At 40.4% G+C, this 72,089-nt stretch overlaps 2 protein-coding genes across 2 annotated transcripts; one reads left to right on the top strand and one right to left on the bottom strand.

Annotated features, from left to right (window-relative positions):
* Positions 1-34,988: 34,988 nt before the first annotated feature.
* tmem144b (transmembrane protein 144b) lies at positions 34,989-43,736 on the bottom strand. The gene is given in 11 exon segments (XM_078289244.1): positions 34,989-35,105; positions 36,229-36,282; positions 37,323-37,420; positions 39,683-39,802; positions 40,379-40,497; positions 41,247-41,326; positions 41,599-41,677; positions 41,808-41,888; positions 42,137-42,236; positions 43,106-43,228; positions 43,526-43,736. Coding segments are annotated over 11 exon segments (1,149 nt in total). The 3' UTR covers positions 34,989-35,021.
* A 1,971-nt stretch (positions 43,737-45,707) lies between these two features.
* On the top strand, positions 45,708-51,557 carry gask1b (golgi associated kinase 1B). Its single transcript, XM_071914890.2, has 4 exons — positions 45,708-46,715; positions 48,506-48,723; positions 49,815-50,041; positions 50,885-51,557. Exons 1-4 carry the CDS (start codon positions 45,857-45,859, stop codon positions 51,090-51,092), a joined length of 1,512 nt encoding a protein of 503 aa, XP_071770991.2. The 5' UTR covers positions 45,708-45,856; the 3' UTR covers positions 51,093-51,557.
* Positions 51,558-72,089: the final 20,532 nt, after the last annotated feature.

The raw sequence follows: 72,089 nt of genomic DNA, 5'->3' as shown, positions 1-72,089 counted from the left end.
TTGTAATTATCTTACTCATTTATGTTCACCCCACAATGGGATTTTCTTTTGTTGAATTCAAACAAAACGTCAACTAATGAAACCTACCTACAGCTGCTTTAAGCCAGTAACCCTTTCCTGATTGACTGAGAGTTTCCTGTTGATTGGTGATGCCACTGAAGCAACAACCCCGTTCATGATTGTCTGTTTTATGATCATTTATATTTATCACAAAGCACTGACATCAGTGATGGCTTGTCGGACTCAGGATGTTAGGGGTGTGTTCAAGGAGAGCCAGGACCCAGATGCAGAATCGAACAAAAACAGTTTATTTTCAAAAGTTAACAGAAAATCACCTTGCGGGACAAAACTAAGGCAGAGTACAAAAACCAAAATCCCGAGGTAACAAAGTAACAAACAGAAAATCGCCTTGACGGGAAAAACGAGACCATGAACAGGCAAAATAACTATAAGTGTCCAGGAGGGAAAAACTCACTAGAAAACTGGGACTAGAGTATCTACAAGAGATACGCTGAGGAAACACAACGACAGGAGATCTTCACGAGAGCGAGGAGGCATGAGACACGAGCATGTGCGGGAATCATCTGGCACTGGGGAGAATTTGGAGCAGGCTTAAGAAGCCGGGCTGATTGCGGGATGAGAGACAGGTGTGCCTTGTGAGCCTCACTCCCGTGGAGATCGGCCCCACCCCTCTGCATGTACCTGCTGAGGGAGAGGGAGAAAGGAAAAGGATTAGGTGGGCGGGCAAAACACAAAGAGCCAGATCATGACACAGGAGAGAGTTTCCTATTGATTGGTGATGTCATTAATGACCCTCCCACTGTCCTTGTTGGCTGTTTTTCATTGTTTATATCTATTGATCCCAAAGTTGCATTAATGATAACTATGATGAACCCAGTATGCAGGACTTCACTGATAAATGTATCATCATGCTGTATAGAAAAAGAATTAGGAGCTAACAATTATGTGTTAGGAGCAGGATGCATTGTTTTAACTTGGCTGATAAATCTATCAGTCAATCAGTATTACATGAAAGGGGCTCATGTCCACGAACAGATTTCTACCTATCAAGTTTTATTCTATTTTACAGCACTTTTTAACCTTGTTATAGAAGCATTACAGTAGTAGGCTAATAGTAGTAGTGGTACTATACATCTGATTGCATGACTGGCTCAATAGCCCCGGGCAGGAACTAAGTGAATGTCAATACTTCATCAGGATTTACTATCTTTTGTCGAGATCGTAGAATGAAGGAACACTTTGTACTGTCAGAGCAACACCCCCCAGGATTATTTTCCTCTCTCCCTCCACAGCTTCAATTTCCAGGCTTACCTCAAATTTAAAGGAAATTCAATAGATTTCATCACAAATGCTGACCTTCATGACAACAAAAAGAAAAAACATTGTAATGGTCAAAGCGCCAGAACTTGATTGAGTGTGCCCCAACAGTAGTGACACATCTGTCAGTTACATTGAGGAGAAAATTGCCTAAACTGGCTCTAGTAATGAAGCACGAGTCCGCTGGTAGTCACCACTATGTCAAAATGAAGGGCTGTAACAGTACAATAATGTGTAAAGATGGACAGGAGCAGTATAGTTGTCAATTAGATGTCAGAAAACTACCCACAGAGGCTAACGTACACACAGTCAACAAGGAAGCTAGCAAAACATGTCTGACAAAGGTTAATAAAAAAAAAGTAATTCATAAAAAAAATCATAAACAAAGATACAAGTCAAGTCAAATTTAAAGTGCCTTCAATAAACAGGTTCCTCAGAAAGTGCCTTACAGAGATTAAAGGACACAAATACAGATAAAACATTAGCTAAAAACAAGAAAGAACAAGCACATTACAGATTCATGCCTATTGGTCTCCATTTCATTTATAATACTAAATCTTAGAATAAAAAGCAAAAAAAGAAGAAACTTACTCAAACTTCCTCCAGCGGCACAAGCAAAACCCAATGGAATATTGACCATGTAAATAGTCATACACTGGAAATTTCCATTAGTGAGGCAACTTATAAAATATTACATGGACTTGCACCATCCTACTTATCACCTCTAGTCACTCCTCATATACCTGTTAGGGCTCTACGATCACAAAATGAAGGTCTCCTGACTATTCCAAAAATAAATAAAACATCAGTAGGTGGCAGGGCTTTCTCTTACCAAGCCCCTCTTCTCTGGAATCGCTTTCCTATCCAAATTCGAGAGGCTAGCTCGGTTGACTCGTTCAAAAGTAAACTCAAAACACATCTATTCGCATTAGCCTTCAACCTCATTTAGTCTGCCCTAAATACTAAACTACGGTTATCCAGCTTATATTCAGTTTTATGTGCGCATGGTTACGTATATGTACTGTATGTTACACATTTTTGTGTTTTCATCTGTATCCAGGTATGAATGTACAGGAGTTTTATGTGCATATTGTGTATTGTTGTATTTTACCTAACTTTTTATATTTTTAAATATTTCAAATATTTTGTTTATAATGTTTTTTATGTACACTGTAAAGAATTTCACTGTAAAATAACAGTAAAATACTGGCAGCAGAGTACTGTAATTTATTTTAACAGTATATTACCGTATATTGGATTACAGTATATGACAGTAAGATAACTGTGGGTTTTACGGTAATTTTACAGTATATGCCAGCATGTTACTGTTTATTTACAAAGGGTAATAAAATCTGCTACTTTTGCATTTAATTCCTATAAATCCCCACAAATTAAAAAAAAAGTAGAAAACACAAGAGAATACACATTCAATAAAATATTGCTGTAGTTTATTACAAGTCCTCAATCATTTGTACAGCTGACTTTGTAAGACTAATAACATTTGGAACATTTGTATTACAAAACTGACAAGGTACTGCATTACCATATTTGGAAGAAACTGTCTCCAATAAAATCCTTAATGACAGGCTTTACTGAACTCATGAGCATAACCTCAGATGCTGAATTAAAACAGCATCAAGAACAGTGTAACAGAACTGCATCACAGTCTAGCTTGGAAACAGGTCTTTTGCACATGTAAATGTGAACTGCATAACAGTGAAAGTGAAAGGGAGAAAGAGAAGAGAGGGAGAAAGAGAGAGCGAACAGTGAGAGAGGACTTGACTGCAGCGTTTGGCTGGTATCCTCAATCACCGTTAACGAGTGCTTGTAAAACAAACAAACAAACAAACAACAAAAAAATTGAGCAACACAATGTCACTGGTAAAATATAAAAATATGAAACAGACTAATGGAGGGAGAGAAAGGTAAACATAAGTATGAGGGGAGAGAAAGGGGCCAGAGCAATAAACTGTGTTCAGGGGAGAGACAGAAAATGGTTACAGACAGGACAAAAAGTACAAAGAAGAGAGAACAGTAAGAGACAGAAAGGAGAGAGGGTGGTTAGTTGGCTGTTACAGTTTAGGGAGGGAGGTTACCTCATAAGTGGGCTAAGTCAGCAGGTCGGTAGCACGAGGGGTGTGCCTGATAGGCATTCTTGATGGTGGGCAGGGTGAGGTAGGACAAGGGCTCCTGGGCAAAGTAGGGCATCACTCTCTCTGAACAAACACAGAATTTCAAAGTTAGTCAACAGACACGTATGTAAGTTTCATTTCTTTCATTTCATTTGCTCAGATCCCTTCCCACTCTCTATTTTAGGTAGTCAGATGTGACCGCACCAGATCTCCAGCATCAGGATACGCTGCCTCCGTTACTGAAAAGATGCCCATTAAGTGACGTCACGTCCGTAGAGGAGTCTTGACAGGCTGGCTGCGCTTGGTTGTGAAGAGCAGCTGATCCCGTCAAGATCTCGGGAACGGGTGCAGATAATTTCATCCGGTTCTCAACATTGATCAGAGGAACGGTCTGATTTCACCATAATTAATGAGAGCATCATTATATCATATCATATAATATCATACAGTTTAAATGAACAGACTTGCCTATGTGATGAACTGATTAAGTGAAGTTAAGGAAGCTGAATTTTTTTCCGTTTCTAAATAACTACATGAGAAAGACAGACATTACTACAATGGAGTACACAATAAAATGTGTTTGATCTGGTTGTAATGTTGCTCCTGGGAATAACACACTGACACACCTCACTTCTCCATCTGCTGAGAGACACTTTGGCGATTCCAGGTCCCCACTCCCTTTTGAAAATCTTCCCGTTCCTTCCCGTTTGCGGTTGTACAGTCGGCTCTATAATAGCACAAGTAAACACAAGTTAGCTACATCTTCACACTGTAATTGGCGAGTAACTTTAATAACGTTAACTTTACTGGCTATTTTTGCTGGCTTCAATTGAGTCTAAGGATACCGTGCCTTATTTACAGAACTGTTTAATAAAAAGGCTGGAAAACTGGTGTGCTGTTAATAGGCTAGCCTATATTTGTAAGAAGTTTTTAAACTAAGTTAAATAAATAAATGATAAGATGACCTCAAACAAACTTTAACGTTACAAAGGTCCAAAACAACACCTTAACTTTGCTGTTAGCTAGCTAACGTTGCTCGAGCTACAGAGCTTGCTTCGCCAATTTTAGCAACCTGACCTAATGAAACAGACCTAATGAAACATTATCTGAAATGTCAACAGTTCAATAATCATGCAGACAAAACAATACTGGACACTGCCAATTTCGGGAGATAAGCGTAACGTTACCTCCTCGGTTGAACTCCGCGTGAACCGCTCTCGTACCGAAACCGTGCTGTCCAAAGTCAAGCTCAGGAATAGCCAGTCACGTCTTGTCACTCAAAAATGAGTAGTATGAGCAGTTTGATTAATAAAAAAAGTGTTATCATCAAAACAGAAACATTAGCTTACAATCATCAGTACGATGTTGACGGATAGTGACCGGACTTGTAAAGGGATGATAGCGCGTATTTCCACAGTTTGACAGAAAATACTGTTATATGCTGATAAATTACAGTTATATACTGTTATTGGTTAACCGACCGCATTAACTGTTAATTTACATGCGAGGGATGAATATTTAACAGTATTTTACAATTATTATGAAATACAGTTAGATACTGTTGTAAATCCACAGTAAATTTACAGCAATTCATTAGTTTATCTCACTTTTTACATTTTTATATATTTTGCTAATGTTGCTCATTATTGTTTTATTTTATGTACAGCCCTTTGAGACATATTTTGTGATATCGGGCTATAATAAACTTTGACTTGACTTGACTTGTTCTACTGGTTAATATGCTCCTAAGCACAGGAATTGTGAGTTTGAGACTACATTGCCAGCATGACTGACACGCTTTACATAATAAACAAATTGCATTGAACTTGTTGATTAAGTTCTCTGGGTCTGTAAAGAGTAAAGAGGGGCTGTTTTGCAGGAGAGGATTAGAGGAGCTCTCAGCATGCTCTAATTGGATTCCCACAGAAAACAAAAACGCTGTTTTTTTTATAGTGTGACAGTTCCACTGTCTAGTACAGGATCTGTACTTATTTAATCTAACCGCTATGTTTTATGTAAGCATTGTGGTCATTAGCAAACTACAAACCAATCACAACCTGGTACAAAGACACTGGTCTGAAATTCATGTGAATAAGACTCATCCAAACTATTGCAGGTTTGCAGAAGTTGCTCAACAGTTATTAGCGAAACTTTATGATGTTGATTAAAAAAAAAATCAACATCATAACATCATTTGCAGCTAGTTGTAGCCCACAGAAAACTTTTGCAATGCGATTTTAAAATCTGAAATCAGACTGTGGGACAGTTTCCAGCCTTAAAGGGAAACTTCGGTATTTTTCAATCTGGACCCTATTTTCCCATCTTTTTGTGTCTAAGTGACTAAAGGGGACAACAATTTTTGAAATTGGTCCAGTATTGAGCAAGATCGCTTCAGCCTGCAGCCGCGAAACGAGTTGCAATGTAATCCGACGGGGCAAATCGCACCGTCAATGTACGTCCACTAAAAGTGCTTGTTTTTGCCACTGACAGGCTCAGATTGTTATTGTGTCTGACAACATTATGGGAAGGACCCTACAGAGAAATTAAACGTTTTTCTTTACTTTTCGCTTGATCCGGTCCGTGTGTAACCAAGTCTCGTGAGAGTTGAGTTGTTGCAGGACGTTACACACAGACTGGATCAAGCGAAAGGTAAAGAAAAACGTTTCATTTCTCTGTAGGGTCCTTTCCATAATGTTGTCAGACACTTATAATAACAATCTGAGCCTGTCAGTGGCAAAAACAAGAACTTTTAGTGGACGTACACTGACGGTGAGATTTGCCCCGTCGGATTACATTGCAGCTCGTTTTGCGGCTGCCGGCTGAAGCGATCTTGCTCAATACTGGACCAATTTCAAAAATTGTTGTCCCCTTTAGTCACTTAGACACAAAAAGATGGGAAAATAGGGTCCAGGATGAAAAATACCTAAGTTACCCTTTAACTGTACTTTAGAAAAGTGTTGTTTTTTCATATTACCAATGAGATGATGATTTAATCAAAGCTGAGTTTTACTGAGGTCTGAACACATTTAGGGCGTGCAGAGTAATGTAGTTATACAACATCAGTGACTATGGAGAGAGAGAGAAACAGAGTGAGAAGCAGGACACAGGCAGACAGAAAGAAAGGTATAGTGGGAGAATACATCACAATACAAAGAAAACTAGAGCTGCAACGATTATTCGATTAGTTGTCAACTATTAAATTAATCGCCAACTATTTTGATAATCGATTAATTGGTTTGAGTAATTTTTTAAGAAAAATAAGTCAAAATTCTTTGATTCCAGCTTCTTAAATGTGAATATTTTCTGGTTTCTTTACTCCTCTATGACAGTAAACTGAATATCTTTGGGTTGTGGACAAAACAAGACATTTGAGGACGTCATCTTGGGCTTTGGGAAACACTGATCGACATTTTTCACCATTTTCTGACATTTTATAGACCAAACAACTAATCGATTAATCGAGAAAATAATCGACAGATTAATCGACAATGAAAATAATCGTTAGTTGCAGCCCTAAAGAACACATACAGTAGAGGTGGCAACCGATGTAAAAGATCCAGTCTAGGCTCCATTCAGGCATAAAAAACTCATTGTCCTATACAATGTTCTGCAAGATAAAAATGGTAATTCCAAACCTAGCCTTTGTTCAACTATCTGTTTTGCAATTCTAATATCCCTAAATAATGTTTCAGAGGTCGCCCATTCTATTAGGCCACTGTCAAAAAGACATGTGTCTCATCAGAAAAGCCACACAGTATGCAGATAGTGAGCCGGTATTGACACGCAGGGCCAACCATCATTGCAAGTAAGCTGATATCAAGAACGCTACTATCAGTTGCGACTAGCTTCCCGCAGGCAGGGTGATTGAGGCCATTAAATCAACGTGTATTCTGCTGGTAGCTGAGAAGCTCCTCAGATGTGGAATCAGAGAGAGGGAGAACCATAAGAGAGAGAAAAATAGACGATGATCAGAGCAGAGTTCTGTACATTTGGGCAAAGGTGTCTGCTTTGCCTTTGATGTTACGGCATGGCAACATTACTGCTTTAATGAGACAGTACGGAAGCAGGGAGATATTACAGTATGCTAGGGCTGAAAGATATTGACAAAAAATCGAATAGAGTATATCCCTCTAGAGTATTCCAAACTGCTATTCATAGTATTCCCATGTCGTCACATGCATTTCCTACCAATATGGTACCTTACAATATAGACAGTTCACTGGCTGTGGCTGTCGTTTGAATATAATCATCTGTTATTTTCCTACCAAGATGGCCGTGTGATGATGTAACAGAATACTATGGAATAGGCTACACTTCAATGTTCTTGGTACCCACTCTAAAAACAACGTGTGGCACCATTCTGCCATTCTGCATCAGCAGTCAGAACGGTGCAATGAGTTGCAAAACAGACATTTATTTTTCAAAAATAAAAGATTTTTTGCTTAGTGTACTACTACTATTATTAAATACTATTATTAAATACTATTATTAGTAGTATTATTAGTATATTATATACTATACCTGAGGAGTTATGTGGAATGTAAATGAACACAGTATGGTAAAGCTCAATAGGGATGAAGTCAAAATGAATAGATAAGCTCTGAATGATAGCAGGAAATTAGATGGAGCTTAACTTTTCCATTCAATTATGCTGCAAGTCTTCCATAAGGTTGGATATGTATATAATAGAGGAATCATTGGGACAAGTTCAATTTATTTTTGGGTTTTTTTTGGAAAGCAATCTCTTTGAGAGATTGGTGTCCACGAAGCCTCATATGTATTCAATTATTGTACGGCTGCCCACATATCAATTTTGATTGTTCTATGAAAAAATAATCAACGAAAAGAGAAAGAATGAATTATTTATTTGTAAGTCTGGAAAATGTAACGTCTTCAAACAAGTTAGTCCTAGGGCAGCTGACATTAACGTTATACGGCATCTTATCCACACCTACTCGATGTCAAAATGTTTGCTGGGCACCCATTTCTCGCTCTTTCTCCTTTCTCTCTAATAATCTCTTTTCCTATGGGAACGACCATGGTCTGATGGAGCTGATATACCTGAGGCTATGAAACACAGCTTACCAATGTAGCGCTGGAATCAAATCTCACTATTTTCTCTTTTCAGGGTGACCTGGCAGTTAGACAGATATGCTGACAGACCATGGAAATCTGCTGTTTGTTCACTGCAACAACCATTGTGTCTCGAACCCCTATGTGTTGCAGGGTGGTGCTCCTGGCTGCCCCGTCTGTCCCCTCTGGTGAAATGTGTACATGTACGCGTGTCTGTGGTGGCAAAATCGCAAACAAATGAACAAAATATAACACAAAACGATGTCATGTCCGACAATGACAAGTGAAGAGGTAGGTAGCAAGTTTACTAGTTGAAAACGTTTACTCGCTCGCTTCATCGATTCGCCATTACTCGGGCCGAATGTGACAACAACAGCTTTAGAAAAGAGGTGAAAACAACAACACAGCTGGTCCGCGTGTGTGGCTATTTGTTTATATCATTACGTCTCACGGAAATATCCATGTAGCACACGTTAGTTTCAGGATTGGTTACAGGGTCTGAAATCGCTTATTGCAGGTTTAACTAAAAATTTAAATGAAATTGTTTTACTTGCTTAAACTTAACTATTAGCTAACCTTTTCATATGACGAACACATGAAAATGGCGTGTCCAATTTGCGGTTTTGTCACATATTTTGTGGTGGAGGAACGCAATGTTCACAAAATTCGCGTTCGCAACACGCAGTCCGCGTTTCAGAGTTCATGCTCATTTCACAAGATTTTATGAGTGTGTTGCAAGAACCTATGATCTTTGTTCATTGTTGTGCTATGTCTCTGCCAATTTGAAGCAATTCTCCCCGCTATATATCTCTACAGTCCAATGTATATAGTTTGTCACTCCTGAAGTCAGAGGCATTTCTCTGGAAACAGAGATCAGATTAGGTCCAGTCTCACCTGAAAATCCCACGACATTTTACAACTTGTTGCGTGATGCACTTTTGAAAGGACTGCTCATTTCTGTCCAATTACTGTAGCATTGAGTGCTACCAAATCCCCCCTATTTGCAGGCTCACCATCCTTGCTGCTTTTCTCAGACAAGCTAAGTGGTTCTGTCAAAATGTGTGAAGGTTGACCCCTTTTCCTCTTTTGCACTGCTGGTCTCTGAGGCTTGCACAAGGACACTAAGGATGCATCTCTCAGCTAGCTTGACGTGTGATGAAAGATGAGTATATTTCCACACACTACCAGCAACTCTTTTTTTAAATTGTGCATTCTGAAATTGTTTTTCAATAGTGAAAAACTTTGTGATTTCTTACACTCTCCAGAATAACAACACAATGGACCCGGAATGCAAGGTATATCACCAAAAGCTGTTTTTTTTTTAAGCCTTAAAGTGTTTTGGGGTAAATTTTTTTCTTTAAAGAACCTTTGTTGCTGACTTTAAAGCTACATTAAGCGATTTTCCCTGACCACTAGAGGGTGACAGCAACCGCAACACATTTTGTAAACAGACAGCAAAACTACTGGGCGACGGTAGCTCTTAAGCACAAACCGTGCATAAAGGCTAATGGCTAAAATAAACGTACCTACGGAAAAATGTCGCCGGAACGTCATCTCGCTTTGCCAGATTTTTCTCCCGCTGAAGGATACATGTCCCACAGTGACAAGTGAAGAGGTAGGTAGCAACTTTACTACTTGAACACGTTTACTCGCTCGTTTCATGAATTCCGCCATTATGAGAATTTCAGGGAGGGGACGGGGGAGAGCTCCACTTTCAAACAGCGAGTAAGGAGACGAGCTAGTTTTAAAAAAAAAGGAAAAGCTACAACTCGGGCCGAATTTGACAACAAGCTTTAGAAAGGTTAAAACACAACACAGCTGGCCCGCGTGTGTGGCTATTTGTTTATATCATTATGTCTCACGGAAATCTCCACGTAGCACGTTAGTTTCAGGATTGGTTACAGGGTCCGAAATCGCTTATCGCAGGTTTAAATTCAGTTTATACGGTTGGCAAATCAGCTTAAAACATTTTCACAACAAAATACCGTTTTCATGCAACCACATATTTACTACAACTGACACCTGTCTTGAGAACCGTGGGTACAAATTTGATTGACAAGACGGCCAATTACACACTGGTTGATGTGTTTTATTAATTATAAACGGATGGATGGCAGCATATCAGTATGACAGTTAAAATTACCCATGGATAGAAGCGGTGGCTTCTTGCAGAATTGAGTTGATTGAAGGAATGGCATCATGTGTCCACCTAGCAAACAACAATTTTCAGCCCAAATGCCTCCTAATCAACAGAAAGCCAGAACATTTGATTTTTTTCAATGGAATGGGTCTTTTAAAAAGACCTCTTTTGTATTTCATACTATAAACGTCACTAATACAGAACCAGCAGAACCCCATGACTTTGGTGGGAACAAAGTTAATATTGGGGTTTCTTTTATGTTTTATACTTTTTGTTTATCCAGGAGGTTTACAGTGCAACACCCTATTACACACTCATACAGTTACACACATAAACACTTGGGAGCTGCCAACAACCACAGTTTTCTACTGTTCTGTGCGTGGCTCAAGTGGAGCTGGAGGGCACATCAGGTAGTTGGTGAGGGAGAGGAGCTTTACTCTCTCACTTTACTCGCTTTCCCCACTGTAAAACCTATCCATCTTAAGTTATTTAAGTCTAGTATTGAGTCTTAAAATCTTGTTTTTCTTAAAACAAGTGAAAAAATCTGCCAATGGCGTAAGAAAATGTCTGAATCAAGTGACCTTTAAATAAGGCAGATCACTCCACTAGCATCAGGATAATGGCACTTGATAAGTTGATTTGCATTGGAAACAAGTGGAATTATCTCACCCCATGTGCATTTTTTTGTTGATTTGTTTTAAGAAAAATACGATTTTAAGTTATTTTAACTCAGTACTAAATGACTAAATGACCTGAAATTGATCTGAAATGAAAATGGAAATTTTGCGGTGTCTACCCAGATTTTCTCAGATGGACCAGGGATTCAGACCGGCAACCTTCTAGTTACAAGTCTAATTCTCAGGCTATACCACCCCCACTTTGACCATAACCTGTGGATCTGGGACAATAAGGGTGTTGTGTGTGTATACTGCACTTGTGGAACTCTTTCTCACCTCGCCAAGCCATGGAGCTTACCATCGCCACCTTTTGAAAAGAGACTTTGAGTGTTACACCTCAAACCAGTTCTCTGTTGAGATTCTTTTGAAGCAGATGAAGGGAAAGGGCTTTGTTGTGATAATTTGTGATAATCTATTGATCCCTGCAGGGAATTTCTCTTTTTGTTTTGCCCCCTTCATAGGGAGGACATAGTGCAGGGTCAGTTACAGAGCAGCACCCGTAGAACTTGTAGGAATTTTAGTGTCTTGCTCATGTTTGCTGGCACAGGGGCTTGAACCTTGGGCATCCAGTTAATGTCTCCCTACTCACTACACAGCCCTGCTGCCTTAGTGAAAGGACATTTCATTTACTCTACGTTTCAAATATAAGATATTTCCATTGCTTGGTGGATCTTCGAGTATGACACTGACAGTGCCATGGTGTCTGATTCAAAGAACAAGAGTCCACACTGTAATATGCTCCATGGTATGAAAATTAGTAGTAATAGTAATACGATGGTGATGATTATGATGATGATGACACTTGATTGATTTATTGATTAAATTAGGTCATTGCAGCAATGGTAATAGAAGTCAATAGAGAAAAAGACACGTATGTGTGATTGGAGTGAGTGGTATGCAGATCATGCATACATTTTGTCCAGATGGCACTTATGTGTGTCCATGACTTGTGTTTCTGCCTTATGAATGGCCAATTTCAAATACTTGGAAACTATATATCATAACTATGTAAGCTTTCAAGAAATGACCTAGTTCTGGCAGGACACTCTAAGTCATGCTATGCTGTGTCAGCTGACCGCTGCCAGAGACGAGATGGCGCAACTGCGAGTCATTTCCTGTATCTGTGTCACGTGGGTTTCGCCACTGCCCCGCCCCTTTAGGAGACTAGCGGCAGGTCCTGAGTCTATTCACTCCAATGGGAGAAGTGAACATGAGCACAGATTATGACCGATTCTTTCGCCCCATAGTCACCGAAGTAAATATTGGACCCATTTTTCACAAGCCACATATCTTCCGAACATTCTGACACTAAAATGGCATTTTTCAGACAGACAAATCAGGAGAAAATTAACTTTGTTCGAGACCTGTCTCTGTCTTAGCAACACACTCTCACGAGATCTGGCAACATCATCATATATCCCGTTGGTCTGGTTTCACTGCAGTGCTGCCGACGTCGCTTTCCAACTGGATAAACAGAAATTTAAAGGGACTTATACGTGAAACCATGAATTAAAAGTTAAAACTACCGATAACATCATACGACGCACAACCCAATCTGCTTTCATCCATCCACACGACGTTCACAACATTTCCAAACGAGGTGGGGGGATGGGGGGGGGGAGAGGCGACCACGCCCACTTAGGAGACAGGAAGTGTATACCATTTCATACCGTTGGCGCAGCTTGTAATGCATCATATTGTGTGTATAGAGCATCTTTGCCACTGCCACACCTACCACATCTCACTGCACTGATTTGGCGGTCTATTTAAAGGCCACTTACAGACACTTACATTCACTCTGTGTGCTTGCTGCTGCGTGCTTTTCTGCTGTTATTTGCAATAGCTTCCTCCGCCCCAGCCTCCACCTGCTTTGGTTCTGCTCTGTTTGCCCCCTGGAGGGTCTTTTCTAAGTTAATCTTCACTGGGGGATTATTGTAATGCTCCCTAGATCTTATTTATCATGTGCTATGTATTCTATGCATTTAGCTGTAGCAGGGAGCATCCCTAAGAATAGAACCATACTGCCAAGTCAAACTGTATCGCCATTTGCATAAATGGTTAAGCTTTGATGTGAGTGATTCCTGACAGAACTGTTATTTTGTATTGTAATGTTTTGTGGTGTCTTATAGTCCCTTAAGGGATGGATCATTCAGGAGAAGACACAAAAATAAAATTTATTCATTCATCCATTCAGTAGAGTACAAGCAGTATATCAAAAAAGCAATAATGTGCAAATGTGCATTGAACTTTCATTAACAGTCTGCAGAGGGCCACATATATGTACATAAATTGTCTGCACTGCGCTTGCAGAGTAGGGCAGTGAAGAAACTATGCTCTCATCAAATACAGAATGTGCCTTCCGGATATGCGCATTACCAGCTGCCCTATATGTAACAAAGCTCCAGGATGGAGCTTCCGCCATAAGAGTGTGTGCAGAATGCATGTGCATTATTATCTGTTCACAGTATCACTATTATTGGAACACCTCCTCACCCTGGATGATGACCGGTGTCGGTGCCTTTCTGCTCCGGTGGAAATCCACTACCAGCTCCTTTGTCTTGTTGACGTTGAGCTGCAGATGGTTCTCTTTGCAACACCCTACGAAGCTCTCCACTAAACTCCTGTACTCCTCTTCCTCCTTGCCCTCACATCTATCCCACAGACCCGCAAACGTAACAACATCCCACAAACGTAATAAACCACAAACGTAATACAAATCTGCAGCTTTTAATGTAATAATCCCACTAACGTAATAAGTTTCCCACAAACGTAATGGCAGTTGCCTACCACAAACGTAATACGTCATTTCCCGGGATTTGTTATGTTTGCGGGAAGGTGAAAATCTTCAGCTTTCAAAATTGACTTCCCACAAATGTAATAAATCACTAATATAATCAAAATCTGCAGCTTGTACAAGTTGCTAACTCTAAATGTCTTCAACAGCCAATGACATTTTCTTCCCACATATTCTTGTCCTTTAGATTCTTGCCTGTTTAGACTGATCAAGTGTTGTGTATACAAATGAGCAATAAATCCCAATCATATTTATTCCAGCTTTCTTCAAGGTTTTACTACAAAGACAAGTGCAAAAAAACACAGGATGGGCAAAAACATTGTAAAGGTTTATAACCAATCATAGTAACCCTATACAAAAGCTTCAGTATGAATTTGCTCAACAATTAAAATATTTACAAGTAAACAACGCAAAGTATTAGTAACTAGTAAGTTTTAGTAACAAGAGGTCAGTAACAACTGGATATTATTTATCCTCACTAAACACAATAGTAGCCTTTGTTTGAACCATGTAAATAAAAGATGTCTGCATATCGTAAGCCAACATATGTATTTTGAACATACATCCATACGTCTTTCAATCTTTGAAATAACGAAAACAAAACATTTCTCAAAACTTCTGAAAATGAAAGGCTTGCAAACGATTAATGACTAAATGAATCGGAATTCCCCCGTACCTAACAGAAAATTTCCAAGATAAAATAAAAGGATAAATAACATGTTACATTTACTTCCAAAAAAAGTGTGTCAGAGTCATCTAAGCTCTCATCCACTTATTGTTTGAGAAAAGTTCTTTGATACGTTGCACTAAACCGCTGTTCCAACCTGCTGCTTTGTACAGTTTCAGAACACTGATATCTGTGTCATGATTTTTGTCTATATCAAGATGTTCAGACAACGGATGTCTGATATAGATCCTGGGAAGGTGTCTTCCAGTTAATTCTCTGAACAGTGGAGACACTCTATTGAATGTGCCAATCATGGACATGTCCAAATCCAGGGTGTGTCTAATAATCATGAACGTAATTTCTTCTGGAAGTGTCAGGGTAGCTTCTTCAGAAATGCCAAAAGCATGATCAGAAAGGCCTGCATCCGCTTCATCACTGCGGTCTTCATTGCCTTGATTAGAAAGTTCAGCCTCTGTGGTATCAGACCTTTCAGCCTCACTAGGTTTGGAGAGTTCAGCCTCACTGGGATTGGAGAGTTTGGCCTCATCAGCATTGGAGAGTTTGACCTCATCAGGATCGGAGAGTTCGGCCTCATGGGGATCGAAGACTTCGGCATCACTGGGATCAGCAGGGTTGGAAAGGTCTTTTTGAGTAATTTCTTCTCCCTATCTTAGTCTACCACATGGAGCGCTACTGTGACAGGGCAATCTTTCTCTTTCTGCCTGCTGAATTGAGTCAATGTACTGGCTAACTGGTCCACTTAGACTAAAGGGCAGTTTATAGTACAACGATTTATGATCGCCCGATGGACATCGCTACAAAGTCACCAACATTCCATCATCGCTCAACTTTGATTTTGGACGCTGTTGCTCATAAAAAGTATAAACACTAGAGCGATTATAGAACGCATCGCAGAAGTTCAGTCATTTGCTCTCATCTAGTTACTTTGTTACTATAGTTCTAAATAGCAAGTACTTGTAGCACTTTACTAAGTTAGTCTTTATTAAAAGTAACCCAGTTGAGTGCTTTCAAGTTACCCGCTTAAAAACTTTATGTCTTCTGGTGATGTTCTCACTAGTAGGCTATAGAAATCATCACCGAGTACACTGCTGTTATCTACTTATCTGTTAACAAGCAGCTTTCATTTATTCGGGGTCTGATCGTCTTTATGGTAAACTAGTATGATCACAGAGGCAGCCTTGATTAATCATGTCTGGTCTAAAAAATAAACAGCGGATAGCGCTCACAACACATTGGCAAGTGCTTTCAGTTCTCAGATGTACAGGTAACAATAATGTTCTTACCCTTTTCTTCCATCAGTTCAAAGTAATGCAAATATTCCCAGGTTGTGAAGTTTATTGTTGTGTCCGTTCTGAAAGCGAGTCGGAGCCTACAGACGCCGCTGCGCGTCAACCAGCTGCTGCAGTCTGCTTTTAATAACGCCATGTAACGAAATATATTTTCTTAATTGCACTAATTGAAAATTTAACCATTTGAAAGGAAAATAATAATAATGATGCAGTTTGTAAACCAGTCTGCAGAATAGCCTAATGTACCTACATGTTATGTAACTGCTTTTGCAATGTTATTTTTCACTCTTTCTTTTTAAATAAGAAGTTTCATTTCATTCCTTTATCCAGGTCTAGATAAATAGCATAAATTGTCTCCTCAGTGTACGTTTTATTCTACAGTCTATTACAAAAGTACGGTCTTCCAGAGCTGTTGATTACGTTTAATTTGAGCTCAGAGAATTAATCGACGTTAGGATAAGAGAGTTCCATAATGTTGTCATGACAACTGAGCCAGCGATGGGGTCAAAGTTCAATCCAATTTAAGTCTCAGCGATGGGCGCAACGACCATCGCAACGATGACAGATCGCCTGTCGCTGGAAGTATAAACAACATGTCATTGCGACCGACGATAGAATATGATCATCGCCGGTGGTGACGATCATAAATCGCTGTACTATAAACTGCCCTTAACATAATGCTCTCCATGTCCTTCAGCAATATGGCCTAGAATTAAAAGGGGCAGATTCTCATCATAAATGTTTGAAGCTGCTATGAGAGATGTTGCATCTGGACCAAGAGTTGAAATTATTAGCACCTGAACATTGAACAGTTCAGAGGCTCTTTGCAGTGTGATATGGTCTCCATATGTACCTTGCTGACCCATGCTATGTAGGTAAGCATCCCAGTTACCCTCCACGTAATTAGCAAGTAGGGTTCCATGTGTTGTTTGTGGATTTGACCGCAAATCCATGACAATTTCTTGCCTAAGGGATGTAGCTGACCGAAATATCCCAATGTTCATCAACTGGTCAGCCAATGCTGCAAACTGGCAATCACCATTGGGCTGTGGATCCAGTTGTATGCAGAAATCGGATGAGTTAAATGACTCTAACTGGTCCTCACGTGTATAAGGGATCCAGAAGTTTCTTTGGTTTGACTTCTGTCGCCTGCGTTCTTCATCTCTGGTGACACTGCTGATGTCTTTGACTGAAAACCACTTTAGCCTAAAATCTGTTTTCCCAAGAGGTGTAAACTTAACCTTGTACTTTGACAGTCTCAGATTCCTCTTTACAATGACTCCATTCTTTGTCAGTCTGTGGGTCTTGCACCTAATTCTTACCAAAACCGCATCATTGACATTATAGATGGATAGAGGATTTGCAGTACACGCTTGGCGAACCATTTGTTCATTACAATGCTCAGTTGCATTTTTTGCTCTTCTTCTCACTCTGTTTCTCTTTTTTTCAAATGAATCCCTTTGTTTTCTTGAAGGAAAAAGTGTGTCTGCATTATTCATATAGTCCTCTATGAAGTTGGGTGCTTTGAGCCAGCATGTATGTTGTTGTTTTTACTGCCATAATATACATGGAATGGTGTCATCCAACCCAACTGTTTTTTGGGATCTTCATTAAGGACTTGAGCATATTTGGGTAAATGACTGACCCAGTTCACCACTCCTCTCTCTACGATTATAAGATCATACAGTATCTTTTTTCTTAATGACCTGTGCATTCTCTCAATTTTTCCCTGGCTTTGAGGGTGATATGGTGAGCTTTGGATGACTTTTACCTTCATGCTTTCCATAAGCCTTTTCACAGCACCTTTGAACTCACATTCCTGGTCATGCTGTAAAACTTTAGGTGGTCCATGTTCCATGTAAATATCTGCCAAATGCTGAGCTATTTCGTGACTGCTTTTCCCCTTTAATGCCTTCAGCCACACATATCTACTGAACACATCCTATACAGTGAGGACATATTTGTAGATCGCTCTCCCATGTGTAACTTTCCATTCTGTCATGTCAAGTAGGTCTATTTGGTGTCTTTCCTGAACCTGTTTAGCTCTAATTGGCTTCAAAGGTGGCTTGTTTGGAAATTTTGCTCTCAGCAACTGGCACTGTCTGGATAAATCCAATGCTTGTTGAACAGCTTTCTCACTCATCCCAGAGTACTTCTCTCTCAGTCTGATGTTTACTTTTCATGCATTAGAACCTTTAGTGGCATCAAATCCTAATGCAAAGTTCCGGGATAGCAGACTTCTTTACCACAAATTTCCCGTTACACAAAATGGACTCTCTGTCGTCACTTAAGGAATACTGGTGCCTATTTCTCCATACTCTGACCAGAGCTGACCGTTGATTTTTCGTCCTGTCTGCAACAGGGACATCAAATTCCCCCTTGAGTACCTTCAGTATAACACTATAGGTCTCATCATCCATTGGCCGTAGTGTGGACAGTAGAAGTATTTGCAGAATCATCTTCAATCTGTGAGACACACCAATATGATATGGTATAAATATCTAACCGCACTGAACGTGTACAATCATTTTAAGTCTGATTCTAATTGGTCAATCAAGTCAACGGTCTTTTATTTCTCAATTATGACCGCTGAGTTTAGGCTATAAACTACTTGCTACTACTACTACTACTACTACTAGTACCACTATTACTAGCTACTACTACTATTAGCTATAAACTAACTAGCTACTGTTAGCATTCACTGTTTGCCTGTCAGGTTTGCTAATTGGTCATATTGCTAATAAAATAATTTTCAATTCACTATCAATATTTCATCTGAATGTATTAATTTTGTAAGAAGTGTAACTTACTCTGCTTCTCGTCAGGGTCCTAATCACCCTATCTGGGTTTTTTTTTTTTTTTCAAACTAACTAATTTTTGGCCACACACCTGTCTGAGTTGCGTGCGCTGCAGTAACTGAGGGTGGACTAGAGGCTTCTCTGTGCGCAGCTGCCTAGCTAGTGTCTACCGATAGCCTGCATGTGAGGCGTTTAGGGGACATCTGTAAATTGTAGCTACAGAAAATAACCTGGGTTACACTCTCCCCCTCTAAACTGCATGAGTCTCTGCATGCACATCGGTCACACGCCGCGCCACCCACCACCACAAGTAAATTCTCAACCTGTGGGAAACACTGAACTGCGAACTGTATGTAATCCCTTGCTTAATTGATGTTCTCCATTTAGCAGAGGTAGGGGACTCGGGTCACATGATTTGACTCGAGTGAAACTCAGTCTCAAATTTGATGACTTGCGTGACCATAAATAACAGAAGACTCATTCATTGACTAGACTAAGACTTCAGACCGATGACCTGATAGGAATTGAATTTTTTTTATTTCTTTTTTTTGGGATTGATAGCTATAAAATGATGAGCTATCGTCACTTCGCTCATCACTACAAGTGCTACTAAAACAGCTACAATCACTAACACCGTGTCCTAACGACAACGAGAATTACCTAAAAGACACCTTCCCTGGACCTATGTCAGATATCCATTGCCTGAACATATCGATATAGACAAAAATCACGAGTTATCAGTGTTATGAAACTGTACAAGCTGGTCAGAACTGTGGTTTTACGCAACTATCAAATAATTCTTTCAAACAATTATAGGTGGATGAGAGCTTGGATGACACTTAACTTAAAGACTTTTATTTAAAGTAAATGTAACATATAATTTATCCTTTTCTTTAGTCTGGGAAATTTTCAGTTAGGTACAGGGGAATTCAGATTCTTTCCTGCATTCACTGACATTAATTTAAGCTCACCTGATGTCAGTCATTAATGGTTTGCAAGCCTTTAATTTTCAGTCTTAAGACTGTCTTAAAACTTGAGAAATGTTTCCTTCTCGTTATTTCAAAGAATGAAAGACTGTTCAAAATACATATTCAAGTTTTTGGCTTTTGATATGCAGACATATTTTATTTAAATGGTTCAAACATAGGCTACTATTGTGTTTAAAGGGATACTCCACCCAAAACATGATTCTACCTCATTTTCACTCTCTTTTGGACCCAATAAACTCATCCAGACAGTTTTTAGGATCGTTAATTCTTTCTAAAGATTGAAGATTAAAGATTCTATTCATTGTTAGCAAAAAGTTAGCATGTAGAAGTTAAACATATCTTTATAAAGAAAAAACGATTCTAAAAAATGAGTTTACTGGCTCCAAACAGGAATGAAAATGAGGTAGAATCATGTTCTGGGTGGAGTATCCCTTTAATGAGGATAAATAATATCCAGCTGTTACTGACAATCAATACTTTACATTCTTTACTTGTGCATAGTTTAATTGTATAGCAGGTGAGTTTGTACTGAAACTTTTGTATAGGGTTAAGTATGATTGGTTGTAAATCTTTCATTGCTCGAGTGACATGATACTGTTTTTGCCTCTCCTGAGATTTTTTACACTTGGCTTTGTAATAAAACCTGGAATAAATCTGGAATTAATATGATGGGGTTTAATTGCAACAACACTTGATCAGTCAAACAGGCAAGAACCTAAAGGACAAGAATGTGTGGGAAGAAAATGCCATTGGCTGTTGAAGACATTTAGAGTTAGCAACTTGTATAAGCTGCAGATTTTGATTATATTAGTGATTTATTACATTTGTGGGAAGTTATTACAATTTTGAAAGCTGAAGATTTTCACCTTCCCGCAAACGTAACAAATCCCTGACGTATTACGTCAGGGATACCACAAACGTATTACGTTTGTGGTAGGCAACTGCTATTACGTTTGTGGGAAACTTATTACGTTAGTGGGATTATTACATTAAAAGCTGCAGATTTGTATTACGTTTGTGGTTTATTACGTTTGTGGGATGTTGTTACGTTTGCGGGTCTAACAGACCCATTAGGCTGGTCTACAGAGCCAGGGGCTGGGGGCTGGGGTGGGGGGTAGCTGTCCTGAGGACCCCTTGTCAAACCTGTTTTTTTCAACAGGTGCTGCCTTTGCTCCCCTCCACTGAATAGCCTGGCTGCTTCCCCAACCCACTCTATGCCTCCTTCACACTTACTTCTCACCTGTGCAGAATCACCTGCTGCTCCCTCCTCTTTCTATTGACAGTACAAAAAAAAGTGAAAAGCAATGGTGAAATTTAAAGACATTGAGAAGAGCATCCTTAAAATTGTAATATGAAAATGCCATGAAAGTACGCAAAGCAATGGTTAAATTTTGAGAAACTGATAAAAGTATCCCTAAAATATACCATGATGAAGCCAAGCTAACTGTAGCAAGCAACAGTGGATTACAGTTAGTAACATTATAGTCTATGACTATAATGGCTGTGATAATAGTTAATATCAGGCAGATTTTTGTGTCCTGCTGCCTCCTGCTCCGCTTCCTGCTCTTTCTATTGGCGGTAGGCCAACAGAAAAAATAAACGCCAAACAATGTTGGAATTTGGACTAACATTTGAAAAGACTGAATCTTCTACATACATACTTTCACCTCTTGGAGAGCTGGTATGTTGAGGCTGGTATGTAACTAGCTAGGTGACTGTGGACAGGGCTAATCAATTTTAAAATGTGACTTAGCTATCAAACCAAATGCAGTATAAGGCTGCGTTCACACAGCGTTTTTTTTGTGTGGAAAAAGCGCTGCCTGGAGTGCTTTTTGTGAGGAGAAATAAAGCAGCGCTTTTTGGGAGCGTCCCTCCTTTTGTGCGCCTTGCGGCCGCTTCCCATTGCTTTTAATGAGAAAAGGGCGCTGGCAGTTGGGCAAAAAATGCTATGTGTGAACGCAGCTTAAGTCAATTTACATTTTGCTTCTATCTTGATTTGAGGTAATAATTAATTGTCCGCTCTTTGTGCTGCTGAACATTTTAACTACCTGGTGTGTGAGAGACTGTGCAGCCAGGACTTGCTTATTGCCTCTAGAGGAAATTATGAATGGGGCTTGCATTAGAAAAAAGTGCGGGGGACCGATTTGCATTTTGCCGAAGGTGCCGGGGATCCCCTGTGTCGGCATGGGCTATCACTTCACTCTAATATTTAGATTCTGATTACAAAATGTGACCACTGATGATCTCTGGCCTCAAAAATACTAGTCTAGATAGATGCACACGCAACTCCAATTTCAGACAAAATGTCCTCTCCACATCGAGGCCTAATTTGAAGTGTGTCCCCAGTTGAGATTCTCTGCAGGAGCCCAGCTGGGGACTGGAGTCTCGTCTTATCTGAGATAGTTAGGAAGAGAGCATGAGATGTAGGGAGAGAAAAAAAAGCTGTATACATTTTAATGAAACCCAGGGTACAGTAGCTCTTACCATTGAGACACTCTCAGTGGCAGATTTAGCAACAGCTTGAAGTCCTGCGGTGAGTCATAAAACGAATGGCTATGGTTTCTCACAAAATAAATGAACAAGAACACTGTATTGCCTTCTCTGCGGGTAAAATTAAATGGCAAGTATTAGTATATTAAACATTTCTGACTGCTGTATGATTACAGAACTCATAACATACAAGCTTGAAAGCTATATTCAGACCTGAAAATTGATCTTTTATAGTAACACTGTGTAGTTTGTTGCAGGTCTATTTTGAAAACGTCAAATGAACAATTACAGAATTGCTCCTATAACTCTGCCTTACTTAAAGATTGCCCACAGGTGACCTTAAAGTCCAAAGACAGGCTTGCTGAGCGATGTTATCGACACAATCCAGAAGAGAACCAGAATGACACACTGTCATTTCCCTGAAAACTGAAATCCTCTGCACTTCACGTCATTTCCCTGAAAACTGAAATCCTCTGCACTTCACGTCATTTCCCTGAAAACTGAAATCCTCTGCACTTCACGTCATTTCCCTGAAAAATGAAACCCTCTGTCACATTTCCCAAAGTGAGGAAGACGCTATCCTTGTGACACCCCAGGAAGTTTAAAATAGCTGGCCACTGACGGGCAAGAGATAACACTTTTGGTTTTCAAGCCAATTAGTTTTTTTCTCGTTACAGATCAAGTTTTATTGAGCCTGGTGTTCAGCATGTTCAATATGGGTCACTGTGGAACAGGTTTGATGATGATTCAACAAATTAATATGGATGTTTTTATCACAAAATACTGTCAGGCTGCGGCAGTCATAGTAGAATGTAATCAGGGAAAGTCTGCCGTGATAGGCAGCTCTGCAGCTGGAGCAGGATGGTTGTGTCTGGTTTGATCATCCCCTATTTATCCAACAATGTGCCGCAGGTGGCAACACAACAATGTGGAACAAAGTGCAGCCCACATAGCTGAGTTCTCACAAATGTACTGGAGACTGTAGAGGAAAGAGTAGCATAAAGCTACAGTATGCAACATTTCACCTTGAGGCAGGAAGTGCATTGTTAGTCCCGCCCTCCTCCCCCTCAGTTGGTCAAGTTTCCACTCCAGTACGTCAGTCATCTTGATGAGCTGTCTGCCTCCACAGGCGCTGAAGAAGCAGACGGCGAACACTGCGATTAAAAAAAAGCTGAAAAATGATGTTCATTGTGTTTTTGAACAGGTCAACATCACTTAAGCCAAATTCAGGCAAAAAAGGGGAATTAGGCATGTACACACATAGTGGCAGACAGACACAGGCTGATAAAGTATTATATTTTAATGTCAAAAAGTTGCATATTACAGCTTTAAATCGGCTTGGAAGAGTCCCTGAAAATAACACGTCCAGATTCTGGAGAGTCCTGCAGAGCACTGACTGTGAAATACTGAAAACAACTGTTTTGTTCAATATAATTGTATCCTTCCCAATTACTTCTGGCACCCTGATGATGCCTCAAGTACTAAAAAGTAGCCTTTTCACATCAAATCTCAGCAAGACCCTAACAACCTCATCTTGATTCTAAACACACCCACTCTTGATAGAGAGGGTCCTGCTGGCTCATGGCCTGTGGCCTCATTCAAATGATAAAACTTCTAATGATAACTGCCAAGTCCCAGAAAATCCCCACAGTACTGATAACCATTTACTCCACAACTATAGTCATATCCCTGTGACCTGTCATAATCAGTGATAACCGGGATGTTAAATATAAGAGCTACAACTTTCGAAATCAGAATAACACCATCCACATTAAGCCCTCCCTTTTTTCTCTTTAGTTCTTTAGTATAGTGGAGGACCTGGTTGACTAATATAATGTGAAAGTAATGGGGCTCTGAGAGAGAAAAATACACACAAGCTATACCCCCATCCACTGTGCATAAAGGTATAAATAGGGACTGTACACTGAGTTTCTCGCTTGTATTTTTACTCAAGGGGTCAACAGGAAAATAGCTGTTAATCATCTCGATGCCGGTGATGCACTGTACAGTTAAGGTTTTGTTAAGTTACTGTTCCCCCTCTATGTTTCAATATGTTGACATTTAGTCAAGTATGTTGTCCAGCAGAGTGGCTAATAGCCAAACCTAGCCAATACCTAGAAACACTCATGGATCATATAATACCTTATTTGTAGAGTTGTTCCGATACCGATACCAGTATCGGAAATGCCTCCGATACAGCCTGAAATGCTGGATCGGGTATCGCTGAGTACGCGAGTCTATGCACCGATCCGATATCACATAATTTATTAGCCCCGAAAAAAATCTACTTTAAAGTAGTTTCACCCGGATAAAACGGCCGTTTTCCCGGAAATCAATTCTTCTTCACCGCTCTAAAACAGTAGCCTACACAGCAAGTTGCGCTGTGCTGCCACTGGCAACTAACGTTACTGTTTTAGAGCGGTAATTATGTCACGGCAAACACAACCCTGGGAACATACTGTTACTGTTCAGGATTTTAACACTCCTGTCTGGGGCTTCCGGGGCTCGGTCGCCCGTGCATGTGATTCCCGGAGATGAGCGTTCGGCTGCCAGGCTAAAGGTAAGGTATGTGGGCTTACCTGTTGCCTCGCAGCCCCGGCACTGATCCGGTGCTCGTCACTCGCCAGCTCGCTCTCCGTGGTTCAACGCCGTTTGGCTTCAGTGCTCACTTGACAGTTCATTTATAGACATGTAACACGCGGACAATACTTGAAAACAAAACTCCGTTAGGAGAGGGGAAAACTTAACGGACCCTCCGTCTCCGTCACGACACTCAAAATTGCCTTTCGAAAAACCCGAAACCCACACCTGTTCGGAGTCTCCCCCTTTCAAACTTCCACCGGCTCCGTGATTAGATAAGCCCCACCCCTTAGCCTGACAGCCATGCAGGACAGCCAATAGGGAGATGGTGTGCCGTGAAATTTCCTCCCCCCATAAACAAAAAACAAACAAACTTGACACTAGACTAACATTTAATGATCCTTATTTACAAGTTTTTTTTTCTTTCTCGTTTTCAAAAAACTTTATCACTTTTCCTATTTTCCATGTAAAATACTTACTAAGCCCACTCAAAGCTAAGGGAGAAAATTCCTCACAAGGGTCTACGATCCATCATGTAGGCTAACCCTAAAATTCTCTTCCTAATTAGAACAGGATTACACAACTTCATCCACCATTTCTAAGCAACTCTCTTCAACCTCTTGACAAGGAATCGGCTACACTATTGTTCTTGCCTGCAATGTGCTTGACCTCAAGGTTATAACTCACAGGTATCGGATCGGTACTCGGTATCGGCCGATACGCAAGTTCAGGTATTGGAATCGGTATCAGGAAGGAAAAAATGGTGTCAGAACATCTCTACTTATTTGTAAATCTCAGTGGAACAATAAGCATTGCACAAAAGCGTTCCAATAATTGTAAATCTCATTATACATCATGTGTAGGCAGGCCTAGACATGTCTTCTAGTATCGTTTCTTAATTTGTAATAGTACCAGAACTGTTGATTTTGCAACTCTCAAGGCACTTATGGTGTTGTGCCTGAATCATTACAGGTCTCTACTGTACAGTGCCTCATTTAAAACACTTCACTTGATCCTAATTGCATCATGTGCATAAAGGTGCTTTAACAAACTAAAAAAGCACTTCTCTGGAAAACACTGTCATTGTGTGTCAAACATTTAAATCACTTTGGGTGATAATCCTGTTTAAGAGCATAACACCATTTTGACATTTCTTTTTTTCAACCAGAAACTCTTAGCTACGATGTGGGGAAGCATAGCGAACACTGCTCTAGTTTAAGTGCAGTCTGTTTCAATTTCATGCCTCACTCTCCATGGGAGGAGTTCAATTTGGCTTTAAAGACCCCATGAAACAGCATCTTTACTTCCTTTATTTGATGCATTTCCTGTTGAAACAGGATATTGGATAATGCAGTGAGGGATCATGCAAAAGTGTAAACCAATTGAATATCAGTCAGGGAGGGATAGGCAGTTTTATTTGATTTGTTCAAAAATCTGACTGTTCAAAAATCTGTGATGGCTTTATTGGTTGGAATTTTTATTTACACTTACTGGTGCAGCATCACTATTAAAGATACACTTTTCGTTTCTAGGCAGTAAAAGTAATGGGATTCATTTCATGGAGACGTTAAGGACATTTCAGGTGATTTGTGTATTGTGATGGATGAACTGCCACACATAATGACCATATTTTGAATTTCTTATCTCGATTTTGTCACTTAACATTAAAAGTGAATGATGTAGAGACGTTTAAGCAATCCATTGACTGTCTATTTTAAGCAACACTTATTTCCATCACTCCCCCGCCAATTCAAAGAGTCCATTCAAAGTGACAATCAGTACAACTCCTACTGCAGCTTCAAACTGCTTTGACTTGATGGGTACATTATCTATTAGCAGACAATATTTACATGCAGAGAACAGCTGTATGTCTGCTGTATATAGCTGTATATGATTATCTGGTATGCAGTTATTAATTATGTTTGTCTCACCCCCTCATCTTACAGTGATGTCAACCATTCCCCTCCTCACAAACCATCCAATGATTTTTTTAAATTATTATTATTTAACCTTTATTTAACCAGGCATGTCAGTTAAGAAAAAAATCATATTCAAAATTACAGCCTGGTAAGAGGCAAAATGCCTCAGTGGGAGATTGGGGGAAGGGAAGACATAAAAAAAAGTAATAATAGAAGAAATGGAAATACTAATACTAAGATAAGGCAGCTACAAGTTCGCAGAAAGCACTCAACATGGCCCTCTCAATGGGTCTCATTGATGAAACTTGAGCAGAACGAATTTGTGCATAAAATATTAGAGAGAAATTCACGTACGTTTGGGTATTCAAACTTTTAGTAGCTCCGATTTGTTCCGTAGGTCTGAACGGAATTTGCACCTGCTCAAGACTCAGCGTACAGCATGCATAAAGAAAAGAAGCAAACAATGTTTAGCACAACTATTGTAGCCTTGGCCCTATGTTGCCAGCTGGAACACCCAGGTGTTTTTAACTCACACAAATTCAACATCACAATAGCTAATCTTGCACTTTTACATGATGTGGCGCAGGATGCTCCCCGGCAAGAATGCATCTTGAGAGATTGCGTGGATTTGTGGGCTGAGAATGATGAATGGTTAATAGGTCGGTTTACACTTCCTAGGCCAATTCTATTGCATTCCTGCAACATTTTGGAGGTTATTTTGAGAAGGCCAACAAACAGATTTGACCCCCATTCTAGTGCACATGCAGGTACTGTCTGTTCTTGGTTTCATGGCCATGGGAACATTTCAATGGGAGATTTCGGGTTGGGTTTATCACAGCTGTCCCTGAGCCGTGTACCACGCACTCTAAATGCTATTAGCTAACTAATGCCAGAATACATCAGGTTGTCCTATGATCAGCAGCACTGGCTGGAGGTAAAGAGAAGGCCAACCAGCATAATGTGATTGGTGCCATAGATTGTACTCATGTGCATCAAGGCACCATCAAATGATGCAATTACCTGCATCAACAGAAATAACTATCATTCTGTCAGTGTCCAACTAGTATCTGATGCAAGCTGCGTGTTCCTCAACGCAGCTCAACTTGGCCCGGTGGGACCCACGACAGATTTATTCTGCAAAGCAGTTCCACTGGCACCTGTCTTGAAAATGGAGCTGTGACAGATGGCTGGCTCTTTGGTAGGAATGGCTTACAAGTATTTGCATTAACATGAGTGCATAGGTTTAATTATCTCTTGCACATCTGTAAGGGACCAAGGTTATCCCCTTAAGCGGTGCCTTGATACCTCTGGCCAACCCAAGGACACTGCAGAAGCTGGCCTATAATGATGCACATATGGCAACTTGATCTATAATGCAGCGCACTAACGGTGTGCTGAGAGCATGATGGTTATGCATTTACACAAGAGATGGCACCCTTCTACCTTCTAACCCTAACCCTCCCGAAAAGGGGTGCAAAATAATCTTGGCCTGCTGTATCCGGCACAACATCGCCCTTAAAGACGGCGTTCCTCTGCAAGAGGTCCCTGAGGCTCTAGATCCAGGTCTGTTGCCACAGAGATCACCCACCTCTCCTACCTGATGGGCCTAACATATCAAGGAAAATGTTTATATCAAGGAAAATGTTAGTAGCCAGTATAGTCTTAGGTCCCATGACTTTTTTCTTTTGACTGTACCTAAAATCAGGACTGAGATGGGCAAAAAAGCCTTTATGGTCTCTGCCCCCACTGCATGGAAACGTTTACAGAAAGACTTGAGACTTAAGGAACTGATTACACTCTCTGAGTTCAAAACTGTAGTATAGTGTATGGAAGGTGATTTTATTGGAAATTGTAAGTGTTTTTTTAACATTGTGTGACCCCTGGATTCACTGTGCCCTCTCTCTTTCTTTCTCTCCCTCTTTCTTACGCTTGTGCCTGTTCCCTCTCAAATTACTATGCCCCTATAGGTTTATTTTCTATTGTTTGTTGTGTTCTTTTAAGTTGTGTTATTTATGTACACTCTTTTAGTCTGTCTTGTGTGAGACTTAAGTGTGACGTGTTGCTGCTGCCTTCTTGGCCAGGTCACCCTTGAAAAAGAGATAGTTGATCTCAATGTTTTTTTTTTACCTGGTCAAATAAAGGTTAAATTAAAAAAATAAATAAGCATAATGTAGCTGCAATAATGGCGTGCCAACAGTTAATAGACTGTTAATAGAAGGTATGCTTGTGATAAAATCATATTTTCTATAGCCCGTGCCCATCACCCCACATAACGAAAATGGCTGAATTACAAAATGCAAGCAATTTATTTTTTATTTATTTTTTAACAGCATCAGTGAGGACAGGGATCGGCCTCCACGCAGCTCTGGTTTGCGGATCGCTTGGGACTGGAGCCCTGATGTGGGAGGAAGACCGATTAGTGCTGACTTGGGAGGAGGGAACAGCAGCAGACGGGAATCGTCCATCTGAAATGCATGAAATAAAATAAAATATAACTTGTCCTCAATGGCTACTTAATCATTAATGTGAAGATGACAGAACAAAATTAGACCTACTCTACAAAAGTATCCACATCAATGCAGAAAAACTAAAGTCTAGCTTAGTTTTGGATGTTGCAAACTTACCATCTGAGTTTACAGGCGACTGCTGACCTGATGGAGGCATATCACTATGTTCGGCTTCTGTAGGAATTATGCCTGACATAGATGCCTCGCCAATTATTAATTCGATGCGTTCATCAGATGCAGACAGGCTGGAAGAGCTTTGTCTTGCTCCTGTGGCTGCAATATTTCTTTTGTATGTGGTAATATATCCATTTTCGCATCCATTTTCAAGTCAAACCATTTCCATTTAACTTCTGGAGTTGTTTGACAAACTGATGTGACTTGATAAATGAGTCAAAAATGTGTGATCCATCAAAACCAAAACAAAACAAGGACAAGGCATATAGACTATATATACCACTATGTAGAATATGTATTGTTACCACCTATTGAATGTCCTGCATTCACCTCTTGGTACTGTATGTGAGGTCCTGTTATCCCTGTGCATGTCTTTTTGCACAATGTTACTTTATAAGATGTCGATATGCCTCTGCACCAATGTTGCCAAGACACAATCTTGCACTTGAAATAATGATTTTGATTTAAAGAGCAATTAATGGTTCCATGTAGCACTTCATGGTCCCCATAGAGACAGGTGTTCCTGTAGCACATGTGGTTCTTTATAGAAATACAAATTGACATTGCACGCATTTAGCTGATGTTCTTATTCCGAGGAACCTAAAAGCAGACAGGGGTTCGGCGTTTTGCTCAAGGATGCTTTGGCAGTGCAAATAGGTTGTTATGGGGATGATTCTCCATGGTACCCCCTCGCTATTTCTGACATGGCTCCATGTAACGCCATTATCATCTGTAAATGGATATTTAGGCTACTGTATGTCCCTTGCATACTTCTTTAACCCCAACAGACCCAAAGAAACTAAAGACAAAAATCAAGAAACATGAAAACAAAAGTGCAAAAACAGCACAAGTCCTTAATTTCTTTCAGATGCAAAAGAGTGTAGAGTGTGCAAGTGCAGGGCTTGAGGGGCGTCTGTGGTACTTAGTCCTAAAGCTGTTAGGATCAAAGAACTCTTAAAATGCTTTGTGCATAGTATAGTAGGCATGTGCTCTCACTCCTAATATACCTACAAAGGCAGCCATGCAGAGACTGATTGTGATGCTAATCTGTTTAGTGTGTTCTCTATAGACCGTTGGCTGGCACCTGTTATAAAAATACACAAGGTATCTACTCTGGAATTGCTGTGCAACTGTTTCGGCAAAACATCTGTGACGGAGATGCCCTCTTAAAATCCTCCCATGACATACTCACTGCCCTTTCCTCCAACACTTGAGGAAGCCAGTGTCCTGTTCCTCGTTTAATTAATCCAGGCTAATATGATGTTAGCCAGTTCAAATTAACTTGCAAATCCTCATCCAGTTAACTTGGTTCCTCCAATGCAGGTGGTGGATTGACTTGTGAAAGGGATGAAAGGGAACATGAATAGAGAGTCAAAACCATGATCAGCAATCATATGATGGCTGTCACAGCACCACGGCTAAGGAGTGAACACCTTTTACTACTGCTGAGCAAAAGTTAATAACTGAAGGCTATGAGGAACAAAAACATATCCCAACTATGAAATGCAACATTGCCAAAGCATCTAAAATCAGACTGCAATCGTGGCAGAAAATTTCAAATTAAATGTGGCCTAAAAATACCCCATTCACAATTGCATCTATAGCTCATATAACTCAAAATATTTTGGTCTGTTTACAAGGTTTACGCATTTCAACTGTATGACAAATTTCCACTAGCTTGGATTAAAGCTACCAGTTGAATTTGAAACTTGATGACTTTGGCGACCTCTTGAGTCCCTTAGTGGTCGCGATTTACATTACTGTCACAAAGACGACTCACCACTAGTGCTGGGCAGTTTTTTATTCATTTATTTATTTTAAGAATATTTTTGGGGCATTTTGCCTTTATTGGATAGCTCAAGTAGAAAGAGACAGGAAAGACTGGGACAGAGAGGGGGATGACATGCGACAAAGGTCCCGGGCCGGACTCAAATCCAGGACGCCGCGGCCACATGGCACACGCCCCAGACCACTGAGCCCCCAGGACGCCCGTGCTGGGCAGTTTTCTACCAAGTACCTCTAAATTAACTGAACTTTGCGTTTTTTAGGGTTCGAGTTTTTGCTTAGATTGAGCTATCTGGTCTTCTTAACTTCCAAGCAATGTCTAGTGTGCCTTAAGTATTAACTGTTAAGTGCTGTACACCTTTTAGGCCAGTAGTGAACTGTGGATGTGTAAACTGGCCAGTGGATTCGCTTTAAGACCTGGGATTAAGCAGTTCCACAAATCCAACTTCTAACATAATCAGGCTCATTCAAGCCTGGTTTGAACAATCAAGATATGCGCATTCATGACTTTAAAAGCTGCAGTGTTCATCACTGTGGAGCAGCAGATGCTCATCAAATTATGGGGAGAGAAAGTTTGTGCACACCACAGATCAGTCGTGTGCACAGACAGGATCAGAGGCAAAGACTTCTCAAAGGGAAATGTCCTGTTGGCTCAGCTGACTAAAGTGCCAGCCTTGTGACATCCTGGGTTCAAATCCAGCCTGGAAACCGTGTCATCTCTCATTCCTATCACATCTGTGTCTCTTCACTGGGACCTGTCTAATGAAGCATAAATGCCCTAAAAATAGGCTTTAAAAGGGCACTCCCTGAGAAATGCTAGGGAGATCCGGGGGCATGATGGCGCCCTGAAGAAATTTTTGACAATCTTTTAAAACCCCATTTCTGGTGAGTTCTGTGCAGTGGCATGTACACACCCTTTTAAGGGAGGACATAATCATAAACAAAATAATTGCATTTCCAACCTCTCTCTGAGCTTAATATGTAATCCAATTTAATAAAATTACCTGGTATAAAATGATAAATATGAAATCAACAACTTTGACACATCAAATAGGACACTAGCAAAGTAGTTTTTTGTTTGGAGAGTTTCCATTTTCCTTTTCCAGAAACTAAGAAAAAAAAAAGGTTTCCAATCAGTATTCATATTTCTGCATTATGGCACAGGGTTTATACAAAATAGCTAACGTTGGTATGCAGTAATTGAAATTTCCACTTTTATCCACAAGTTGCACAAGTCTATCAATATGAGTCAATGCACGACTCTTTCTGCCCTTAAAAATTACAGGTGAAACTGCACTAGGCTGCTGAAAGTGAAGAGGCATTTTGAAATTCACATTGATTGATGCCATTTTAAAAATATGGCCAACATTCAGGCCAAAAGAAACAAAGTTAATGGCGTGCAAATTAGACAAGTAAAGTTGTGTTTCCAGGCCAACGCTAATTGGATTTTAATACAGTCGTCTCTCACAAGTTTGGCAGTTTTTCCATCTGAAGAAGCTCAACATTTTATTTGCACACTTTAGATAAGGAGGTTTGATTTGGTTGGAGGCAAGTGTCTTATGATTTTATTCATGATGGGCAACCATGGTAGGCAGAGAATAAATATGTTTGCGTCCAGTTCATGTAATTTCAGTTTGGAGCTTAACTAGGACATGTTATATAAGGTGATCAGAAGGAGGATAAGTACATATAAGATATGCTATCTGCTACAATGTACAAATGCGGTCGGTTTTTAGCAATCTTTATTTCTTTTCACCTCTACTCCATCTCTGTAATTCAATACTGTTGGCCTACTAATTTCTACTTTGAAAGACCTTTCTTTTGCCTGAAACAGAGCTGTCAGACCTTTGTTTTGCTTTAACTGGAACAACAAATTAATAAAGACTGGGTGTATACAACATCACTGCAGCTAATGAAACATATTACATTATTCACCCATATTCTCCCATGTGGCAAGCTTGTAGCTAGTTTTCACTCATTAATTTGAGTGTCTTGTTGGCTTTCATTGTTTTGTCTGTCGAGCACAAACTCTGGTTTGCAAAGTGCTATACAAATGAACAGTTCAACCTTTTGAATGACTAAAAACATGACAGACATACTCATGTCACAAATTTCCATCCAGACCAAATATACTGCAATGTGAGCAAGAACATCATGCCCCCTCAAATATTTGACATCAAACATCTTGCATTGAGAAAAAATGGATTTCCTTGTTGCTTTTCATTTGTAATATTTAGTCATACTGTTGATTGATTCCAATTGTGTAATAGATCAGATTTTAGTAACCCGCCCTACTCCCCCTCCCCCATGTTTTTAAGTTTGTTTCACAAATAAATTGGCACCACTGGAGATTTGGAAATGCTGCTCTTGCCAAGTTGGTGATTTTACCATCTATGCTTCCTCCTGGTTACCTCCGCCAAGGAGGTTATGTTTTCAGTGCTGTTTGTTTGTTTGTTTGTCTGTTAGCAGGATTATGGAAAAACTACTGGCCCGATTTTCATGACACTTCTTAGAAGGGTGTAGCATGGGCCAAGGAAGAACCCATTACATTTTGGAGCGGATCCGGATCCGACTCACGAACAAACAATAATAGCACGAAACTTGGCGGAGGTCTGAGCTCTCCGAGTGCCCTTCTAGTTCACATTGTGGACATAGGCTATATATGAATTTGAACAATCCACAAAAATTCAGGGCGCTATATCCCTGGGTGTTGGAATCTAAACAAGCTGAGCTTCACAGGGAACAGTCACATGTACATGTGGCTGTGAATTGAGAAATAGCAGTAGGCCTACTGCCCTCCAGCAAGGGAATACTGAAATTTGCTCTGTCTATGCAAAGTCCCTATTCAAACTGCATTGCATGGGAGTGGAAGTAAACCGCTGTCTGCCAGACCCTGGGTGTTTGCCTGATAGGAGGATAAACCAAGGACAATGCGAAACATGGCAGTCCAAAGTCACTGGATCCTGTTATACAGATGGAAAATGCCAATGACATTCATCCTTTTCTCATCCTGCACAAAAAGTAAAAAAACAGTGACAACTCTGTGGACTATCTTCTCAAACATTCATTTTAATAGCTCCATTTTTTTAAGAATACAAAGCAGCTTCTGAGACATAAATATAAATGTGCAGTATCTTAGTATGGTACAGTCCATCTAAAACAAGTGTCAAGTGCCCCATAGCTTGCAAAGGAACAGTATTGTCACAGTATTATTTAACATGCAGGATGAGCAGGCTATAAGCAACAACTAAAGCCACAGAACAAAGGTGACAAAACATGATTTTCTACCAACAAATACATGGACTAACAGCAAACCTCTTTCTCTTATCTCTTGCCAACTAGAGAGCACCATGAGGGGCGTTCCTGTGCAACACTGCCACCTAATGGTAGCTCAGCATATTGCTACTGTCGCATGAAAACCTTGTATCTCCAAAATATCAACTGTTCAGGAGCTAACAAAAGCAGCCAGGTTTATAGCTTCTGCCCCATGCATTTGAGTTTATTCAATGGGGTTTGAAAGGGTTTTATAAACCCAAGGATGGTAGAATTTTCTCAATCCACAGAAGGCCATGTAATCCTTCAATTGAAGTGAACATGAAAAATCACCAAATTTGGAGTTACAAGGTTTTCACATAATGGCAATTACCATTAGAACTTTGAGAAGGCAGTCAGCATGGAGCCGGTCAGCACAACACAGGAGGCCACGATGAAGATGAAGCAGTTGGTCAAACCCTGAGGGAAAGACAAGCATTCACCATCAGCTACTGAAGGGTTCCATTAGTGTTTTAGACTCAAGTATCAAGATACATGTGTCTCTCAAGGAGTTATTATAATTTGGGATTTCCCATTAGTTTTAATTGTTTCAGTTTAAAAAAAAAAAACAAGGATAGTTCAGGAAAAGGTATTTTGTATATGCTTAACAGGTATGGTGTAATAAACAATATATTGAATTATTTTTGATATTGTAAACGTCGTCCCTTCAGCCAATCAGTAAGATGCATCACCTCTCCAAGTTTCATCAAAAATGAACCCCTGATATTTTTATACTCAAGACTTAGAATGAAGTCGCCGATAGCCAACATTTTGTTCCAATATTCAATATCTTTGATATTTGATCATTTTCATGCCAAAAAAATGCAAGTACTCAGTGTTTCCGACTTGTATTCTTTTTCAGAGTGGAAAAGCCTCTGAAACAGCATTTAGACCATCATGAGACACTAAAACTCTCCACTGAAACCCAGACTGATGGAATTCTTTTAGTGTTTTAGTGGAGTTCTTTTAGTGTTAGTGTCAGTTCCTTAAGACAGAGTGACCCACCACATCTATTCAATGGTATGGAAACATTAGACCTTTAAAATGAATTCACAAGAAACATTATTGAACAATTAAATCAAACAATGAAATCAATCTTAATTTAAAATGTGGCAAGAGAATAAAAAAAAATCTTTGCATGTTTTACAGAATATTTTTATGTAGCTGTGGTCAGCGAGGATCCTCTATCACATCGGGGGTGAATGACAATGACTACTGTAGGTGATATTCAGTCTTTAATAATAGGCCAATGTCGGCCCAATATACACTTCTAACCAGATACCTGCCATTTTGTTCTTGAAAGGGAGAGATTTTAAAAAGTTCACAATTTGAGCTAAATGCCGTTTGGTGGAACTCAGTTAACCAGTGAACTATCAATTTGGAAAAGGTCTGAAGTCATGTTCTCTCTGGTATGCATGTTTGCCAGACAGTCTACTTTCAAAGTGATGTTCTCTCTCATACAGAGAGAGCAGCATGTACTGTGGCTACCGTACATCCAAATGAATGAGAAGATGTGGCTTATGATCGGAGTTGTGGTCCTTACCTTAATCTCCTTGAAAACCAAGGATCCCCAGAGAGCTGCAACCAGACCGTATCCCTAGACAAGAAGCAGCAAAACCAGCGAGCTGTGTTTATTGATGAGCAAAGCACAGATTCATTTATTTTTAATGAATACTTCAAATTTATGGTGCTTTGAAAGTCTTGCAAAGTTAAGATTTTTAAATTTACAACACAATCACAAATTACTTTATAGTGATAACAGCCAAGACCTTATTCTACCTTTCCGCACTGATTCAAAGAGCCAAACATGAATCAATGTGTGATTGAATGTCATCTAGTAGCAGGGCTGGATGGTTAGTTGTGACTAGAAAATACCGGTGTCAATCCCATTTCCCAATGTCTACTGTCCAATCATTTTGCATTGCATGCTGTATGTAATTACATATTTTTTAACAGCATTTTTTTGTTGTTTTTACAGTGCAAACTACACGGTGTCAAAGCGAGCTTGAAACTAACTGCTGTCCCATGCAGTGAACAAAGACGCCCCGAATACAAAGACATGGTTGTGACTATAAAGTTTTTGAAGGATTATTTTCTGACACATTTCTTCCTGTGGGTGTCAGGTGATTGACAGAAAGCAGAGCGTAACGTAATACGGCACAACAATAAACTGAGAAAACCAAATTAAGGCTCCATGTTTACTGTGATGGATTATCTCGCTCTGTGGAAGTCGTTTTTCATACTGTACAAGAGTGAAGGCAGCAAAAGGCTTCTTCTAAAGGGAGGAAATGAGCCCTGATATCTCCACCACCAAGAATAATGGAAAGGAGAGGGACAAACTATATTGGCACAAGCTTAAAAAACACCGGTATAATCCTTTTAACAGAACTAATATCTTTGCTAAATGAAAGTTCAGTTCACTATGTGAAAGGAAATTATTTTGCGCAACAGTTGTACATGCCTTCTGATTTACTTAAAATCAGACCACACTCTTAATTTTTTCAGCCTCAGTTCCCACAAACAAAACTTGAGCTCTGTGGGAATCCAACATTTTGAAGCTTTCGGTCTAGTGCCCATTACATATTTCCAACACCCAGCCCTGTTCAACAGTCTGTCGGGACAAAACGGCGTACTCACTGCAGTGAGGATAGGAAAGGTAACGACAGCACTCAGGTAGTTATTGGCCAGGAACCAGCAGTATGTGGCTATTGTCCACATCAGGCCGGACAAGAGGCCTGAAGAGAAGAGCGATGTGTTGAAGAGACAAGACAAGAGTGTAGAAGAACTTCAATTAAAAAGTAAATAATGCACAGCAGGCAAGCAAGTAGATTTGCATTTCAGAATTCAAACATATATTCAGTAGGAGAAAAAAAAAAATGAAGGTGAGCATAAGGGTTAAGATAAATTTGTCAACGTCAATTTTGGCTACAGTTCTTCACTTATCAATGGTCTTTCTAGTAGTTACATCTTTTGCGCTTCTTAATATCAGTTGCTTCTAAATTAATGAAGGAATTAATAGTTAAGTAATTTCAGCTTTTTCATATCGTCACTCTCATTATTTTACTTCAGGTGACATTCTCAGCTACATGTGTTAAATGTAAAATTTAACATACTGCTCAAACACTGAAAAGTTTGACCACAAAAATCACTTTGGACATCTGTCTTGGAGACAACTCTGCCAAGACCAAAACGCCTCTAGCATCTCAATGGGATTTTAGCTGTGGGATGGAACATATGGCCCAAAAGTAGGCAGACATTTTTATATACATTATTAATACTTACTATATTATTAAATATTTTTCCTGTTTCCAGGTACACTCATCAATTGAATGTTTATTTTGTTAAAGTGACTAAATGAGTAAAAAATGACAAATTATACACCTTTATTCTTCATTATTTTTAAGCCTCCTTTTGAATCGCAGTAATGTCCACCTGTCCACCAAATCTATGACAAATCTAGCTTTTTTAAATGTGTTTTTAACTGCCCATCTGACGATGTTCTGTCAATTGTCAACACTTCATTGCAAACTGATATTTTTCCTGGTTCTCACTGCTATAATCAAACCACGGCTTAAGAGCATTCTAGATCACAAATTTAGTAATTACAGGCCAATGTCCAATCTTCCTCTGCTCAGTAAAATAATTGAAATGGTTGTCTATAAACAATTACATGACTATTAACTTAAAATAATCACCATGACATATTCCAGTCCGGTTTCTGTGCTAACCACAGTACTGAAACCGCGTTTCTAAAGGTGGTTAATGACCTTAGAGTCAATGCAGACGCTAACAGGCTCTCAGTTTTAGTGCTGTTGGACCTGAGTGCAGCTTTTGATACGGTGGATCACAATATATTAATCCACAGACTGGAAAGCTGGGTCGGCCTATCTAGCCCAGTTCTAAATTGGTTTGCCTCTTATCTAAGAGATCGAAATTTGTCTCCCCTGGGAAATTTAAGTCAAAAAAGTAGACAGTGTGGAGTCCCTCAAGGGTCAGTTCTTGGACCACCGTTATTCAATCTGTACATGCTAAATGGCCTTGCTCCAAAATATATTTCTGAGTTTCTTATTGGTTGGTCATCTGGCACAAATCTCGCTGTTCCAAGGACAAATTCAAAATTTGGTGAAGCTGCTTTTGGTAATTTTGCTCCCAGTTGCTGGAGTGGACTTTTGTCCTTTCTTCTTCCAATGTGTGAAAAAAGAAAAAAAAAATTGGTTGCTTTTCTATGGAGCTTTAACTGAAAATTGTTTTGGGTGAAATTGCAGGGTGTGATGACTAACACTAAAGAAAAACACCAATTTCCCACTGGAAATCAGTTTTATGTTCAAAAAATGTCTCAATAGAAATCACATCCATGTGTGTATCTATGTGTGGGTCTATGTGTATCCTTATCCTGAAAGGTTTTTGTCTGGTACACTATCCCAAGAGTCTACACAGTCCATCATATAGCCAACAACTCATTGAAACACGGGAAGCCGCACTGCAGCCCTGGCAGGGGAATTCAACGATAAAATGTCCAATGATGCGTCTGATTGAGGGGAATTTATTTCTAATTTTTCTACATTCCTTTGTGTCTGATTACATGTGGACAGAGTGCACCTTTAGAATAAACATGAAACTTGTTTAAGGCGCTCAGCTGTAAATGTTTAAAGGCCTTCTGCATAGCATTCAATCACATGTTCGGATGCCATCAGATTGTAATTAATGAAAGTTTGAATCCAAGGTCTTTAAACTGTTTTAGGAGCCACAGCCAGTGAGTTGAACATATTGATGCTGTTGCAGGAAAAAAAAAAATAAATAAATAAAAATACTAACCTACTTGTTCCTGAACAACGTATTCATTTACCATTACCAGCTATAGGCCTATGTAATGTCTAGAGAACACAATGACTTGTGGCCTCATAGCAATGAACTTTAATTTCTATTAATTAATGCCTCCAAAGATCATCTTTTCACCATCTATTTGAGCAGAACTTCAAATAAGCCGAGTGTGTTACCTGGTAGGATGGCTCTGGAGTAAACCCTGGGCCTGTTATTCATGGCAGCACAGTAGATGATGAAGTACACAGTGCTTGTGAGGAAAATGCCGGAGCTCTGCGCGTAAACATAGTCAAGGTCTGTGCAGAGATACAAACAAAAAGGGCTACTTGTACTTAATGTAAGTCTATGCCAGTGGGTTTTGATCTATTGTATGCCAGTCAGCATAAATCTGAAGATGAACTGACAATGAATGAGAGACTGATAACCTTTGATTTTGCAGATCTTGGCACACACATATACTCTATTCAGAACTGTAAACCGGGCTGTGGGACATTAAAACTGGTTCTCTGGAGGATACAGCATTGAGACAAATTGAATACACTGCAGGTCATGATTAACGCATTTGATTTGTATTTTAACTTCCTTTCACAAAGCCTCTCATGTCTCAAGGTTTTTCCTTTCAGTCCTTTAAAAAACTTTGTTATGAATGAAGTTATGAATCATTGCTCATGTGAAGAAAGTACATTCCCTTTCCATTCCATTTCATGCACAAACATGGAAATAGAAATGTATGATTGGGAAGAAATACAATGAAATTTCAAATCAGAACACAGCTTTTCATCCTTTAATTTTTTTCTCAAATTGGGTGCATTACGAATAGCTCGTATGCCCCGACTGCAGGCAGCTGTTAGACACAAACCCTGAGAGCATACCGTAGAGACTGGCTCCATGGAACATGCTGTCGTGACACGACGAGTGGCTCTTAATGTAGAGAATGGGTGCAAAGGAGGATCCGTACAGCAGGCCAGACACAACAGCAAGCAGGCAGCCTCTGATGAAAGGATGAGGAAGAGAGTCAGGAACTGCATGAGGCTGGATGGGCTGTGCATGTACAGTGAGACACAGAGTTAGTAAAGTTGTCTATTCAAAACTTGTGGAGAGACTAATAAAAATAGACACTCAAGTTTGAATGTGTCTGGAAAAAAGTGACTCACGTGATATACTGTTAGGTATATAGCTCTACTTACATTTACAGCACATTTCATTTGTAGTAATCCATATTAAAGTAAGAAATTGAGACTAACAACTGTAAATTAATCCATACATGCAAGTAATCCATACTCTTTCCCTCTCTTACAGTCTATCCTAACGTGAATTATGACAGCAGTATGTTTACATTACCCCACAACATTTTTATTTCTTGCCAATTTTAAATTATATTTGTGTGCTTATATTCTATTTCTCTTTCCCTGCTGAATCCTATTACTTTTGCTGCTGCAATAACCCAATTTCTCCACGAGATCAATAAAGTTCTATGTTCCAGTATATTTTAATTGTAGAACCCTTGCAATCGTACCTCCTCTCTAAAAGACTCCTGCTAAAATACATCTCATGTTCATTTAAAACCAACATGATGGTCAACAGCAGCAGATTAAACTATGACCTTCGGTGAGAACCTAAGGGGCCTCATTTATAAAAATATTTGATTTTATCCTTGAAACAAATGACCTATCTATTGATAATTTACTCAAGATCACTGTTTCATAAATCCCAACTTGACTGCTGATGAGTTCTGCTCACATGAGCCGCCTGGTCTTGGGTCCAATGAGGTCTATCCAAAACTCTGAGGAAGCTGGTCCATAGACGCCAGAGTTTACTCTCTGCAGAAAAGCATAGCATCCTAATAATGGATCATGTCTGTCAAAAGGATGACACACCAGAGTACACAAACAGTCTGAACACAAACAGTCTGAACAATGCACTCACAGCTCTCTATAAGAAACCACGTTGTCAGAATTGATTGTCATTCTTGAGAGAATATTGTTGCATCTAACTTGCTTCGAGTGCGACGAAAAGCAAGCAGTCAAAATAACACTCGTTTCTTGAAAAGCTGTGAGGAAAATATGTTAAACAACCAAATCGATGTACTCACCCTATCAATAAGTAATGGGGTCGATTCCGAGCTGGGATGCGTCTCCACGTCCGTTTTCACAAAGAAAAAGATCAGGCCACTGGAACAAACATAAAAGTCTGTCACAGACAAAACTCAAAATGAGATTCCAGCCAGCGCCTACGACAGCTATGCCATTTGGCTGCAGCAGCTACTGGCAAGAAAGTGGGCGAGATTACTTCATAATATACCTGAGAAGACACAATCCAGCTCCACAATAGTTTAATATTGGCCTGGAAACAGCCTGGGCAGTAATCCCAAACCACCCAAACCTGTGAAAGACAATTTCATACCATTTCTGTTGAATGTGTTGCCACCACTAAGAAAAAAAAAGAAAAAGTCTTCTTGCTAATGCCAAACATTTACATCTCATTTTCATGATAAGCCAATAGAATTCACACACTGAAGTTTCCCACAATGCACTTCAAGGTTACAGTTAGCTTAATCTAAAAGTCAACTAGGAAAGCAATTTAATTTTCCACTGTAGGTGATGGAAGAAGACTAAATTAAATGGACTCACCTTGAACTGGCCCAGCCCATCAGCAAACTACTGGAACCCCAAATTAAAATTCCAAGGCCAAGGCCAATTGCTTTCACTATTGGGACGACTGCTATATTACCTGTGGACAGTACAGGAACAGCAATTAGCGATGGGCATGTCTTAATGTTTCTACATTTCACAGCAAGGAGGTAGAGATGCCGATCTGTGTTACAGTTGCTCTATTTTAGTATAGTTTTAAACAACATTTCTGATTCCATTTTCAATCTTAAAAAGGGAAAGTGAATATACAATTTCCATTTGTATCCATGCTTTTCAGTTTGCAGTTCTATTCAAAAGCACTATTCATTTTCAGAGGGGAAAACAAATCTGAAGGTTATTATTCAATATCTCTAAAATAGATAAATGTGAAAGCAATCTTCAACCAAGGACTGCTATCCTTGCTCGCCATCTTTTAAGGTTACTATCCTCTAAAAAGCATCATTATGGGGTTTTTTTTTTTCACAAAATAGCTTTACAAAAGCAGGTGTCACATTTTTCAATAGTGGATATCATCTGAGAACAAAACCTTGAAAATGTAATCAAGTGACATTTTCTACAGCTGCACCATTGATAATAAAAGACTGACAGACATGTCATCTTTTACAGCAAAAGTTACACCTGTTTCCCCATTAGTAGTCAGCCATCGATTCTGAACCATTAGGGGCCCCTCACTCTTTTTTTTTTTTTTTATTACAGGCAAAAATACACATAGCACAGGGGCCCCTCACTCTTTGATAAGGACTCTGGATACTGTCAAGTGTCCTACAAATTGGTCTAATTTCTCACTGAGCAGCCACAGGAGACCCCGTCACCTGAAGACCGGCTTTAGTCTCTTCAGTCCGTCTGGACATTTGGAAGAGACCTGCTCCCAATATTCATTAAGACCAATCTGCCAACATTACACAAAATGATGCTTTAGAACAGAGTTTTGCTAGAATAAAACCGTACCTGTAGCCCAGATCACACCGCTTAGCATTGCAAAAGGATGGAATTTGGGGCACTGAAGCATCAAGTCTCCAACCTTAGATACTACCAATATGGCTGCACAGTTTACCCACTGGAAAAACATACCTGGAAATAGAGGACAAACTAATTCTCAAACACACTGCAAAAACATGTGCATCCTGTCAAGTCACTTCTACTAGTACTGAGTCTAGTAGGCTACTTAATAAGTGGGACTAGTGGATAGATCTGCCTTATTTCAAGTAAACTCTTGAAAGTGAAGCTGAATTAAAGTGAAATTCTCACCTTTCTGTCTTTAATAATAACAACATTCTTAGACGTCTAGACTTAAGTTGGACATTTTTAAACGCGTGATATTAGACCGACTACTGTATTGGCAAAGAAAACGGAGTGCTGAATGCTTACCATCCCCTGTCTCTATTCTTTTGACAGGAACAAAGTTGCTCCCATACAAAAGCACAGCGACCACATTTGCAGCAAATCCATAGGCAAAATTAGTCATATTGGTTGAGTTAAGAAAGGGGAAATCAGATGTTTCCACCGCGCCAACTGCAGCATTTTTCTTGCTCCTGACATCTGCAAGAATTCACAGGAATAAAGCCAAACGAAATGCCATGTAATTAGACGCACAGTCTGAATAGATGAGTCAAGGTTAGGCGGCTTCACATGGGAAGCTCTTTCATTGACATCTCGTTTTACGCACCTCGTCCAGCGACATCTTCATTGGCAAAGCAGCTCACCATCAATAACGTGGCAACAAATAAAAGAAAAGGTAGCCATTTTGCTTGGAACATGTTTGTTTTCTGCGATATAGTCGAAGATGTTAAAAACCGCTGGAAAACGTGGCCGCGTGTGTCGGCAGGGGTTGGCACTGAAGCTCAACCAGGTGCCACCAATTATCTAATCAGTCAAGCTGATAAAGGGCTTCAGTGAAAACGGCACGCAAGGCCTGAACTGTTGAAACACGCTCACTAAAAACCATTATAATAGTACTATAAGGACTCTGTGGTGCTCCATCTATAGTGAGCTTATAGTGACTTGTAAAAGCATATGACTGTAGACTTATTCATATAGTATTCCTAAAATATTCCATCAGGAACTTAAAGTTTTGCTGTGATATGTGTAGCCCATTGTATCCTTCTAAAATGGATTATAGCATTAGTACCATGATCATTTCTGACCAAAGAAAAAAATCTAGAGGCCTACTCAAGTTGCTCTATAACACACACACACACACACACACACACACACACACCACAAAAAACACATTTGCACAATTTTGAATTTCATAACATAATTTAATAAGAGCAATAGAAGGTCAATGAGGTTTGATGAGTCCTTCAATGCGGCCCGGCATGGTGATGAGGACAGCACTTATCTGGATATCAGCAGCCTTTACACCAAACACACTAGTTGTATACTCAAGCCTGTTCAACCAGGTCAGGAAATCCTGCACGAGCTGCTGTGCCAAATACACGCTTCCTTCCACAGGCGGAAATACGCATCTGCTTCCTGTTGTCAAAGTGTTTCCTATTCATTGCATCCTACCTGCAAGGCTGCAACCCCCCCATTTCCCCGCTGCCCATTCTATTATGTCTCCAGGATATGAATAGCCTATGCAGCTATAAACCCAGAGGATAAATATTGCTGAATAGACAGCTTATGTCATGTGCACTTTCCCGCTTAACTAAACAACATTGGACACAAATAAAAATACAATATCCTGTCCTGTCTGTAACCCACTGGAATGAAGGAAATGGACCAGCAGATGTCGCCTGAAACGCATGGATTTACAATGGACCAAATTCATTTTCAGTTCTCCTGGCCGAGTATCCAATATACAGTATGTCACACATCATTTATCATTGCTGGGTGTATTCCTACGACATGTAGTGCCCCCCACCCCACTCCACCCAGTTCCACAGGATCAAACCCTAAAGAAAAATCACGTTCAAAATCATGTTCCTTATAATAAGCCTTATATTCCTAGAATATTCCTATAGGGACTTACAGTGTGTCTGTGGTACCCAATAGTGAATTTATAGTGATGTGGTGGTACTTTATCTCCTGTGGTATCACTATAATAGCCTACTCCTATAATAATTCTCGATAGGGTCTTATAGTTTTGCTTAAATGTAGTATCCTTCTAAAATGAATAAAAATTATAAGTCTATGATAAGTTATTTTTCGTTTGTAGAAAACCATTAAACTAATGTAGGAACTAATGAACTTGTCTAGATGTCAGATACAAAGAAAATAATGCGAATATGAAAGGAGAAATTGTGTACATATTGGTTACAATTAGTTTAAAATGTCAGTGTGTAACATTATGAAGGTGTTTTCTTACAGTGAATATTATACATATATATTATAGTCGTATTATAAGTCACTTAAGATCAAAGTGAGCCATATTTTCAATATAGGTTAAGTGTTTACTTGAAAAAAGCCCTTCAAAAGTTCACGTCGCCTCATGTTGGACTGGAGGGTGTTTTTCCCAGCTGATCCATCCATTGGGCAGTTTGTCTCCATGCATCCATACAGCCACATATCCACCCTTCCTCTCCTGCCCATGACACATTGCTTTAAAGGAGAACAATCTTCTGTCGCGCACGGATTTTTGGCATTCATGTATTTTCCAGCTACTTGGAAATGAGTTTCGGAAGTTGTGCGCGCCTCCCTGGGTTGAGTTTGGCGCAAAAAGACGCTCAGATAACCATGTTAATAACATAAGTTCTAATGGGGAAGTCTCTCTTTCACTGGCTATGCTCCCCTTTTCTAAGGCTGGTCGGCAGTTTTCGGAGGTATCCTCCATCCAAAAGGAATTTGATAATTGCGTGTGTGTGTGTCTTCTACCTGTTTTTCGTAGTTTCACAAGTTGGACACTCGCGGGACAGACGGATTGATAAAGACAAGTACCGAAGGAGCCGCGGATTATATAATTTGGGGATCACCGAAGCCCAGGCAGACTCTGTGGTGAATGCGGGCTCTGTGGTCCCGACCCGGTCCAACGTGGTGTACATAACGCTAAGGTCTAAGCGTCTCAAACCGGCAAATATCCGGGGTACAGTCAGACCAAAACTGAGGCGAAAAGTGAGAAGGATCAAATCAGATAACGCGGCTTTTACGCAAAACAAAGCTGGCACTTTGGGGAGGGACGCGAGCCAAAAGCGCACCTTTGGATCCAAGACATCCTGGAGGGAAATCAGAGACATAGACTACAGATCTTTGGACAGATCTAATACAGATCCACAATCAGACCCTCACGTTAGCTCTATCCGAATATACAGCCAGAGGGCACCGCCATGGTTCAGCGCAGAGGACGTCAACGCCATGCGCTTTCTTGCCGATGCCAAAGTTTTGCGCATCAAGGAAGTCTCTCATGCAGGCTCTCAGTCGCTCCTGATACTTGAGGGCGAGACACACGTTTCACTGACCAACCCAAAGCATCTAAAACTTAACAAAGTATGCGGGGGACAGTGTGGAATTATCAAGAGACCCGTGGACACCAGCGAGGTCTTTGCTTTCCATCTGGACAGAGTGCTGGGACTGAATAGGACCGTGCCAGCTGTAAGCAGGAAGTTCAGCTTTTTGCACGGTAGGTCAGTAGGCTACGCACACAGACAGTGACAGCGTATCACATATTATGTCATTGTATTCCTTGTTTTTGAGTGGCAATTATTTAATCCGATAATTGGTTAAAAGTTTTGGCAGTGTTAGGTACTTTTCCCATAAACTGAGCCAAACTGATTCTCAACTGTGTGTTTCATTGCAAGCAGTGTAAAAGGGAATGGAAATAATCATCACCAAACATAAACACACACGAGAGAGAGAGAGAGAGAGAGAGAGAGAGAGAGAGAGAGAGAGAGAGAGAGGGAGAGAGAGAGAGGGAGAGAGAGAGAGAGGGAGAGCGCCTGAGGACAGGACAATGACTGACACTTCCTAATTTGATTTGATGATTCCCTTGCTCGAAAACAATTTTACAACGAATTTCAATTTAGTACAGCGCAAACTGTAACAATATCAACATCACGTGTATCTCTGTAGTATGCCACGGATGTTGAGGACTCTATAACCAGGCAGTAATATCCAATAGTTTTTAGAGGTAAAGTCATCTAAAAGTAACTAAACGTTCTCATCACGTGATAAATTGGTATGCTCCAATGGAATCAATTAGTGATGGTAATTTTAAGCAGGTAATCACTAACATGTAATAGATTACATTTTGAAATTGAAATCGCTGGAACAGATTGTAATCATTTAATCCCTTGTTTATGTGGTGTATAAAAGTGATAACCCTCACTAAACTAACCCCGTCTACCAATCAAAGAGCTGGTATGAAGCTGTGACCTAGTGGTTAGAGAGATGTTCTGCACTGATTGGACCACAAGTTTGATCCCCAACAACCAGTGTTTGTCCATCAACAGCCATGTGTTTTTGAGCGAGACGCTGAACCCCTACCTGCTCATTCAGTTTAGCACATCACTCTGGAAAAGAGTGTCAGCCAGGACTGTGGTCAAGACCACCTCAGTCGATTCCAAGTCAATTGCAAGTCCAAGTCAACTCAAGTTTGAGTCACAGAGGGGTCAAGGTCAAGTCAGGCAAATTGAGTCCTATTCAAGACCAAAATAGTCAATAAGCAGTGTGAATGTCTTTCCAAATGCAAAAATACTGCTCAAGGCAAGTCTGAGCCAAAACTGGCACCAGGCTGAGACAAGTGCAAGACTTCAGTAAAGTGGACTTGAGACGAGACTCAAGACCAAGATTGGACTCAAGCACTACAGCCCTTGTGTCAGTTAAATGCCTATAGAGGTTTAAATTCACACTGCTAATTCGCCAAACCTTAGAGAATGGCCAGCTTTGTGCAGAAGGCAACAGGCTGTATTGTAATGAGATCTCATGTTGGGAGCCGGTTGTGTTTTTGAAGATCATCGTCACCAAAATGAATACTCCATGGCATTAACAGCCCCTACAATCACTGAGAGTGGTGACAGCTGTCGCAGCATAAAGGTTACAGAAGCAAGCTTGTCACTGATTCAAATCCCTTGGCTGCTCTGGGAAAATCTGGGTGGGGAAAGGAAATGAGTGACTCTGTCCCTTCTCCTCAACAACCACAGTCAAAGTGCCCTTGAGCAAGGCACTTCAACTCCAAACAGCTCGAGTGGAGCTGCTCGATTGCCAGCAGTGGAAGAACGTGGTTGCACTGGGCAGCTCCCAGGTGTGAATGTGTGTAATCGTGTGAATCGTATGAATGTGAAGCAGGGTGCTGCTGAAAAAGAACGTGCATGCTCAGCAAGCTTTCCCTGGATAAATAAAGGTTAAAAAAAGCACAGACATTGAACAGTTGCTGACAGCCGACCATATAATCCTTCAATCCTCCCCCATTAGATGGCCGGCCCAGTCCGGTGGTGTCATGGGACGCATCCCTCTACCCAGAAGCCCTTGTGGCAGGCCGGTCCACCGTGAGGTTCACATGGGGGGAGTACCAGAGCTCCCTGAAACAGAGGTGTTGGCAGAAAAACATCACCCCCAAGTCCGACTCCGGCTGCTCCACCATTCATCACTATGAGTGGAGCAAACTGGCTCTGTTTGATTTCCTCTTACAGGTAATGGAGACGTTTTAATTTGAGAAATAAGAGAACAGTAAATGCACACACTGATTTTGTAAATGGCATATTGTTCTGGTTTGTGGAAAAACAACCTGACTGCAGGATTTGTGCCCTTGAAACCTGTTTAAATGCCATAAAATTCCAAAACTACATGGGCATCAATGAGAAAATACATACTTTTTTATTTCATTTGTGAAAAACTTTCTTTTTGTAGGTATGTGTTTTTTGTCTGACAACAGTGATTTGCTCAAACAGCTGCTGTAACTGTAAAAAATAAATAAATATAAATAGGCTACATATTCTCAGAGGTATTGTCCTTTGGCTGAGTGGGAGATGTTTGGTTTCCTGTGTGGGAGGGCTGGATCCCCAGATCAAATGCTGGCATCGAGGACACAACTCCGGAGAATTCATTAATTCATCCCTTGATCATGAGGGATCAAGCCTAGTAGAGTGAGGAATTTGGACATATTGAATAACATCAGTTTGGAAACCTTTGGAATTACATTGTTAATGCGAAGAGGGCTGCTGAGGTGATAGTGCTGCAGCTTTGATCGCGTTTGATCTATCCAGAAGAATTTCATCAAATGGTTCTTAGGTCCCAAGGTTTTAGTATATTGGCTCATAGAAACACTAAAATGGTATAACACCAAAAGAAGAGAGAAAATATAAGAAATGCATATTGTCCAGGTGAGATAAAGAAACCCCACGGGGCATGTAAAACATCTCCCAATCAAAGACAGTACAGAAATTCTTGTATGGCTTTGTTAATTAATCAATTCTGATTGGCTAATGAACACATTCTTAGGTCTGTTATTTCTGTTATTTCTATTACTGCAGACAGTAATGCTGGCCTATGTTTTCGCATAAGCATGTAAAATTAGCTTGTTAATTTATTGTTAATTAGATTTAGCTTGTAATAAAAGCAATTTAAATCAATATTTTGTGTCAAATGATGTGATTTGATGATGCGTATGGTAAGTAGTGTGTAGTAAGTGGGATAAAATCCATAAATGTCAATCCCAACTGTGATTCTATTCTCCATACATCAACCACAATCATTCTCTTAAGAAATATGAAACTCTTTTCAGATTTATAACCGTCTGGATCAGAGCTGCTGTGGGTTCAAGCCCCGGCAGGAGGATGTGTGTGTGGAACTAGGCCACCATGCAGAGTGCGGGGACCAGGACCACATAGCTCTGGCCAACATCATCCACAGGGGTCGCGACCCCCGACACCTGGTCTTCACCAACAACAAGGGATTCTTTGACCGCAACGAGGACAACCTGGACTTCAGGCTCCTGGAAGGAATCAAAGAGTAAGTTGATCAATCCACAAAAGATTTAGAATATGGTAAATTATGGTGATTTTTGTGTTTTTGTGATATATTACTGTATGAAGTACAGTTTTGTGAAGCACTGATATTCACTATTTTAAAAAAGTGAAACCTACTTTAACCCCGTGTTCACACTGCAAGCAACTTGGTTGATGGGTCGCTCTATTCTGACTGATTGTACAGATCTTGTGCAGCTACAAAGTTTTGAACATTAAAATCATTTTTTGCTGCTTTGTTATTACTTACCATTACATTGTTTTGATTAGTTAACATAGATAGTGAGCAAGTGCCAATTAGGTAGCATTAATCGCAAATAAACATAAAAAAACTAACATTACTTCACAGCTTATGGATGGATGCAACTGTTTTTCAAGCATAGTTTTGGAGACGTTTATTCCTGTAGTCTTTCAAATAAAACTTGTAGAGAAGTGGGAAGCTGTGGGTGGCTGTAATCAACTTCTTGTCAATTCTGCACTTGCCAAGCAGAACTATTGTTCATGAAACAAAATCACATCAAAGGGAAAATTAGGAAGCACGGGAATCTAATTGGCTGTTGATGGCCAATGACCGTGAAAAGTTCAGCTGTGGTCAACTTTTCTCGGCTGACAAGCTTCAGCAGCAATCAGCTGAGTTTCCCTGGTCACTCAGCTCTATAGGAAATTAATGGACTTCTGGTGACTTGCTGATCGTGTTGCTTGCAGTGTGAATACAGGGTTACAATTAGCACACAATTAAAACAAATGATGGAAACTAAAACTCCAATCTGTCTGTACCTCTCTCTCTCTCTCTCTCTCTCTGTCTCCCTTCCCCTTCTTCTCTCTCCAGGTTTCCGGAGCAGGCGGTGGCGGTGCTGAGGAGCAGGAGGTTGAGGGAGAAGCTCCTCCAGTCTCTGTTCCTGGACCAGACCTACTGGGAGAGCCAGGGCGGCCGGCAGGGCATCGACAAGCTGATCGACGTCATCGAGAGGCGGGCCAAGTTCCTCCTCACCTACATCAACGCCCATGGGATCAAAGTCATCGCAATGAATGTGTGATAAACTTGACAGCAGGGGGATGGCCAAAATGGTTACAGAGACTGTCCTGGGACCAGTAGGTTGAGGGTTCGACCCCCACAACATCGCTGTGTCCGGTCAAGACCTCCTTTAGCAAGACACTGAAGCCTTACCTGCTCACTTTTTCTAAGCTGCTCTGGGCAAGAGCATCAACTAATGCCAAAAATGGTAAAAAAACATAATGTAATTTATGCCATTTGGTGGACACTTTTATCCAAAGCACCTTATAGTTCCATGAGTGCATACATTGTTAAGCATGGGTGGCCCTTAACCTTGCAGTGTTGATGTCATGCTTTACCCTTTGAGCTACACAGGACCACATCATTTTAAGGTTGACACCTTGGCTAAAATGATACAGGAGCAATGTGCATTAATGATTTTTTATGTATATTTAAAACATTATTTAAGAGTTTACTTCCAAAATGCTATATACCAAGTTTGGATTGAATTCACTATTACTTGACTTTTATCCTTAAGTAGAGGCTCCACTCAAGTATTATCATCTTGTCACCCAAGGACTTAAGTTACCCTCTATCCTCGGGATAGGCAAGCATGTGCCATGGAATGCCAAGAGTCTGCAGGTTTTCATTCCAACCAAAGACTCCACCAGCTGATTTCACTGATTAGCACACCTTTAACCAGAGAGGAGGAACTAATCCGTGAAATCGCCTAGCGTTGTGTTTTGGTTGGAATGAGAAGCTGCAGACTCTTGGCTCTCCAGGGCACATGGTTGCCTATCCTTGCTCTATCTAAATAGCACAATAGGTTTTATTTTTGTGCTGTTTTTGTCCAGTGGTGAACATCACATTTTGGACAAAAACACTGTAAATTAAATTGATGGTCAAAGATATGAAGGTGAAATACAGTTTAGTTGTCAGCTAAACAGCCTATTTGCAATCCTATTGTGTACAGAAGACACTCTGGGAGGGTTTCGTTTAACTCTTGCTTACTGTATCTTTCTCCCCCAAAGGCAAATACACTTTCATTCAACATATTATGTAGTAAAAACAGAGCAAACAATTATGTCTTTTTTCTATTGCCTTCCCAGCAAGTGTACTTTGCATTATGTATGAATGGAATGCACTATACGATTTAGTTATTTGCTTCCCTGTTCCCAAAGTGTGTGACTGGAATTAAGATATTTCTAAAGCCTCTTATTGTAGCTAACAAGCCATGGCACAAATCCACCAGACTTTGGTCTGGTCGGGGTCGCACATTATGCAAAAAGATGTCAATTTTAACAAGCAATTCTATCATGAGTAGAGTCTTAAAATGTTATTTTTCTTAAAACAAGAGGAAAAACATCTGCCAATGGATGGAGATAATATCACTCGTTTTCATGCAGTCTTACCTGATTTAAGAATTTAGTGAGGCAGATCCCTCCATCTTCCAAGATTATTCAAGAAAAATAACGTTTTAAGATTTAATACTAGAATTACTTATTAACACCAATAGGTTTTGCAGAGCACTGAAACATGTTATGAAATATATTTTTAATGGGATGTGGCTAGTTATTGTATTTTATTGACTTCATCTGCAGAACTGTAAGATGAGAAGTTGTTTAATGTCATTCTAACCTGCTTTACTAAGATGGGCTCTTACTTTAACTTTAACTGCAAAAATCCTTTGCCGTAACCATTTTCACTGTATTTATTTATTTTTGTACTGTTTTTTTTACTTGTTGAAGATGTTTGAGCATCAGATGGCAAATAAAAGCACTTCTTTTTCAAATGTCAGACCTTTGACCAATAGAATCATTTGCAAGGGAAATGTGCATCAGTATCAGACTTGGTAGTAGTAGTAGTAGTAGGTTGCTGTAGTGACTAATAGTAGTTGTACGTTAACAACTGAGAAAGTATCAGGCGTTTCTGTGATTTCTGGCACTCCTCACTGTATGTCTTATATGGCAAACCCACCCATCTAGCACCTAATTAAACCAGAACAAACAATAAAAAGTATTTGCAAATAGTATTTTCCCAGGTCTGCTCAGTATCAGCCAAAGCATGGTCAGAAATAGTGTGTGGCTATGAAACCTGAGCCAAAGCACGGTGTCGGCTTTGCATGCTGTCACAGTGTGCTGTGGGCTCTGAGAGTTGCAGTCTATGGGGCTTTGTGGGTTATTTTCTCGTGGCGTTCACTCCGCTGTTGTTTTAACCCCTCTGCACCCGCATTAGCGCGTCAGTGGGGAGCCGTGCCCTTGTGTGTGTTTGTGATGGGAAGGCCCCCCTGGTTCCCAGAGAGCTGAGCAGGGGCCCTTACTCTACTCATACACACAGGCCGTCACGTGTATGAATATCACACACACAAACACATGCGTCGACAAATACAGTCTTGTAACCAATAGTTTTGTATGTGTATGCATCGATATACTGTATGTATGCAAACACACACACACACACACACACACAAGCATCTAATGATCACCTTTACTGCTAGTTTTCTCCTTTCTCTAGAAACAGTCCCATTCAGTGAAACTAGAGCGGTATAAAACCAACGTGTGCAGTTCTGTGCAGGTCAAGCGCTGCCCTCCAAACTGACAAACATGCCTTCACAAGCAGCTACTAGTCAGTCAACAGGCAAAGACACAGTCAAGTAATATTTTTCATTTTCAGATATGAAGGGCAATGGGCAATCCATTTTGTAAAAAAAATGTTACCTGATGTCCATTGCTCAGTAGTGAAAAAAGCTGCATAAAATAATTCCATCCTCTAAAATGTTATACCTCTAATTTCTTTAGTAAGTAAAGTGTTAATAGCTACTTTTGAAATGATTTTGAAAGTAAAGATTCTGTTCCACTTTCATGTCAGCAAAGTACATTTTGTCACATTTTTCAAAAGGTGGATCTCTCATTTTGGAACGAGGCTCTTCATGTGCTGCAGTACATACTGTGCGTGATGCAGCCATCCACTCCCACAGCTGCCTCTGTCTCTGTCTCTGCCTGTTCCTCTGTCAGTCTGCCTAATCGCTTCACACACACACACACACAGAGGGAGAGAGTGAGAGAGAGAGAGAGAGAGAGAGAGAGACAGAGAGAGAGGGAGAGAGAGAGAGAGTGTGAGCGCATGCCAATTCCACGAGTCAGGACAGGACGAGGGGAAGTAACTGCTAATTTAACCTTCGGCATTGTGGTATAATTAATTTTTCTCACCCTGATTTTAACTCTGATGCAGAATTTAGGTGTATTCCTAACTGGCTTGCAGTCTTAAAACAACATACATATGATAGGAGTATGCACGATATATACAATATTATAACATTGAATTAATAATGTGCTGAAGTGGTAAACCCTAATGAATGAATTATTTTTTGTGTCTTTGCACTGTATACTGTGTTGTCAGAGCTTGAGTGTCCAAGAACAGTGTGTGTGTGTATGTGTGTTTCTGTGTGTGCAGCTGCATGAATGTGTGTGTACTACATATGTGTGTTATGCTGTAGGAACAGATAGCAACTATCTTCATTATGTGGATCAGTGCAGTGATAAAGAACTTGGTCTTGGTTGTTCCTGCATTAGGATACACAAAAGCCTTTTTCAGTTGGCAGAATTTCAAAATAATGCTATCCACCCATATAATTATATACAATAGCATCATCATCATCATCATAACTATGAACTGCTATAAAATAAAAGGAACAGAACAAACCAAATGTCCAGCTATAATTAAGGGAAGACTTGCCCTGCTGACTCCATTAACGCCTGTAGCTTGTTAAGGCCTATTCAGCAAAACACAGAAACAAATTAACAATACTATAATGAAAGAATAATCAGAGGAAAAACAAGTTATCATTTAAACCCAAGTTTCTGTGTCTGAAAGTAAAACACAGTGTTTGCCAGCCATATATCCTCAGGCAGGTTTTCCAAAGTTTGAACTCCTTAAAGAGACAGTGGGCTTTGTCCTTCAATTTTCACATTTCTCTATGCAGGTTTTGGCTCTGGAACAGAGAAGGTGTGTCTGTTGGATAAGTTGGTAGGTTGGATCATTTTTTGTTACAGATTTTATGAAACCTAATAAGCGTATCTAGGCTTATAGCATGACGTGTGAGATGTATGAAGATGCTTTCTAGGTAAGAGTTCAAGAAAAGTGGTAAATGACGCTGCAAAATATGAAAAGCTCAGTTTCTACAAAAGAAAACATGTTGCTGTGTATTTTATGAAGGGAATCTGAACAAAACAACTATTATTTTGCCAATCTATTGCCAGATACAGATATTTATAGCTGTCCAGAACTACCACAGCTATGTCTGTGTGTCTGTGTCTCCACATGTTCCTTCATGCCAGAAATGATAATAGCCTTTTGATATATTTGTCAGACTGTCTGCCTGTCTGTCTCTCTTCCTCTCTCTTTATTGCCTCTTCATCTTTCTCTACCTTAAATGTAATGTCTTCAATAGAAATCACTTTTTCTTTTAACAAAATATAGAAAGTGAGTGGATTTTGGGATTTGAGGCAGAGGATGATGAAGTCGACATGGTAAATTTCACTCTGACTCCAGCTGGCTGTCGGCTGGTCAGACTCCAAACAGCATCCAAACAGAGGAGCTCTTTATTCTCTTCTCCTCAGCTCAGCCCTGATAATCACTCTGGTTTACCATGATGTCACTTTTCCCATTCGCTGCGTTCCAGACTGTGCCAATGACCCGCACTGAACCCAGGGAAAAAAAAAGGAAAAAAGCACGTGCCCATGAGAAACACTTTAATAATTCAGTTTAGTCATTGTTAAATAGGACATGTGTAATTATTATCATCTGTGTTTTGAATTTGTTTCTTTCAGTGACTGTTCAAAGCTGCACTTGGCAACTTCACACGTTGGTGGCTCCTAATAGCAGCGAGAGGTAGCTGTTTAACTTCACTGTTTAATTTGAACTTCAATACCCAGAAATCCTGTAACGCGACATCAGTAAACTTCACACAGCACCCTCATGTTCGCCAACCCGTCCAGTCTGTGATGCCCGAGGACACCAAAGGGATGAGAGAGGAAAAAAGATCTAACGTCGGTTAGCCCAGCTTTCTCTGGATTTAAATTTGTCACTTCATGTGGGTGGAGAAGTGCGCATACCTTACATCAGAATTTAATTTGGGTAAATAGGGCAAATCTAGGGCGTTTCAGCTAGCGGGGATGGAACGCGCTTCTCTTTCGCAGCCCCACTTTGTGATTTAAGCAGATAAGACAGGTGCGTTTTTACATAAAAGTCTTGCCCAGCGCAGCTTTAATATCCTGTCACACTGCTTTCCAAAAGGCCTAGATAATTCTTCGACCATGCAGAGTCTTGGAAGCAGCTGGAATGTTGCGCCGCCTTTCGATGCCAAGCCTCTCCAGCAGTGTTTCAACAACATAGCACCTGGGTGGCAGACTGACAGACAGCTCCAGAAGTGGATTACATGGAAAGATAGTAAAGAAAAGCGCCGGAATGATTCTCTTTTGTCTCCTCCAAGATATGGGCCGCCAGACACAACAAAATGTCCTGCCATGTTGTTGCCATTGTTGGAGGAAGTTCGCTTTATGCTGATAAGGACTTGAGGGGAGAAATTGAAAGAATGTCAACATGTGGCGGAGATTGAGTCGTGTTAAAGCTTGCTTTGAAATACTGAATAGCCACAGAGTTTGGTCCTTTGTGATTTATGTAATGAGATCACACAATGACTAACAGTCTTTTTTTTTTTGAAGACTTTAGCCTGAAAATATGGCTTCTACATGTGCAAACATCTTTGGCAGGCCTGGCACGTCGCCCGGTTCTTTTTGGTTTCATCCTCCCTTTGTCAAAAAGAATCAGTCTGAGGGGATTTAAGTCAGCTTTCCTGACTGAAAATATATCATCCTGCAGATCTTACCTCTCACTTCTTTTGTTTTAGTATCACATGGCTCGTCAGTCAAAAAGACATCCCGCTCTCTCATGTCTCCACCTCCACTTGCACTGAAAATTGTCTTGTTTTGTTCCCATTTTTCCCTTTTAAAACAAAACACAAAGACAAATTTGTACTCTTTTCTCCCTGGCTTTCATTTCTTTACCTAGCACTTTCCCATCAAACAGGATCATCGCAGGGGCACAGGAGTATTTGCTACAGCCGTTGTCGGGGCTCTGTGGTTTTGACCCTTGCCCTGCTTACTGTCGGTTGTTTGCAGCGTTGGTTATCTAGGAATTTAAGCTTATCCTACTGGGGCGACTATTGTAAGTGTCTCTGGAAAAGCGTGTCAGCTAAAATGTGATGAAAATGCCATCACAAAATTTACAGTAAGTCACATTAATAAAATGATCTAGCTCATCAAAAGTTCAACTGTAACTACATGCATCTCTCTGGCTGTTATGTAGAAATCTAGTCAAGTAGAAGGCCAATGCTTTCTGTCAGGTAAGAATGCAACGAAATGAAAAAGCCTTGCCGGAGGCACTGTACGCACACTCAAAGTCAATAATCTTTTAAAGCCGATTTAGTGAAAGCATTGGGTCGCAAAACACTTGGCCTGAGAACCTCTGAAATAACAAACTCAGATTTCAGTGCAAAGGATTTTGATTAAAAAATAGGTTGAAAATGTATGTCTCATGAGCAATGCACTCCTGACATTTGACATACACGCACACACACACACACACACACACACACACACCCTGTGAACTGTACTTCGAGATAAGAAAGTGAATAGCTTCAGGCTCATCTAACAAAGGGGAAAGTGAGAGAGAGCAGCCCAGTGAAGTGTATCTTTGATCACATCCAAGATCAGATTATAGGTAATAAGAGCTCAGTGATTGGCTCTCCACAGCTTTATAGATAGATTATTCCACTTTATCCACACCAAAGCCTCCAGTCTCCAGTTCCACATCTAGTTTTATTTTTACATACTATTGATCCCGGAGGGGAAATTCAACCCCACCCCCCCCCCCCCCCACCCCCCCCCCCCCCCCCCCCCCCCACCCCCCCCCCCCCCCCCCCACCCCTCCATGGGTCAGAAACAGGGTCAGCAGCAGAACTTTTCCCCGGAGCTGGTTGGATCCAGTGTGTTGCTCCAGGACACTTCAGCAGGACACTCGAGGTCATGGGGGATGAAACCAGTTCTCTCTCACTTATATGATGAGCTCTCTAACCATTAGTCCACCCTGCTGGAGTACTATTATCATTTTGTGACCTTAATGGGAATCATTCATACACACTTAATCCTGATAACAGTCTACTCTAGTCTTTTTTCTCTTTTCTAAGCTTGTCTCTCTCTTGTCTCTCTAAGAAATAAAATGCGTTTTTACTCTCAATGCAGGCAAGCTTGGCAGTGGCAAACACAGAAGAAATCGCTTTTTTGAAATAGCTATCCACAATTGTATGGACACCAAAGCCTCAACCGTCTGCTGCCTAGATGCACATATTAATTGAATGCTGAATGTATACTGATATATTTTTGCGCATGTGAGGTCCTGTACCATGCACAGTTATGTTAGTTGCCAGTCACCAATAGCCAATATTTTGTGTATTCAATATGTTGAAATTGTTCCATTTTCATGCCAAAAAAAGAAAAAGTATTCAGAATAAAAGTATTCAATGTTTCCTCACAGAATTGTATTCTTAGCAGGGTGGAAAAGCCTCTGAAACAGCATTTCAGACCCTCATGGGACACTAAAACTCTCCACTGAGACCCAGAGTGATGAAATTCTTTTAGGGTTAGCAGCTCTTTATGGCAGAGTGAACCATCTGCACCTAGTCAATATTAAGGGAAACTCTGGGATACATTTGGCCTTTAAATGAAAAATTAATTTAATGAATTGAGTTGAATGAATTAAATGTGCAAAGAAAATAAAATCTTTGCAGGTTTCACAGTCTGTTTTTATGCAGCTGTGGTCAGGGAGGAGCGTCCATCATATGGCTTAATGTCTAACCCTAGCAGTGACATCTAAAGCAGTGAAGCTAGATTAAAGGGATGAGCGCACATACTAAAAAAGGGGCGAGGCATCTCCATGGGCTGGCATCTCAAACATCTGCTCCGGGAGATACATGGGGTAATTGAACAGTTGTGGGCCGAATATGTCACATTCTATATTTAGACATCTTGTGACGAGAGGCGGGGCATGTGGAGTGCACAGTAGACTCTGAATGAGACCATTAAGGATGGGAGCTCATATGATTCAGGAGAGTAGCTGCCAACCTATCACATGAGGGGAAAAACAGTTAGATCTTTGTGTTTAATCATCATCAGTCACATTGAGATTCAAAATGCCTTTTTCAAGATCAGCATGGCTAAGAAGGCAACATCATGACAAAATTAAAAGTGGAAGACAATCAAACCTACAATCTACAAAGCTACATAGAAGGTTAAATGTGAGGCAAAAAGCAAACCTAACAGATCTTAGCTAAACCAAATACAGACAGCTCCTTATTGAGTCAGTTGTTAATAGTTATGACAAACTATTTGTCTAATCTGCAGTAAAAGCTTAGACGAGCCTGTGCAGCATGGTGACTGTAACAGTTAAGGAATCTACTTGGCAGCATTTTATAAGCATGTGAGGTTCGCTTTTCTGAAATATCTGCAATTGGCAGACAAAGCCTTCATCTCAAACCAAAATTACAGGTCACTTGAGTTAAGTGAACCTCTTCAAACTTCATTTCTCTCTTTCATAAATTCACATCTAACATGTTTGTTGTATGTATAGAGTTAGGGTTAGTATATGTATAAATGGAGACCCAATAGAGAGAGAGAGTAAATGAATGCTGGTGCAGCTGCGTTTTCCAATGAGCAGCCATTCACCAGTCATCTCTGATGGAACAAAATCCTAACACACAGATGGAGAGCCAGGCAAAAGAAGAGAAGAGAAAGAATGAAGGGAGAAAACAAAAGTCTATTGGTCTCTCATGGTATCAACACAGTGTTAAACTGACAGCTCACTAATACAACACATGCAGTCAAGAGCACAGGCCCAAGGTGTAAACAGCCTGAAGAAAGCGGCACCGAACATTCCTGACCTACAGACTCTGTCCGGGGTCAAAACTGTCCTAGCAACATCTTTTTGAACTTGGCTGGGCTTCAGTCATGAGCTATAGTAAGAGCTTTAGTCATACAGAAACTATTTATTTGAGAACACTTCAGTAGCCACGGTCTATCCTTAGGAATCTGTTTCTTCATATAGACATCTGAGACATACAGTATGTGAAAGCATTTCACCAGAGGGGTCAGAGCACAGCGGCAACCAGGAGCCACGCCTTTGGACAGTTGGGGGTTCAGTGTCTTGCTCAATGTCTTGCTTTGTCTGTACCAAGCTATTAAAGTGACAGTCCGCAAGATTGTTGTTTCTCTTGATTTTGGCAAATACCTTTGGTGATATGTGGCCATTGCTTTGGTGTTTTGCACTGAATGTAGTCACTGGCCCAAGATACTGTAATAATAAAGACACTCAGAGTAGACTGTGGTTTTCTTCTACCTTCTTCAATTTATTGCAAACAAACCGGTGCAGCACAGTAAATCTATAAGATTTCATGAACTAGGTATAGATTGAATTACTATTTTATGGTATCAATCGGCAATGGAGAGTTGCAAAACAGACATTTATTTATATGAAAAAGCAGATTAACTTTAAGGTATACAATCCTGTGACTGCAATGGACTCGTTTTGTTTTCACCCACTAACCTCCAAGACAGAAGCTAAAGCAATAAAGTTCGCCCTCCTGTGCTAGTCTTTATGACAGAGGTGCTATTTTGGCAAAGCACTGCATAAAGACAAGGCCATGCACATAAAGTGAGCGTTTGGGAGCCTTGGCCTTGGCCAGACAGCAGCTCTCTTTAGAACTGAAAAGGCCATAAATCAAAACTTGCCAGACGCTATTAGTGTCTTGACGATAACTAGACTAGTCATTGAAGCAAGCATACGATGTTTTAATAATGCTATGTGGCAGAGATATAATGGAACTTGTAATGGAAGAGATTTCTGTTGAAAAATAACATCATAAAGAATATAAAGAGTCGTGAGAAGCCATTCTTTTACTGTTAAGACTGATTTCAAAGATGTATTAAGCCTCGTCTGAGAGGGAGAAATAAAAAAGTCATTACATTTATTCTGAGGGCAGTGCGGCTTTGACCCCTACAGTACATCGCTCTTGGATTTAAGCTTACTTTACTGTCGTGCTCATTGTAAGTCGCCCCAGATAAGAGCTAATTATAAGTCCACTGGGAGGAACTTTTTAGTCTCAGATTGCTGCGGGCTTTAATCCATATCTGTGAAATTGGCCTAATCATATTCTGATTCATCACAAAATGTCACAGTTTTTCTGTGAAATTAGGGAAGGTATTTAAGATAATAGTGGAACAATTATAGTCTTTGGTTATATTATGTGTTGAAACTCATCTGGCCTTTGGTAATTTTGCAGTCATTTTTCAAGCCTAATGGGAAGGTCATACATTCATTCAAACTAAATCTGTATTTTTGCTGTCAACAACTGATACAGTGACTCTGTATGGGCAGTGCTTCACACAGCAGAGCAAGGTTTTTCAAATATGCTGGAACAAATTTCCACCAGCTTGTTTGGCTTCCTGTCTAATGGACATCCATCCACTTCAGTCGAGCCAGTATGCCCTCCTTAGAAGAGGCTTCACCTCTTCAGCCTGTGTGGGGAAGGAAGAGGAAAGAATGTGGCACCGCTGCGGCTGGGGCAGCGCTCCAAACTAAATCTTCCATGGTGAATGTTACCTATTCCTGCAGGAATCCAAACAGGAACAGCCTGGCCCGGGCTGAGTGGGCACACAAAGCGGGCCAAGAGGAAATGACTTGACTGGCCTCGGGGTGCGGTGGGGTGGGGTGGGGTGGGGTGGGTGCTGCTCCGGCCTTGCCTGCTCTCTGGCCTCATTGGTGACACAGGCCAAAAAAACACGACCAGAAGGATTCTTTGTTTTTGCTGTGTTTCAGAAGCTGTTGTTTTGGCTCATATAAACACTAGCTCATGGAAACCTATGTTACTTAGAGTAACGACCATGGCTGAACAGACAAAGAAAAGAGCGCCACCTACAGAAACTCAAACTTCATCAACAGAAAATCCAAGGAAACAGACGTCACAGTACTGGACACACTGTTTGATTGACAGGTGATCTCTGGGAAGTGCAGTGCAGAAACACCACAGCAATGAGCGCTTAGCAACAAAGATGTTTTAAAAGTGATACATTTGAAGAAATATTCATTTCACATCTTGTGGACTCATCAGAGGTTTGGATCTATAAAATACCAGGCTCCCAATTTTCTTAGATGTCGCCATGGTTACCGCTGTTGATTGAGTGGCGGACTTAAAATATCCAATGACATAGTGGTTGTGGAGCTTAAATTATCCTCCAGCCACATGGGATTTATCAATACGTGCCTCTAATGTTGCTGCATACCACTGGACCTCAAGACGTAAATAAGCTCAGCATTGATATGTGATAGTGTTAGGTGATCCTCTCCAGTGACTCGTTACAGGAATATCCCTCTGGAACGTGCACAAACTCACAGAAGCCGTCTCAGTCGATGCATGGGTTAATTAAGGAGATGAACCTGATGGCATCACTGGACTCTGAATGCTCTGAAACGCCACAGGAAACGATACTGGGCGATTTTAAAAGAGCTGCTCTGCTGCCCTCTAGTGGCTGAAAGGGTGAAATGTCACACCTTTAAGGGAAGGAAAGAAATAAGAAACAAGATGAGATAAGATGAAACTTCAGTGATCCCCATGGGGGAAATTGGGCCATTACAGCAAGTACAAGGGATAAAACAAAGGATCAATAGAGTATAAATATAAAGAAGAACAGAACAAAAGGGGGTTTGTAAACATACTCAATTGACATTTCCACACTGGGACATAGAAATGTATGGATGAGAGCATGAACAAAGCATGGGTTACAGCATTAAGAGAAAAATAGCAGCAGCAGTAGCAGATGTGAAATATCTGCAGTATAAAGTAAGTGAAAATTGATTAAAAAAGCAATATATACGTATGCAGTATACAACAAATGAGAAGAATATGAGAACTTGAAGAAAAACAATAAATGAAAATACAGCATATATACATGATGTGCACAGTGTGTTTGTATTCAGATTAACGGGTTTACAGAGAGCCATCAATATGTACAGAAAGTGTCTCGGCGAGCTGTAAAAACTATACACCTTCCAAATATATTCACTTTACAGATGTAGATAACACAGAGAACATGCAGATTTGTATGTGCATCACAAGCTGGGGATGCAAGCTAAGTCTAGTCACCATATAGCCATTTATTTTGGATGATATTCAATATCTTTATATTTAACAATTTTCATGCCAAAAACGTACAAGTATTCAGTGTTTTGCCACAGAATTTTATTATTTGCTGTGTGAAAAAGCCTCTGAAACAGCATTTAGATCATGATGTGACACTAAAACTCTCCACTGAAATCCATTCTAATTAAAAAAAAATGTAACACCTGTTCAATGTTAGGGAAACTCTGGGATACAATAGGCCTTTTAATAAAGAATTAATTCACACTCGACCAAAACAAACTGTGCTTGGTTCTTCTGTCAAGTCCAGTTTGATAAAAGTCAAAATATTGATTGATGAATCTACATATCATGAATCCTGACATTCATGCACTTCTGAACTACCAAAAGAACTACAAATGTTACAAAGATTAATAATTCTTGTGTTTTCTGTTTTGACCAGATTAATTATTCATTCCCTCAGTTCAGAGGATTCCCAACATTTCCAAACTTCCTCTAAAATCTTTGAACAAGATGCTGATGTTTGGACACTCGGTTCTGTGAGTTCGGCAATGATGTTAAACTAAGAGGTTGCTGTCGTAGGGTACTTAGCACGGATAATTAAGAGTGCATTAGTAGAATTATGAATACATTTCTTTAGAGAAGTATTTTTGTTTAAATATTTAAGCATAAGCCTGCTATTTTAAAAGTAATGTCAAAGTTATTCATCACGTCCTTTTAACTGGTTTGTTAATAAGTGTTGCAGTGCACAGAACAGATTACATAAATATAAATGAGAACAAGAGATAAAAACAAGAACAAGCATATCATACATTTTAAGATATGGGTACGGAGCTTGTGTGTGTGTGTGTGTGTGTGTGTGTGTGTGTGTGTGTGTGTGTGTGTGTGCCTCTGAGCATACAGTCGGGCATTCAACAGGAGCAGAAAGTAAATGACAGATTGCAGAGAAGGGAATGAGAGGAAAAAAAAGGCTGGTAAGTATTTATGGTACAGCCAAAACTTTAGAACCTCTAACTTCTAAAAAAACATGACGAGCTTAGTGATGGATTCATATGTGCGTACTGTGAATATTGTATACACTATGGACAGTGCATGTGACTGGGCTGTTTTTCTTTGCATTAAAGTCTGGCCCGTTCTGTGTGAAGTCCTGCTAAACACCAAGTAGTCAAGTTCTAGCTCATCTAATTTTGACATCAGGCTGGACAGAGAATTTCAACTTGATATCATATTAGAATATCCAAGAAGTCACACTGAGAACAGCTGCAATTTTATTTAATCACAAATGAGGAGTTTCATCCCAAAATAAGATGAGATGTGGACCATTTGACAAATATGACAAACTTCATAATATGATTACTGGCCTTAAAGCAAAATTAAGGACTACTGTTTCGAGCATTAAATATGAGGTAATGAACATCAAACAGCATTTCTTTTTTTCAAAATGGACACGTAGTGTGTTGGAATGGGACCCTGGAAATAGTGATAGCGAAATGATCACAGACAGAAATCAGCATTCAGTCAGTAAGTTGCACAAACTTACGGCGCTTAAGGGGAGTTCAAAGGAAAATGTCATGGAAAGTAATTTTAAAGTCAAGTTTCGTTAGTTGGCCCAGTGCCAGAACATACACAGAATGACAATTAGGATTATTCTCTTCTGTAGTGGTTAACAGACAAAGGTGTATCTATTATGAGCGCTGAGTGAATGTGTTGCATGTAGTGAATGAGCTGTATGTTGTCCGTCTGTTGTACTATTTTCTGCGCTAGACTTGCAAACCGCAGTTCCCTCAGGACACTAAATGGTATTTTACTTTATATTCTATCTGTGGATGCCTGCTGCGAACTGGCAAACTGTTGTTTCCCAGCGTTGAATGACACATAAGACTGGAAAAATAGCTGGTTTATGTTTTTCAGCAGCACTCCCTATCTGCACCAAATCACTTTAGTGATGGAGCATTTCTTGCACTTGTGGGATTGTTTCCATAGCAACCACCTAGATGTGGGAAGTCGTGTCTCAACACATGTGCAGACACATGCGCCCCTGCACGGATTCACACACACACACACACACACACACACTCTGTTGAGACTTTTCCAGTCGAGAAAATTCCATTAAGTGTTAATCCATTGACCTCAAATAAACAACAAATCGCACCAATATGGCAGCAATAATTGATTTGAGCCAACCAATACCTCAAATCCCCCAGATAGTCACAAAGCAAAGCATCAAATCACCAAAAAAGAGCCTTTAAAATGGCAGTATGTACTGTAGTGTTGTATCTAAGACATTTGGCATAGTCTCAGAAACACAATAGGCCTACAGCTGCTTTAGTCTCATTGTATTAAAATCAATCTCTGCAAATCCATCAACATATGTGGATGCTTTTATCCAAAACACCCTACAGTGTAATGAGTATATACATTTTTAGCATGGGTGGCCCCAGTGAGAAACGCAGCCCTAATCGTTGCAGTGGCAGTGCCATGCTCCCATACAGCTAAACAGTCACAACCAACACAGTGTGATGAAAAATGGCTGGTTTACATCAATAGAGTGCCTTTTCTCTCCTGTCTCCCTGTGCATGCAGTTTTCTGACATGTCTTCTCCTTTGGGAGGTGAGAAACTAGAGATAAGTCGACCTCCTTGTGTCAAACCCCTCCCGCCTTCCGGGGCGAACTCCTCCGGCGGCCTGGCTGACAGTGACAAACTGACAATGGCTGAATGCTCCGCTTCACATCTCTAACCCGCTCTGAAAATGTTTCTGTTTTCAATTCTCTGTTGAGCTGGGGAGAGAAAGGAAAAAGGTTGATTGAAAACAACAACAAACAAAAAAAAAAAAACCTTCCTTCCCGCCCCCCCTAAGGCTTTTCTTCATTGACACAGGTTTATATGAAGGATTTGTCAGGTAGGTTTTCAGTCTTGCTCAAGGACACATGGCTGTCAATGAACACCTTGGTTGTTGCAGGGCTAAAACCCCATGACCTTCCATTTACAAGATGGTCTCTAACCACTAGACTCCCCTGCCACCCAGTAGCTGGCCATATTCAGCAGACTTTACAGACAATCATTAAAGGAAGACACCGCAAACCATCATACTTCAAATTTAGTTGGTCCATAGGGGAACATAAGAGTGTCTGTACTTCTGATTGGAAATACCAACTCTGCTCAGATATTTGTGTATTTCCTAAGACTGGGTTTCAGAGTCTGTTAGAGCAGTGGTTCCCCCCCCCCCCCCCCCCCCCCCCCAGGGGGTCGCAACACATCCCGAGTTGATTTATGTGACAGGAAAAAAACATATTTCTACTATACAAATTTATTATCATGTGTATTTTTTTCAGATTTTTCTCTAATTTTTGCTTTTTCTTGTTTAATATTTTTTTCATCCTCTAGGCCTCAAAAAATCATTCTTTGCAACTGTGATGGGGGTTACGAGACGGCATCACTTGATTTTAAGGGGTCGTAAGCCAAGAAGGTTGAGAACCACTGTGTTAGAGGATGTTTTTCTCATGGTGCCACGCCTCCCCACCTCCAGAAGGGGTCAGTGGTTAGCGCTCCAGCTCTCTCTGTGTGGAGGTTGCATGTTCTCCCCATGTTTGGGTGGGTTTCCTCAGGGAGCCATGAAACAAAAATCTGACTGCTCTGGAAACAAAAATGAATCCATAATCTTGACCTAGAGGAGCTAAAGTGCCTTTGGGCTCGTGTGATGCTGCAGTTCTTAATGGGCTCGCTGCAGTTTAGGAAATTACAAATTATTGTATATTATAAAATTTTCAATTTAAAAATGCATAATACAAAAAAGGGAGTTTTGAATTTAGTCAAGGTCTTGTTAAAGTTCTAGTTGATCCTGTTAGGTATTGGAAAATCTTGAAAACATGCAGGCCTTGCTCTAACGTTGCTCTAAAAGTGTGTGTGTGTGTGTGTGTGTGTGTGTGTGTGTGTGTGTGCATGGTTGAAAGAGATCCCATCACATAGCAAAGTCCAATAGGAATGCTAAAACTTCCACAATTAGTTCCATAATAAGGAATTTGAATTCTTGACGGCTTTCTTTCTTCAATTCCTTGAGGATTTTTTGACCAGTGTGGGCTACATTTATTCAAGTTAATTGTAACAAACCAGGCAGTGAAGTCCCTTCATCTGACTTTGGGGTGTCAGTTAGCTTTCATTAGCAGCATGAGTTGAAGAAAGGTGTGAGATAATGAGACAGGACACCAGTTGGCTCGGTTACTGTCACCGCATTATTCAGGCGGCTTGACATAAACGCCTCATTCCAGGAACTGGGGAAAAATGCTAAGTATGCTCTCATGAATTACAATTTTGATCCTGTGAAACTGCTTTCTTTGTGTCACGCTTGAGACGTGTCAGGATGACTTGTTAAACTGCACACATGCTGCCTGTATGTGGTCCAAAGGAGAAATTAAAATTCTGACGGGCAACACAGGACGAAAAGGCTACGCTCACACTGCAGCTGCAAGTATTTTTCCCTCACATGTGCCACAGATCTGATGTTTTCTTATCAGCGTGAACAGCAAAAAGCTGCATGGAGTCTAGCCAAATTGGATTCCGAGGTATGGGACGTACATGCAGCTTGTATTTAAAAAGCTAAAATCGGAATTTGTCAGAATTTAAAAAAGCTAAAATTGGAACTTTCAGAGTTGCCATGACAATAAGTTACAACAACCTTACATCATTCACCTCAGAAAACTGCCAGAATTTTGGTGCCATACCAGCTTGGCTGAGCCAGCGTTAGCATGGAGGACAACAAGGCACTCCAATGGAAAGAAAGTGAAACTGGATTGGTATTTGAGGAGACGCCTCAAGGCAAATACCCTAAACCTATATGTGTTTGAAACAAGCGGAAGTGTAGGTACAAAAACGGACAACGTCTTGTTATTGTTAGTCTGGGCCTGTGGTTTATGTTGACATCGGTGTCAGTTCATATTGGAATCAGACATGGGTTACATCCTAGAATAGATATGAACAGCAACTTGGAATTGAGCATGCAGGCCTGTAGTGTGAACGCAGCCTTATTTATACAAAGAGAGCCCACTTCACTTCACATGCAGCAAGGCAATCTCCATTTAACACAATCACTGTAGGAAAATGTGAAATGTTCTTCCCTCTCTGAGTGCTGCTATATTTCAAGTGACATCTCGAGAAAACTTAATTAACGTTGGAATTATCGCACCACAGATTTCTTGGTATCCAAGAGGAAAAGGTCCAGGGGGGGGGGGGGGGGGGGGGGGATCTGGACCGCCAGTAATTTAGCTTGTCTATCAAAGTGCTTTCATCACCTCCCTCTCACCGACGTCCTGCTTCCCCGTTGAGGGAAGAGGCTGGCGCTGATGAATGAGATGAAATAACATTTGGACAGTACAAAGGCGACGGCAGGGCCCTCCCTCTCTTCTCTCTTCCTCTGGGGACCGGAGAGAATAATAACATGAGTGGAGAGAGAGAGAGAGAGAGAATTGCTGTGCTTTGTTAATAAGAGGGGAAGACAAAGAAACAAACAGAGAGAATGAGAGAGAGAGAGAACGAGAGAGAGGAACCGAGACAGAGTGAGAGAGAGATCGACATAGAGAGAGAGACAGATAGGGAGAAAGAGAGAGAGGAGAGAGAAAAAGAGGTACAGGAAGAAAGAGAGAGGTAGAGAAATAAAGACAGAGAGATCATTTTTATTAACTTTTTATTAGCTTTTTTTAATGTCATTTTTTAAGAAGTTATCTTTTTTTATATGTTATTGTTCATTGTTTGTGCTGTTGAATGCTTTGGCAATATTGTTTCTTTATAACATCCATGCCAATAAAGTGAATTGAATAGAGAGAGAGAGAGAGAGAGAGAGAGAGAGAGAGAGAGAGAGAGAGAGAGAGAGAAACAGACACAGAGAAAAAGAGAGAGAGAGAGACAGACAAGATGAAAGGTGAAAGAGACAGGGAGAGAGGGAAAGAGAGATAGACAGACAGAACGTAGAGAGAAAGAAAAAGAAAGACAGTCAAGACAACGAGAGAGAACGTGAAACAGGTAGGAAAAAAAGAGAGAAAGAGAGAGATGGACAGACAGAAAAAGAGACAGAGGCAGTGAGAGAGCCAGAGCCAGAGAGAGAGAGAGAGAGAGCGAGAGAGAGAGAGAGATTGAACATGACACGGGGCAGGCATGAAGCTTGGATTCATGAGAGGAACATCCATCACACACGGGTCAGAATGAGATTGCTTCCTCCCACCGTCTGTGTTCAGCTCAGCGAACATGATATCATGTTTCATTTACATACGGCACATATGCTGACATTCTGTGGCTCCAGGGGCATCGGGAAACCCTGTACACAGGTAAAGCAGATGATGTTTACATATTTGTTCCGTCTCATATATCTGATATCTAACGTCGTTCAGATATATAACAAACAAGAATTTTGTGTTGCAGAGTTCTAATTGTGTAGTAATCTCTGTAATTCACCCTCCTCTTTCTCCATATTATTAGTTCCTTCCACAGCTGAAAGAGAAAAAACGCAGCCATCATCAAGCTATGTTACTATCTAATCTTTTGCATTTGTAATTTATGCCAAAATTTTGTCTGCATGCCCCCTGCTGCCCAGGATACGCCTGTCTGTATCTGTTTGTCTGTCTGTTGTAACTACTGAGACCTATCATTCAAGAGGAAAATAAAATGAATTGAATAACCAATTGAGTATCAAATAAGTGATATGTTGTGATATTGCCAAAATAAAGCACTAACACTAGGGTTACCATCAAGAATTCAATGATTTTGGGGTTGTGAATTAAATAAAAAAAAAATCCAGATTCATGCACATCCTCCAAATAATAGACACCAACAATGCCGCCCCCTCCCCAATACTCAATATGCCAGCAGATGCTTTACAGCTAAAACAAATGGCAAATTACTCCTACATTTATCCACTTTTCTATTCATTTTGCCTCTGAAAAAAATGCCAAACCATCAAACCATCACTCCCTCACACTTTATTGTTCTTCCAGCTGCATTTTTATTGATGCTTCATTTCAGCGAGTACCACATCTCTTTTTTTTTTATTTTTTTTTATTTTTAAATGGATTCAGATATAATGAGTCATCTGCCAAATATGTACTCCTGGGGAACAGTGCGTGCTGCATGAAGCACACCGTGTCAACCACCAGCTGTTAATGCATTTAATATCACCCACTCATAAGCTCAAACAGAGGGTGAGAGGAGCCCGGGAAGAAGAAAGAGAGTGAGAGAGAGGAAAGAGGGGAAGGTGGACAGAGAGCGAGGGAAGAGGAGGGAAGAAAGAAGGAAACAGAGACAGGCTGAGTAAGTGGAGAGGGAATAAAAGGGGAGAAGGGACATAGAGACACAATAATATGAGAAAGAGAGACAGAGGGAAAGACAGGTAGAGAGGAAGACAGAAGGGAGATAATACAGCAAGAAGCCATAAATAAACAGGAAAACATCCCCGAAAGACAGACAGAGATTTTGACCGTTCTTCTTGTTTCTATAACTGATACGCGTTTGTCCACCAGGGTGCGCTGTTGCTCTTCATTGCCCTAAAGTGCAGGGAACAATCTTGACCTCCTGTGAGGGGGTGGGGGTGGGAGTGGGGGTGGTGGCGGTGGGGGGGCACAGTCGTTTGCACAGCAGTTTTCAAAGATTTACATATGCAGTGAAAATGAAACTATAAAATCATATGTGAGAGGGGAGGTTACAGGACATCCCTGCAATTACAAGCAGACAAGGCCCAGGGGAAGAGAGTAATAGATCAGAATCAACAGGTCATGAGGACAACATATTAGCATGCAGGAATGCTGACAACGCAGTGAATGCAAAGCAGAAGCTGAATGTGTGAAATATAAAGTCTTTGCATTTTGTGGATTTAAGATACAGCTATTATTATATGCAGTAGGATTCCTTTCCGCATGCTATTCACCAACGGTCACACTAACAGATGTAGTGTTTGATGAACTGAAACAGATCTACAGCCTGTTCAAAGCCCTGTGTGACTGTTTCAGCAAGACAAGTGGCAGGACCCTTAAGCTGAATGCCTTGGCACGATGGCCATTAAAATGCTAAAAGCTGTGGATTGTATCAAAGTTTAATTCCCCCAACAGAATGGCATCCCTAATTTGACAAGCTTGCCCAGATCACTAATATATTATACAACAGAAAACTGCTGCCACTCCCATAACAGGAACTGTGCTAGGTCAAGACTAAAAATCTAATTGTTCACCAGAACACAGTGGCTGAGAGTACAGGCGGTATGATCGAATCAAGGGCAAAGAAGGAATCCATTAATTCAAAATGAGAACGACGGAAAGGAGACATGTAAAACATCTCTGTTGTTCTCCCGGCCCAGGACAGACTCAAGCCCACTAATTGCATCTTGTGATGTGGCATCAAAACAATCTCTGTCTTCTTTTCTGTCTGAGCCCACAGATGACTTGCATGCATTTGTGAACACCGTGTGCTTCTTAGCGGCATTCAAAACCCTGCTTCTCACAGAGTGTGATCTTCCTAAGTTAGAGCAGCATGGACATTGGCCTCAAAACTCAAAATGTACACAAAATATGCACCAAATGTGTACGGTCTGTATAGTTGACTCTTAAAGGAATAGTCCACTTAGTTTTAACATGGGGGTTATTGGCACTTGACCGCCATGAAAACCAGAATATAAACTACTAACCAAGATCAGATATGAGCTGGACTAGTTTGCAGTATTTGAATGAGGCCATGAAAATAGCCTGAAAACTTACATTTAACACGTTTGTGAACAGATTCAACAACAGATCCTGCTTTTAAGACAAAAAAAGCATCCT

The sequence above is a fragment of the Centroberyx gerrardi genome, chromosome 16 (genome assembly GCF_048128805.1).
Source record: "Centroberyx gerrardi isolate f3 chromosome 16, fCenGer3.hap1.cur.20231027, whole genome shotgun sequence".
Lineage (NCBI taxonomy): Eukaryota > Metazoa > Chordata > Actinopteri > Beryciformes > Berycidae > Centroberyx > Centroberyx gerrardi.
Note: the sequence above shows the minus strand (reverse complement) of the source record. Positions and strands in the feature narration are given on the sequence as shown.

Excerpts from the sequence above, each read along its gene's own strand:
- gask1b (XM_071914890.2), top strand. The coding sequence starts at position 45,857 with ATGGGGAAGTCTCTCTTTCACTGGCTATGCTCCCCTTTTCTAAGGCTG. Across the intron at positions 46,716-48,505 it reads GAAGTTCAGCTTTTTGCACG|ATGGCCGGCCCAGTCCGGTG; the intron begins GTAGGTCAGTAG and ends CTCCCCCATTAG. Across the intron at positions 50,042-50,884 it reads CTCCTGGAAGGAATCAAAGA|GTTTCCGGAGCAGGCGGTGG; the intron begins GTAAGTTGATCA and ends TTCTCTCTCCAG.